The sequence below is a fragment of the Gallinula chloropus genome, assembly GCF_964237585.1.
Source record: "Gallinula chloropus genome assembly, chromosome: Z".
NCBI lineage: Eukaryota > Metazoa > Chordata > Aves > Gruiformes > Rallidae > Gallinula > Gallinula chloropus.
This window is the reverse complement of record NC_140089.1, coordinates 59,715,419-59,776,366: the sequence shown is the minus strand read 5'-3', so window position 1 is coordinate 59,776,366 and position 60,948 is coordinate 59,715,419. Positions and strand designations below refer to the sequence as shown.

Below are 60,948 nucleotides of genomic sequence, written 5' to 3'. Positions count from 1 at the left end.
TTTTGATATTTCACAGAAGTGCATCTAATTAAAAACCTATCTATATGAAATCATCATAACTAATACTTAACATTAAAATTTTTTTAAAACTATGAAAAACTTTAAATTATTATAAGTGAACAAAAACATTAGCATTAAGCTCTGCAAAAATCTTTCTTGCATTTCATACTAAGAAAACTCTTGATATTGAGCTGCCAATGTAAAGTGTTTCTGTTTTTTTTAAACAGATCTGGCAAAATACATACACCCATTCCATTTAACAACTCCAATAAAATAATATTCAGCACAGCTAAAATTTGACAACAGTCGACCTTCAGGCTTTTTTTTTTTCAATTTTATTTTTTATTTCCCCCTTCCATATTAAACTCAAAGACTAACGATATGGGGTATGTGTCAGGGTGTGTGAGGAGATTTCGTATTAGACTGCAGTATATGTATTTCCAGTAGCACTGCACTGTCTGATAGTCTGAGTAGTTGCAACAATGTGCTCATTATGGATTGGGTTCAGGAGGTTCTGCTGTACTCCACTCTCAAGCACTGGCTGCATGCAGCCCACCTGGAATGCCTGGTTTAGCTCTGTTTTCTCCCGCTTGGATTGTGGCTCTCCATTTTCATCCAGCTCTTCATCTATTTCACTTTCAACTTCGCTGCCCTCATCTGCATAAACAAAGCACCATGAAACTAGCACCAAAGAAAAAATTCTAATGCAAGGGCCTTTGTTTTTCAAGTAATAGTTGAAATACAAAGACAGAGAGAAGACTAGCAACCTCATAAACCGAAAACAGAATTTTACTGGAAAAAGTAAATTATTATCTCAATCAGAAAAAACAGACTGTCAGCTCTGATCATTTCATTACATAGATAGCTCATTGTATCCATATTATACGTATCCATGTAATAATGTTAGTCAGCTTTGTTCATTTCATTATACACTTTATTGTACACATGTAGTATGTTAATGTATGTGTATAACATATACATGCACTTTAAAGCATGACAGAGCTCTAAATTCTGTTTTGGTGCACTTTTAAAAAATGAAAAGACTTACTTTGCTCAAAGTGGCACATTAGCTGTATACAGAATTATACAGTGGAGAGATTAAAAGGCTTACCTTTATCCATATTTCCAGGGGACACAGCATTTAAATCACCAAACTGCAAAATAAAAAACCAATTAGAAAAATTGGACACAATCTTAAGCAAATGTGAACTTAGGAATATTTTTGATGGAGCAGATCTTTTTGAGGCTAGCATTCAAATGCATGATCATGGCTGCAGCCACATCCATAGCACAGCAAATAATTTTCCATTCCATCCCAGTCTTGTGCTTATTAAGACAATTATCACTAAGTAAACGCTCAAAATTAAAATGGGCAAGTATAAAGTTTTTAAAGATTGCTTCCTCAGGGCCCCTGGGGCTTGAAGTGAGCTACTTTTGCATTGTATAAAACTATAAACTATCCATTCTAAACTGCCAATATTTTAACAAAAACCTCTTTTTAAAATTTCCCATGGACAACCTCAATTGTACTGGAACAAAAATGAAGGTGTCACACTTTTGCAAATCTACCTGTAAGGCAGATGAAAGGCACAGCTGAGAAACATTTTATAATCTGGTAGCCAATTTACTTACATCAAAAAAAGACCTTTCAAAAACTGTAGCTCACAGCTAGTGCTACAACTTTCCTCCCTTTATTTTCCTGTATTCTCCAAGTTTCCCTTAAATAAGAATCGGCAGAATTCAATGAATTTCAAATGAAAGGAGTATGTTATTTAGATAAAACCATAATTTATGATACCAGTCTTTTTCAGTAGTATTTTTCTAATAACTGTGTCTAAAGCTGGGAGAAGAGGAAGGAAGAAAAATAAGCACATTTTTCTCAGCTGCAACACCAGTTTATACTCTGTTACGATGTTTGTCAGAACACAGTCTTAGACTTCCTCATGTTTTTTTTAGCCACTGTCACTGAATATACAGGAACATAGAAAGCCATGCATTTAATGAGTACTTGGTATTTTTATTCTGCCCTTGTCACCTCCAAAATTTCTACGTTACTTACTTCCTCATACCATCTCCATCTCCAGGCTACATAAACTTTTCAGATTTTGCACTACGTTTATGTTTATGTCTAACATATAAAATGTCTGTTAAGAAGACAAGAATGCCGTAACTATATACTTGCATAGTACCTTACTCCAAATGTAAGGCAAAGAAGCAGCAAATATACTATTGGGTGGTCACTAAGCAAAAACCCATTGTTATTTAGTTTTTTCTGTAATATGTTATGCCATATGATATGAAATCATTTATTTGACAAATAAAGCTGAGACATTTCCAATTTCTCTTGAAACACAGCATCTATTTATAGTACATAAAGAGCCTATCAGAATATCTTTAGGGAAGAGTAATACCTGATGCCAAATTAACCGGCAAAATGATTTGCAATTTAACACAGAATTTGATACAGTGACTCCCAAGTGAAAAGATGTAACAAATCTCTCCCACTAACTATCTAGCATATCTTCAAACATATCAGTTTTCCAGCACTTCTGTAGTGCAATTCTTTGATGACGATTCATGTATTCCTCACTCTCTCACTCATAATAAAGGTTAGCTGAGTTGCTGCAAAAAAGAGGGATGAGATAAGCTTTGCCTTGCAGATGCCATAGATGAGTAGAAAAAACTAGTTATGAATTGGGATTTGTGTTCCATTTGATAAACCAATAATCTTTGAAACATGTATGACAACACACACATGAAAAACAACCCCATATGTAGGTCTATACCAGTTTTATTACAGGTAGGTGAACAGTTACTGTACAAGCAAAATTCTGCATGTAAGCCATCCTTCCTAAGTCAGTGAGGGTACTCAGCCCATTTGTGTTAATATTCGTGTGGGAATTCAACATGTGTGCAAATACATGTAAACAGACCCATGTAAGTAACAGTGTCCAATTGCTTCATTCTTTATTTTCACATGAAATATTCAGTTCTCAAGGTTGTATGTTGATGAGCATTTTTCACACTGAGAACTGTTTGAATCTGTATGCATATATGTAAAGGAGTAAGCTCATTTGGAAATAATTGGTTGTTAGAATTCAATATAATTTTAGTACTCTGACAATCAGACAATGAAACAAGTTTGAAACTGTTGTATTTGTAACCCAGTCTTCTGTTCTACAGAACATCCTGCAGCTCCACATAAATGTCTAAAAAATTTCCTAAGACACATACCCAAATTCATCACTAAATCTATCAATCTAGTCTCTTATGTATTATCTTACCTCTCCCATAACTGCAATAGGTGTCTCTCCTGTTGCCTGAGCAACACGATGTTCTACTAAGTAAAACATGTATTCATCGTAAAGCAAGCGGATCAGATGAAAAGAGCCAAAGCTAGCAGCACTGCGCAAGGTTAAATCTCGAATCACCATTGAGCTATTCAAAAATAGAAAAATATATATATTTATGAATTATATGTCATAGTAATTTTAAAACTTACCCACGCAGACATTTCACCTCAAACCCAATATTCTCAAAAATATGTTATCGGAGAGAGAAGTCCAGGAAAGGCAATCATTTCCATATCTCCTTTCTCTGAAGGTATTAGTGGACACCACATTACATAAGAAATAACCAGATGGTCTGTTTTCCGTTTTTCTTTCTTTTGTGTAACTCCAATACTTTGGCATGTGTAAAACCTAACTTGAAAGAAAACTGTTGAAAACTTAAACAACTAAAATAGTAAGAAAATGATCCCATTTTAAACAAACTAATGCTTAAATAGTGTTTGTTGTGTCCACCTTCCCAGTACAAAGGTTTTTAATTGCCACTATTTTAAAACTGTGAAACTTAAAATTAGAAAAATATAGGCTCGTGTCAATAGTATATTGACGAATTCTGGTATCTTCAACAAGCAGTTGCTATAGTCCTTTTCAAAGAATGAGGTTTACTCTGATAACTGTTTCAATAAGCAGATAACATGGAATGCTTGTCATAATGTTATTTTTGCACAGTGAAAACTGGTTTTGTCTTCCTTATTTGATAAACATAGATACCACAGTATTTTAATAAATAATATTAAAAATAGTGGCTTAATAATTGTGTAATATTCAACCTCCCTAAATCATATAAAGTTTCTAATTCAGGACAAAATTCCACCTACATTCATTTGTGTGTAGCCTTTAAAACAGTATAAAAGGATCATTTAGGTCCCTGATCATCTGCAAGTAGCCCCAAGGTCAAGGTTAGCAACAACAATTTTCTAAAAACAACCCCAAACCAGCCCACATTTTCCATGACTTTGTGAGCAACTGTTTGAAATGACATCTGTCAATTTTAATATAGCAGACAAATCAGTAAATAATAGAATAGATGAAATGCTTTAGAAGTCTAATGAATACTACCTGTAGAAAGACCATTTTAACAGAAATTGCCGTGCTGCTTTAGGAAAGCTGGGTCTTCCTTCATATGGTTTCAACGCTTGCATCATTACATTATCAAGCCAGGCAGCCCACTGCTCCAGAGTGCTCTGCTGTTGAAGAGTCATCTTGAAATCTGTTTCTAGTCTCTGAACCATGTTGTCATCACACTGGCACACCCAGGAAGCCTGCTCCTGTTACAGCACATGGCAGCAACTCTTTAATTAGCAATAAACACACCAAAGCACAGAATATAATTCTTTCTCAAAGATTAAGGAATTTAATTCATGAAGACGACAAAGAACGCTTACTAGACAAAGAAAGAAGCAGGATTTATGTTTATGTTATCACAAATTTGTTGACAGCAAATGGGTGGGAAAAGCACAGTGTATAAAAGTAGACATTAGTTAAAGAAATGAGAACAATCAATGGAAATGACACGTGTATGTTGTAGTTTTCCATGTTCTTTCTAAAAGGCTTCTACTTTCCTCATTCATCATTTTTCCACTGAAATATTCGTGATTTGTCAGTTTTCTTCAGGGACTACGGCCGGGCAAGCAGAAGTGTTAAATGGAGGCTACAGTAATAAAAGTAGCATGAAATCAAATACAGGGTTCCTTTTCTTCTGAAGAAGTTACAATTCAAGACAATTTCTTTCTATTGTCTTATCAAATACAACTTTGTATATGAACAAGAATTGTTTTGTTTGCTGACTATAGGAAGTAATAAATCACATGTTATTTAAAGTACAACATGCAAATGGAGAAACACAGTCTGCATACAATAAGAAGAAATTTAGTAGGCATTATCAAGTTTAATTAGGCTTGTTGGTCAATTCAGAAACTAAGAGACAAACATGAAGACTCATTAACTAAGGCCATTTCCTTAACCTCTTCCTATCATGTCCCAACTTAACACCTCATTCACAGACTTTATATCCATGTTAACATATTACAGTAGTTAATATCCTGTATCTTTGGTCAAGTTAAGATTATTAACAAGTGCATTAATACACTTGTACATAAGGAAATAAGAGACAAACACGGAACTATCAGTAATCCAGAACACTGCACTTTGCTGGGTAAAAGGAAAAAATCCTTTTCCTCAGAGGAGCAGAAATATGGAGAAAGTGAAAATATAAGCTTATGTTTTATAGCTAACTGGAAATTAGTTCTAATCCGTACTAATCGAATTAGTTACTCAGGAGATCATCTAAATTTGACGACTGGCATTTAGATAAAGTGTAAAAATGGTATTGTGTTTGAAATAATGATACAGTCTGCAGTAAAAACAACGCTGTGCTTTTAATAGTTTTTAGAGAGATTCAGAATGATGCTACTATCTGAGATCTATGATACAAATTATGCTATTACTAAGCGTCATTCATGGTACCCATTCTAAGAATGTTCTGTATTTGCAGAGATGTTAAAAGAACATGGGCTGTTCAAGACAGTAAATGGAAACAGGTAATGGTTCTGACCTCCTACTTTACTAAAGTGTAACCTGGCATATTTGGACTGAAACACTGCACATATGAATCAGCAAAATATTCTCACTTTGCTCTATTGATAGCATGACAGATAAAAATAAAGCTCAAAATAGCTGGGGGAATAATACTTTTTAAAGACAATAAGCCTTTTATTTAAAACTACACTTTACCTGAACATTGGCAAAATCAACACGGTTAAGATCATTGAGCATCTGGTTGATTTGAGAAGTATTTTGAAGGACAGCACGAGCTGCTTGAGCCAGGTGATTAAGAGATGTGTATCTTCGCAGAGTCTGGGCAAAGGCACTTACAGCGGCAACCTATGAAGAAATGAATGTATTTTAAAATATTTTACTCTTTATCAGTAGATTAATTCTACAGATTGAGTCTTTACCTTAATTTTAATATTCTGTATTAATGGCTTTTCATATGTGAATTCTGTCCATGATCAAATAATGTCTTCCTTATAATTTTTTGTCAAAACCAAGTTATTTTTTCTCTTATTATTTGATACTTGATGTTAAACATTAAATTTAGCAATGAAGTTAAAACACTACTGCTTTCAGATGATTCTGCCCACTTTGCCATTGCAAGAATAATACTGCAACAGTTTAGTCTACCTTGGTTTGTATCATCCTCTGTGGAATATTGTTCATGGCATTTGAAAGCCAACCTTCAAGGCTTTTTGCAAAATTGCGAATGGCTTGGGTCAAGGCACCTGTGCATTAAAAAAAAACAAGAACAAAATTAAAAGAAAGCAATGTACCTGTCTTGAAATGTTTTGCATCCTCAGTACGTACATACTCAACATTCTGGTCCGCTGCTTTTACTTACCAAAAGACAAATTCATTCCAGGTTCAAAATGCATCGTTCAGATACAGATTATACAATAATGATTTTAGTTGTGGTTTAAAAAGCAGCACTGACTTCCTCACCTAACAATCTTTCAAGAAGTTTTTGAGCTGCAGTATTGTTTTGGGCACTCCTGTAGAAGGACATCAGTAATTGTAGCACTTATGATGGAAATTTCCATCACATACTTTCATCGTTCCATTTCATCTAAGCACCTCTCTCTTTCAAAGAGCAAAAACTCTGGAAAAAACTATTTACTGCAATAGTGCAGTTTCCTCAAATAAACCCAAACTAACCTCAAGCCATGTCATAGTGCTACTTACTTCGGTTTTAAAGAACAAAATCCAACTTGCAGTGCTTAAAGATATAATCAGTTAGCAAGATATCAGAATGTGTTCCACTGACGAAGTGAGATTATTCAAATAGCTGTTGAATCTGCGTGCATTTTTTTCTTTACTATATAATACCCACAGTAATTACTGAGATTTAGAGAGAAAATCAAGTGTCCCTATAGCAATCTGCACTCCTTAAAATACATGTTTTTATTTTTCAAAGGAGGAGGACAGTAAGTATTTTCTAAAGGAACTGCACCAAGAAAAAAAAAAAAAAAGTATTTTCTGAGTAGTAGAAAACTTACTTTCCCAAACCTACCACTTGGTTGTTGACATAATAGCATCCACTCAAATGGATATAAAGCCTAGAAGGCAAAAAACCCTACAGGTTTCTACACACTAGTAGAGAATGAACATAACTACAAACATGAAGAAGAGAAAACAAGAAAGAAGGAATAATACAGATTTTCCAACTATTTTGGCTACGTATGACAAGAAACAGTCCATGTAAGGACTGATGGAATTCTGTATGTTAGGCTCTGGTAGAATAAAAAATTAATCCTGATGGAACTTTTCTTTAAGAAATGGTCTTTTACCATTTGATTATTGATGATCCATTTTTTAATAAAGCATTCTATCAGCAAAGTAAATTTACTAAAAGGGAAAAACGTATTCTTCATGACATCTTGTTCACATTTCTTGAAATTTATAGTGATAAGCAGTAGAATCCATATCAGTCATTTATATAACTGACCACATATTTGGATTTTTAGCTGAACACATTTTGGTATTGCAAAGTATCTGTATTAGCTGAACAGTCTATGGTAACAGTTGTTTTTTTTCTCTTGAGGTTTCCACGTGAAGAAAAAGCTTTTTTCTTCAATCCTATCAGTTACCTCACTCGTGCTGCTTTGTAAACTTACTTTCTGTGCACTTACTAATTAACTATGTATTCACTCACATTTTCTTACCTCTAGAGCAAGAAAATGTGATGTGGAAAGAATAATGTAAATATTGCAATATGTAAGGAAAATATTAGTGCTTTTTCACTTCTAAATTGCTTATTATTCTTTTTTAACTAACTATACCTTATGAAATTATTTGCATAATTTTAATGCTGATCTTCTTTGAAAATAAATATGGGAAAATGGCTCAGGAATTGAGAAAGGCCTTTAACTATAAAGAAAGTATAGCAAGTGGAAGGAATTCCATTCTGAAGAAATAAATCTGCTAATGAAGATAATTGGGCATCAGTATTGTACTAATTTCTAATGAGCTTTGGAAATATCATATTAAATACAGAATTTTTCTCATATTCCAACATTAAGTACATATCTAGCCATTAGCAAAATCTTATGTACCTATGTCCTCAATGACTTCTTTTCAATTCATAGACACACAATAAATGATATTGCAATGGCAGCTACCAATAGAAAGGTTGGGAGAGAGACTGTTTACCAGGGAGTGTAATGATAGGACAAGGGGTAATGGCTTCAAGCTGAAAGAGGGTGGGTTTAGATTAGATTTTAAGAAGAAATTCCTTATTATGAGGGTAGTGAGGCACTGGAACAGGTTGCCCAGAGTGGTTGTGGAAGCCCCATCCCTGGAAGTGTTTAAGATCAGGTTGGATTGGGCTTTGGGCAATCTGGTGTAGTTAAGATGTCCCTGCTTATGGCAGCAGGGTTGGAACTAGATATCTTTCATGTCCCTTCCATCGCAAAGCACTCTATCATTCTATGATGATTTGGATAAGCATGTAAAAGCTTGAGTTCTCACCTGAAAATATGCTGACCTGTAAATCTCATAAAAACAAGGCTTTACAGTCTTTTAAGTACTTTAAACTTTTGTCTGCCTTGAATGGTGTAATATGATGTGTGGAATAAAATTATGTGGAAATATGTTCAGCGTAAATTCTCCAGCTATTATAGAAACTACCTCATGGACAAGTTTGTTACTGTTCTTTCTGTCACCTGTGAGAATGTAAAAAATCCATTCTGATAGCTCTGGTCTGTTGCCAAAGACACTAGACAACTGTGGCCTTTATTCCTGATTCAAATGGGTAGCATTTTACTTTTCTTAGGAGAAGTAATTTTGCTGTTTTATACACAGCAATTCTTCATTCTTTCTGTGGATGCTGAAAATTTTACCTGATGAATCTAACACTGAGGTTAAAAATAAAGCAATTTTTCCTCAATGGTATTTTTTTTTCTACTCCTGTATTACGTTTCACACAACTGAGTAGCACAGTTAACATTTTTCTAGAAGAAAAACACTGAAAATGTGAACTTGAAAAAGAGCATTTCCAATAGTAACATTTTTTTCCTATTTTGACCAGCTGCTGTAAATATATTTCCATATATTCAGGAAAAAAAAATTATACACATGCCTTTGATGAAGTATTCAGAGTTCCCTTTCCTCTACAGACTCCAAACTTTCCTATAAACTGCTGTATTCCCACAGAAGATCATGAATTTGTCTATCTCACACAGATCCAGTATTGTCATAGTTATTCATTAAGCACAAACATAAGCCTTCCTCCTCATCTTTTGTAATGGCTGGTGGTATTTTAACTCAAAAGCAGGAATTAAAAAGCCTACTAATACTTGAAATATTTAATAGTGAAAAAAGAACTTGTATGGACCATGATTACAGGAAACTGACTAGAAAAAACTATTTAGTTAGCGGGTCCTAAAGATAAAAACAAAAAAATACATTAGCTGCCTTCCAAATGTAGTTCAGTGGGTGGATATTTGAGCAGAAAAACCACGGGACTGTTCACCAAATAGAGACAGAACTCCTCTGGGATAAATTTGTCATGGGATCAGATGATGTGTCTGCATCAAGTCACCTGATAATCATCCCATAAACTATAAATGTCAAATACACTATCAATTATTCAAATTTGACTGGTAACTATAAAAAAATAGAGATTGCCAGGCTGTGAAGAAGCAAGTCCAAAGCAAGGTGAAAAGCAGGTTTGATGAAAATCTATGTCTGCACCACCTTCATATTTAGAAAATAATGTGCTATTGGAAGACAGATTTCTAATTCAACCTATTAAATGTAATTTAATTTGTGGGGATTTTTAATTATTGCCTATTTGCTTGTGATAGACATGATTCTCTAAAATCAACATCCTACCTACTTACACTGTCATTAGATAGAAAGGTAAAACATCAAATATAAACAATGTAAACTAACTTATACTAGTAATGGTTCTCAATAATAGCGTATGTTAAGGTAAAATTGTAAATGCCAACCTTCAGATTTTACTTACTTCCAGTTCCAATTTTTTGTTGGCTTCATTACTAAAACCTAATTTTATTTCCCTGACAAGCAAAAAGTCAATAAAAATTTTCTGCAAGGTAATGCCTACAAGTTTTCCTATGGAGCACTTATTACTGCTGGAGCCACTGTAGCAGAAGAGGTGTTCACTGCATAATAAAATAACTTTGTTAGCTGCAAAGGTACCTAAGGTCAATTTTTTTTTTTAATATTAATCCAACTTTACAAACTGACTACTGTTTTTTCTTGGAAAAGATTTAAAAGGAGGAGTTACAAAGTTTATAGTAGGTCGTTAACATTTTTTCATGGTATTTAGCCCAGTATATATGAGAACATTAAAGCTTTATAAAGGAGTTCAACTTTCTTCATGTAAATTCATTTTTTACCAATAATAGCCATAAAATTACAACTGGGGCAATGAGGGATTCTAATACAATTAATTTGGAAAAAAAAAAAAGAAAAAGTGATGCTCTTGGTAATGGTTGAATAGCCAGACACTGTTTTCTTCATGAAGGATTTATGACAGAAAGAACTGTAGATTGGAATTATAAATTGGACTAAAAATTTCTGACATAATTTTTCATTGCTTCAACAGTCCTTGAATTTTATTTCATTAGTCAGTGACAAGAAGCAAACAAAAAAACCTGTCCTAAAATGGAATGAAAAAGATCTGACACACTTTTTTTCAGTCTAATCAAAGATTAGTGTGTAATATTTAAACTAAATTTAGAGAATTTAGTGTAAGGACTGTTTGAAATTAGTGCGTATTGGCTTAAGGCCACAGGACTTATATCTAAGCCTATCAGGGTAAAAAAAGAAATCATTTTTACCAGAAAATGTAACACACAGAGAAAGAGTTACCTTTAATATAAAAATATATCTTGAAATCTAGATCTTCTAACTGCATATAATTTTAAAATACAAAACATACATCAACTCTCACCACAACTTCCTATTCAACAAAATTAAGGATAAATGATACCAATACTTTCCTAACTTTCAAATTTATTCCTAAAGCTGCATAGACACACATGCACAAAAATCTTTACAAAGTATTTCAGATGTTCAACTTACTAGGAATAGGTCTAAGGACGTCAGGAATGAGAATCTCCACCAAAGCCTGGTACATCACATGGTCACAGTTACACATCCATTTCAAAATAGATTCATTCTTGCACAGAGTAATCAGCTTTGCTTTTGGAAGTCGACTTTCTATTTCACTCAGATTGCTGATGTGAAAAAACGTGGCGAACAAGTAAATGATAATGTATTTACAGCAGGTAAAAACCTGTGATCAACACTAAAATGTATTATTTTATAAAGATACTGTAGTTGTCTCAACTACACGGAAGAGAACTTCTTTACACATGATGTCACATAGAAATGGATTTAAAATATGCCTCCATAGCTCTGCTACAGCTGAGAAATTATGCAGAGGTATGAATGATCCTTGTGTCTGAAATGAACTGGGTAGAATACTGGGAGAAGACACCTTTACTGTAGTTATCCAAGCAATGAAAAATATGGATGACACAATTGTTTCAAGACTCCACTTTGGCATAAAACTAGCCTATACAAAAATGGCAGACAAAAAAAATTTAAGTTGAAAAACTAGCATATAAAATATTACTCTGCAGGTAAAACCAGTAAGATGATTTATTATTATTACTACTACTACTATTATTATTATTAGTAGTAATAGTAGTAGTAGTAATAGTAGTATACACGTGTATTATATCATTATGAAAAGCAGTAAGCAAAGTGAAACGTTTACTGACCTGGGTTCAGTAACAGTAGTGCCATCAGGTGGAGCAGAGGGAGAATAGCGCCAGAAAGTTTGCCACAATTTTTCTATCAGGCTGAATTGGAGATTCACAACAACATCTAGTATTGCCTGAGAAAATAAAACACAAGCACAGATTTTCTTCTACCTGGCTTCCCACTGGCCCCCAACTTTTTTTTTCCTTCCTTATGTAGTGGAGCAGTGGTAAACTGTACATTTCTTAAGTTATAAATAATACCTGGTTTAATACCTTTGATATCAAGAAATTATTCAGCACTATAAACTGGTGTGCACAGAGACCTGAGTAAGGTCAAGTGCACATCCATAAGTGAGCATGGCCTGTGGAAACATATCAGAGAAATTCACCCAAAGACAGTATTTAATGCTACTGCAAACACAAGGGAAACCTGTCATTTTATTCATTTTCATAACTCAGTAGAGCTTTGAAATCACCTTCAAATATAATTTTAAAAGAGCAATTGTTCAATATCAAATGTGCCTTAAATGTCTCAGTTTATTTAAAATGAGGGAACAGTTACTGCTTTTCATATAGAAAAAAAGAAATTACAATTTAACTTGATTCACATTTCCTAATGACAGAACCAAAGATCTGATATATGATCTGAAGTCTAGTTCATCTAGCATTCTGAAAACATACAAAACCCTACATTTGATTCTCAGCATCTATCATATATTATATTTTTCCCCTGTAAAGGCGACCATCAAGTAAAAGCTTTTTACTAATATCCTTTCCAATTACATAAGCAAAGTATTTTGGGAGAAAGTCACTGTGGTGGGTTGACCCTGGCTGGAGGCCACGTGCCCACCATAGCCACCTCCACTGCCCTCCTCAGCTGGACACGGGTGAGAAGATCTAACAAAAGCCTCATGGGTTGAGGTAAGGACCGGGAGAGATCATTCAGCAGTTGCAGTCATGGGCAAAACAGACTCAACATGGAATAAAATGCACCTACATTTGTTACCAAATCAAAACAGAAATAAAACTAAATCTTCAAACATCTTCCTCCACCCCTCCCATCTTCTTGGGCTCAACTTTATTTATGATTTCTCTACTTCCTCCCCCTGAGCAGCACAGGGGTACAGGGAATAGGGGCTGCAGTCAGCTCATCATACGTTGTCTCTGCTGCTCCTTCCTTCTCAGGGGGAGGTCTCCTCATACTCTTATCCTGCTCCAGTGTGGGGTCCCTCTCATGTGAGACAATCCTCCATGAACTTCTCCAAAATAAGGCCTTTCCTTAGGTTGCAATTCTTCATTAACTGATCCAGCATGGGTACTTTCCAAGAGGTGCAGTCCCTCAGGACCAGACTACACTGGTGTGGGTCTCCCATGGGGTCACAAGTCCTGTCAAGGCAAGCCTGCTCGAGCATGGGTTTCTCTCTGCAAGGGCCCACAGCTCCTGCCAGAAACCTGCTCCAGTGTGGGCTTCCCATGGGGACACAGAGTCCTTCAGGTGTCTCCACCTGCTCCAGCATAGGGTCCTCCATAGACTGCAGGTAGCATCTCTCTCTGCTGCAGGTCAGGCTGCAGGGAAATCTCTCCTCTAACACCTAGAGCATCTCTTCCCTGTCCTTCTTCAGTGACTTTGGTATCTGCAAAGTTCCTAACATCATTTCATTCCTTTCTCTGGCCACAAAAATCCCCAACTGCCATTCATTTGGGTTTTTTTTTTCTTCTTAAATATGTTACCACAGAAGCACTACCACTGCTGCTGACTAGGTTGGCTTTGGTCAGCAGTGGGTCAGTCTTGGAGTTGGCTGGTATTATCTCTGTTAGATCTAGGGGAAGCTTCTAGCAGCTTCTTGCAGAAGTCACCCCTGCAGCATTCCCCCCCTACCACACAACTCAAAAGTGTCACATACCATTAACATGGCTGCAATATATTTGGCATTGCTCTCTTGTATTGAACTTTACAAGAAGTGATGAACTTAAAAATATAAATGGTTTATAGAAAATACCTCACAGTGCTCTCGATAAAGACTCTGCAGTGATTTGATGTCCTCAAAGGTAGTACCATCTGGTAGAGAAGATATTTCAACTTCTCCAAACTCTGGAAGTACTCGAGATGCATCTGTTTCCATGACAACATAATGAAAGAGGGCCGTTGTGAACAGTGCCAATTACAATATGATTATGAAAAAATATAAAGACGTTACAAATACATACAAATTTCGAAAGGTCATAAAGTTCAAAGAGAAAGGTCTTTCATAATGGCTGTATGTTAAAATCACAAACAAATACAGCCAGCATTTTTTAATTTAAAAAAAAGAAAAAAGCAAAATTATTCTTGAAGACATTAAAAGATGACATGTACATACTGCACCTATCTGGAAAAGCTAACACACACATTTTCAGAATTTTACAGGATGAAGGAAAGCACCCATGACAGTGGATGAGAGATTGATCCATGAATACTTTTTTCTTATTCAACTGAAGTGTTTCTATGTAGACAAGTATGATGGGGCTTAGCAAAGTCAATATACATTTTTATTTGAAACTTACTAAATTTTCAAGCAGACCCAATATGTGCTTTTACTATTTGTCACAATTGTTTCCAAGAGACAAGGTTATATAATAAGAGAAAAATGCTGGACTGAAAGGTACCTGTAAAGGAAGCTTTAAGATTTTAATTCTTCCCTTATGCTCCCAATGACTTAAGTAACAGAGAAGTTATGCCAAAGGATTTAGTACTTGCTAAACCTTCTGTAATAACACATCTGGAGAGTCTACATAAACAAATAACTAACCAACTCTGACTTGTTTACATTACTGAGAATATATACTGGATCAATGAATCCACGACTTGGATGTCATTAAAAATGAACTTTGGGGTTCTAGTTGAAAGCACTTGGCTCTTTCCACTTACAGTACTGCAGAACACGTTCAAAACAACCCACTGAATGGGTACCCTGCAATAGAAATGCAACACCACTACCCTCCCCCTCCCTGGCGCATGAAATAAAATGCACTGTAATGCACACGCAGGGAACAGCTTTGACCATAGGAATTTCAATATGCGTATCTAATATAACTTTGCACAGCAACTGCATCGTGAATTATATAATATTAAATATATCACACAAATACAGAATTTACTTATTTGTTCCTTTTAAACTTCCATAATGCATATTAAAAATTACACAAAGTTCACAACACAGAACATGTAATTTAATTGTGTTTTTCTTCTGTTGTAAGACTTTTAAAGAGGGCATGACACCTTTAGAAGCAACTATTGTACTTATGTGGCTTGATATTCACAGTGATAATAAAGTTCATGCTTATTTATTCAGCAATTTAAAACCTGCTTTCATACCTAAAAACTGTTGATGATGTTGACTTTGGGCAATTACAGTTTGTTCAACAGATGTGCCTGTCTGTTGACCACTTCCTGTGAAGCCATCTGCAACTCCATCCACTTTCTGCATAGGCTTATACCTACAAAAATACAAAGTACAAAATTACCCTTTCTGTTCAGTTCAGATCCTCCAGTCTATGTTTGCTCTGATTTCTCCATCTCAAAATAAATTTTTGAGGAAAAGTAACAAAAATAATTTATATATTTTTATTTATTTTGACATTATTTAATTGAAGCCCAGAACAAAATCTGAACATGAACAAACAAGAACACTATTCAAGTCAGGCAACTAAAAAAGGTGCATGACTGAAGAAATAAAGAAAAATTATCTATAGAATACATTCAGACTACAATCTTTGCCAAAAAGGACTAGAAGCGTTTATCCAATCAGATGTGTCTGACAGGTATGGTAGTACAACTATACAAAAAAGGTATTCAATTTAGCACTGATTTAAAGGACAAAATAAACATTAGAAAGTTGGAGAAAGAGCAGTATTACCATAATCCTTGAAATCATAATACTCAGTCCTTTAGTTATTTCTTAATAAATTCTGCTAGAATTCTTCAATACACTAGGATAACCATTATAAAAACATGACAGACATATATCAAACAATGAAATTAAATGCTAAGCATGTTCTGCAAATGTGGAAAAAATCTTACTTAAAAAATATCAGTTTACTTTTCAAATTGTGCACTGAGAGTTATAAGTCAAGCCATTTTCATATTTAGCATTTCTTTTTTCTCTGAAGCCTTCTGAGGGCTACAAAAGAGAAGCATAGCTCAGTTTCCATTAAAATTATCAAAAAAATATACATTTCATCATGTGGAATAAAGCTTGACTTTGTGCAACCAAAGAGATTAGTCTAAAATTAAGAAATATGGCTATAAAGAGAGAATAATGGACCAAAGTCCATTAAAGAATGCTGGATGCCAGAGGGTGGCTGTAATGAAGCAAACTGGCTACATTGTGGAATAATTTGTTAAATCTTTTTCTAAAATGACTACTATTAATCAGCACATTCCAATGAGACAAAAATGTTCTAGAATCATCACACTTGGCTTTCAAAAGCCCTGTTTCTATAAGAATATTTTGCAGTTTTCTGGTCTAGATCAGTAGAAGTATGCTATAGTGGCTCATTAGTTACCATTTTTCAATGTATCTTTCATGATACACAGAGAACATACAATATGCGTTTTTCACAGTGCAAATGTCAAAGTCTAGCTAACTTCTTAAGCTCTGTATTTATTTTATTTAGAATTCTGGGATTTTTGAAAGACAGAAAATACTTTACAGTGATCTGTGTGCCCAGAATTAGGGGATGAACAAAGATCCTCAGAACTACTTTCTGAACGATACTTCCTCAGCACTACTACGTGAACAACACTTCTATTTCTAGGGTATCCCTCCAGATTTCAAGAGTGTTAAGTGATCAGCATGCCTTTTGCCTACAAAGACAAGAAGGTAAGTCATGTAAGTTCCTGAGCAAAGAGAAGAAGCTTCATCTAGAAAGGTATATTAGGACAGATACTTTAATGGATTTACTAACAAAGTCATTGTTATTATTAAGATAATAGCACAGCAGCCTTTTCTGCAGTTGATATTGCAGATAGACTTCCACTTGTCTCTTTTTCCTATTATTCATCCATGTGATTCTGAGCATGCATGAAAGAAATCTGTAAATGAATGAGCTTGGGTGGATAAAAATAAGTTTGCTTGGAGGTTTTCTATGTAATTATCATCTCTTCCTACCTGCGATCATCCTGCAATGATTTTCCGAACAAGTATTTTCTTAATGATCATATTGGAAGACATCTCATGCCCAGAACAAGAGAGTGAAGAACATGTGCCCTTACCATGAATGTGTATTTCATTTTGTAACTATTTCTGGAACTAGATAGTGAAATAATTTCAGATTGAAATTATTGAAATTCAGATTGAAATAATTTCAGATTGAAATTATTCTGTGTTTCTAGCTGAAGTTTGAAGTTTGCTTTCTACATCCCTTTTGTGTCCAAGGCTACAAAATACGGTTAGGAAACTATATCAAAGCGTTCATTCAATTGGATTTTTTTTTGGTCAAGATGCTTGACATGCTGCTACCTATAAGTTTATGGGAAGCTGTGAGAACAATCAAGGAAAAATTAATTTCAAAAGTTCTTCTGAATTCCATTTTTGACCAAAAATTTTTCTGTTCAAGATGGTGAATTTCTCATATGCATATTCACAGATTCTTTCACCACCAGTGTGTAGCCCTTCGCGGTCACTGTGCCACTGTATTCAAATACTTCCAAACTTTCACAGGTTCTCAGAAACTACAGATGCTGAGGGAAAATACTTTATGAGCAATCAATTTGCAGGCAAACCATTATGGTCACATTAAGTCTTCACAGGGAGAGGAAATAAACACTAAACTGAATTTAATCATAAGCTCTCTTATTAGCAACTTAAACAAAAAATTATATTAGTAGTGAAAAAAAAAAGCAAAACTTGAAATTTGAGCTCTTACTGCTTTTCTTCAGCTTGAGGAATAAAAGCTCAAAGCAGTTAAGTCTGTTCATATCATATCTGCTTTATTATTATTTTTGAAAATCTATGGCAATTCCTAGGCATGTGATACCTAGCTTCAGTGACAGCAACTGGATATGTAACTTATATTTCGCATAGCAGAGAAACTGAACAAAAATGACAATAAAATTTCAACTTCTCTATGTAAGGATAAGTAAGGCTTTATGACACAGAAATATTCATAAGTAATCATGCACATTTCACACTCTACCTCTGTTTCTGCTGCATGGGTTGTTGCCTCATAGCCATATATTGCATGTCCTCTTGTAGTCGATTAAGAGGAGAGTCTGGTTTGACACGAATCCCATAGTAATGATATTTGGAGTTCCCCCTTTATAAGAGAGTAAGAATTAAAAGAACAGTGTAACTCATTTTATGCATCTATATTACATTTACTCTACAATTTACAATGACTAGAAAATAATTCCCACAAATCAGCCCCAATTATCCTGTAATACCTTTTTCACACAGGTGCCATTTTACCAGCTTTTGGCAATTAATTCACTCTCTTAAACAGGTAGTATCCAGCACTTTAACTTGTAACACACTTTTATAAAGAAAAATAAAATGCAAATAAATGCATTGTATCCAGTTATGGAGAAAGACAATCCATAATAATTCCTAAAAAACAAGCTATATTTTATTTGACTGATAAAAAGCTGCAGCATATCAAAATGTTAAACACATAAACAAACCCAGAAAAAGTAAAGCAGTATCTGAAAAAGCATAAAACTGTTTAAAATTAATAGACAGAACTCACAGAAAACCAGTAATATTTAAATACAGATTTTATTTATATTTTGCTAGCAGACAAGTTTCTTAATGATAATTATTACTTGTACTTTCAATTATAGTTTAAGATTTCATTAACACAAACCTAGTTCCAAGTCTTCTGGTCCGTAATCCCATGAAGATTGACCGTATGAGTTTTCCAAAGGAAGCAGCATTGACTGGATCCAACTTGTGTTCCTGACAATGACGCAAGTAATGGTTGTAAAGGGTGCTTCTTGGAAGGCTCACTCCTTCTGCAGTTTCATAGTTGTCTAATAGCCATTGAAGCTATATCACATTAAAAAAAAAGCAAAAAGAAAAAATTATTAGGTTATTAAAAATATCTTAGCCATCCAGCATTATCTTAGGACCATTTTAAAACCTTCAAGTACATTAAGCAAACAATTATTTCCTTCTTTAGTGACTCCTTAAATGCTATCTATACCACAGTGCTTTAGGATCTTCAGAATCATCAGGAAATAGCAGAACTCATTGCACTTGTGACCTCAGATAAGTGTCCACTTCTTACAGTATTTTGGATTCAGTACCCCATACCAATATTTGATAATGGTTTCTATGCTTGGGAGACAAACTGTTAGCACTGCAAAGAAATAAAGTAATCATGAATATAATTCACACAAATTGCAGAAAACAACCCCCTTGGTCTAACAACAGTTACTGCATTTATAAGCCTGGACTATTATACTGTTTTTCTTTGACCAGTGTTAAGAAACATTACCATACCTAACTGAATTTTTAACTCTCAGATAAAAAAAAGAAAAAAGACTACTCCATATAAGTCAAGGAACAACCTAGTTATCATTGAAAATTATTGGTAAATAAAGCATTAGGGGTACAATTCCTTTCAAATGTAGCCTGTTTGCCATTGACTTCCAGGGGAAACAGGAGATTATTGGAAAAATATTAATCTTTTCAGGTAATTGTCTTAAGAATTATTAGAAATGTGCCAGAAAAACTTTTTATGTAACATCATTGGACTACTACACACTCACAAAACACCTCCAGTTATCACTAATACACAAAAACTAAAAAGGACAACTGAATACTCCTAGATTTAACATTATAGGAGAATGATAAAATATATAAGAAATGAGTTGAGAATACATTTAAATTCCATTGTTTTAATTTTTGATATGCTAGTATGTTCCTTATCTTTTGCCAGTACTTGCCACATATTCAGCTCTCTGAATTTTCACTTTAGAAACAGCTTGAATGCTTCACAAATTTAATTTTCTCCTTGAGTTTTATTTCTTTGTTTTACTAGGTATTGATAGCAAAATAGTAGAGTGTGAATATTCAAGCTTGCTAGGATCAGAGATCTCACCAAAAGTCTGAATTTAATTTAATCATGCAAAAATGCAAAAATGCAGACTGAGGACATTGTGTCTTCAAGTCTTAGACAAAATCTTATACTCTGATAAGATAGATATTCACACAGTTGTGTCAAGTTTGTAGTCCAATGAAGCAGCAACTAGTGGAACCAAAACACAGATTAAATAACAACAAAAGATGTGCCATTTATTCCTTTGCAGAATTATTCTGTTAAAGTAGTGCACAATTTCTGTTTCATCAATGTTCAGTGTAACTTATCATGCAAAGAACACAAATACTTTAATGTGCAACAGCTACAAAATGTTTCAGTCCTGACCTTTTCATCACAAACCTGATCTGTATGAAAGTACAGATGATAACAAATACACTGTGGCTGTTTTAGCCACAGTGAGAAATTCACCAATACAAATGTAAAAACTTTACAACAAAATTTACTCTAGATCATTCAAACACCATTTCCATACTTGCTTTTTATTGAAAACATAATTTTTCTATGTTTCTTGAACATAAGCCTTAGTAAAATACACAAAAGCAAATCTCAATTTGCAGGTAAATGTGCATTTCAAATATACAAAATTAAAAAGTACAATTAATCATCATTATATCAGTTATCATATCATTATTTTTAAAGTCTTAACATTCACAAGTACTTCCAAATTGAGCATATTTCATTTTGAAATAAAGCTGAAGAAAAAGTATAATCATAAACACTACCTTTGATATGAGTGTACTGAACTTATTTCATTAATGACCTGGCCTAAAGCTATCTAGGCTCAGAAACAAAGGTAATTATATCTTTCAACTGTTGCTTTTTATCTATATTTAAAATACATTATTAAATCTATATTTATAGTATACAGATTTATATAACATTTGTCATATATTATTAAATCTGTGATATAATCAGAACAGATATGGAATATGAAGTATTTCTGTTTCCCCCAGAGAGAACTTTCTCAATCCAAACAGACTAATTATTTTTGAGTTAAATTCTTTATGTAGCATTATAGATTATTTTCTTCCAGCGCACTTCATTAACAATACAAATTTCTAAGAGATGTTATTTCAACCATTATTCAACCAACTTGCATTATTTAACCCAAAATTAAAAACAAATCAAAAGATAAGTGCGATATAAGAATATTTGCTCCTTGAAGTAATTACTTTGTAGCAAAAGCTTGAAGTCATCATTTGCTAGATCACTAGATTATAGCCTGGAAGAAAAAGAGCAGTTAATATATGATTTTAAATGTAAATTTACTTTCAAACATTATAAAACTATAAACAATGTAAAAAAAAAAAAGTCATAAACATCTTTCTCCCAAAATGGCCTATAATTCTAAAACTAAGCTCTTCAGGTTTGAATCCCGGGTTTTTAATTCATAGTACTGAGGATACTGTATGGGTATGATGGGTAAAAGTATGAAATGTTTACACAGTTATATTGACTGTGACTTCAATTATGCTGCAATGTTTATAAAACATTTCATTATCAACTAATTAAGTCAATCTCATGCAGAAATAAATCAGAAAATGGGAGAAATTACAAGCTGCTTCGAATGAGCACACATGAATTTAAGAAAAAAACACCCAAACAATAGAAAAGCTCATAGAGGGCAAAAATCCCAATCCCAAACCTAACATTTTCACACAAATTAATCTATCATCTGAAAAACAAAAGTTATTAAATACACAGTTTAGAATTCTATTGCAAATCCTATTAAACCCATTTATTTTAATAAATGCCAAACCACACCATTAGAAGTCCAATGAAGAACAGTTGAAAGATATAAAGACTAAATCTACACTTAAACTTCTCCCATACTGCTCAAGTTTCAAGACAAGAAGCTTTATTTTAAAAATAAGCAAAACATCCAGTAGGTTTGATCTAGATTGTTAATTTCTTCCAAAAGGCTATGAAAGACTTACTGCCACAAAAATATGCACAAGGATCATTTTATTTCTCCCCCCACCAAGATATGACCCTATTAGAAAAATTTTGAAAAACCCATCACACTCAAGGAAGGAATATTATGCTAAGAATTAACAGTTGGACATGTATCTTTTTATTAGTAACAGATTTTGAACACTGCATAGCACTAGGAATGAGTGGAAGAGATTACTGGGGCACAGCTGATTCTCTGGTTTTATACCAAATTTCTGGACTTCATAGTAAGATTATATACAGTCTTGTCAACAGTTTGAGTTCCAAGTCTTAACGTAAGTTTCTGGTACTTTGTAAAAAAAAAAGTTAGGCTTCTTTTAAAAACTATATCTAAAGAATAACTTTTATTTTATCTATTGATATTTATTATTATTTAAATAATATGTGACGCTATCTTATCTTCAAAATTGTAAACAGCCAAGGTAGAATCGAAAAGTCCAGTATAATGTTTTGTATAATCTTTTCTAATACAATTTTCATATTTCAATTCTGGCATTTTCTGAAGAAAAAAAGTTTGCTTAGAATTTCCACAAAGCAATTTGCTTTGACATAATCAGACCATTATATAAAAAATCCAATCACCTAACCTGCTAAAATATGCATTTTTAATTTGAATTCTGAGAGACAGCCTCTACCACCATATTCTTACATTAAGACCAAAACCAAAATTTAAATTTTTTTGGTAAAACAATAAAGAATTTGTATTTATAAAATTACTAAAGCTGATAAAGAAAAAAGAGGTAAGAGGAATGCAAACTAATAAACATGGCAAAATTATGAAATACAAAACCACAAATACGAACAGAATAAAACCCCCTCAAGAATGAGTAGCATCTTACAAAGCAATATTATTACTTATATAGTAAGCTTAAAATTAACTCAGGGACCTTTTATTTTAAAGTTACATAAAATGGATTTATCACTATATTTGGAGATTATGTTTTTACCCAAATATATTTTAGTTTTGTATACGGAAATTATTTAGCTGTAAGATCTGTTGAGGAAGATCAAAGCAAAAGGCAGCTGAATAAGACATATTCTTGAGTAGTTCAAATTAAGATAATGTTTTCAATTTTTTTCCCAGGTCACAAGGATCTTTAGGATTCTTAAGTAATTTCATAATAATTTATCTACTCAGAATAAATGAAGAAACATCTAAAAATTAATCTCAAGTTATAATTTAGGCATGCTGTTTGTTTCTTCGCTTCCTCTTCACATACCCCAAAATTAATAACTTTTTTCTTTGTAGACAACTTTCTTGAAAATGTCAAAAACCTGCTGATTTAGAATTATTTGATATTTACACCACAATCTGCAAAACAGTCAAATGTGTTAACTTAACACAGGTGTAAAGCATAGGAGACAGGTAACACTCTGCAATATACCATAAAGACATTTCATCTGACAAAATAAAGCCATGGGAGATGTAGAAGATTACAAGCAATCAAGATGAGAAGATTAAGAGCAAAAAGTAGTAATAAAATAAAACAAACATTTAGAGGCAGGCTAAGCATGCAGAACAAGCAAGAAAGAGTGTATGTGAAGAAGAGACAACTTACATGGCTGTTGAGAAGAGAGCTTCTGTGAGTGGACAGACCATCAGACTTTTGCAGTGTCTCAATCGCCATTTCAATCTGATAATAGATGTCATTAAAAAAAGGACTCAAGACAAGATAGTAAAAAAGCCTGATCAGAGAAGTTTTGACAGATTGCTTATAGATCAACAGAAATGCCTACTTTATTCCTGGGTAGGACTAGGAATACTAGGGTTCTAATAAAAGGCCTCCTTGCAGAGCCTCAGTGAACGCAAATGATCCCAGTGAGGTCAGAAAGGGATTTTGCTTCCATTTATGCTATAGAATCACACCCATAAGGTCCATTTTACCTTCTACTCTGCACAGGAAATTATATTAGTAGATTTACCAGTGAGCTGGACGAAACAAAAATAACACTAATTGATTAAAAATATAATTAATAAAAATAAAAAATATATAAATTTTTAGAATAAAAAAATTTAAGAAATGCTGCCTCCATATAATTTCCCTGTTGCCATATCAGAAAGAGATATGCATAGCTTGCAATGAGAATTGAATCAGAAACAAACTTCAGCTCTGGGAGTCACGGAATCAAATCCCAAATGGAAATAATTCAGGAAGTTTTCTAGCATTAGCTTCACTGGGACAGGCCATCACGCTTTGAACATCCCCAGCTACCAAAGTAAATGTAAAGTCAGGAGTTATACAGACTTCAGGATGTAGCCTTTGAACACAGATTTTTAACAATAATTCTGCCAAGTACAAGGAAAAGAAAATACAGCACTACTAAAACACAAAGTAGCGTTTCTTCAAATGCACAAATACTCACATCCATTCCCATTATTTTCTTTTTCAGTATCAATGGTTATTTTGATCAGTTCAATAATAAAAACATTATAGGAAAAAAAATTAGAACCTAACTGTAATTTAACTGAGGACCTAGAATACCAAAACCAATGATGAAAATGATGGAGACAATGGGATGTGCAGTAAGAAAAGGCATACAATTGATTAGCTACATTAAATGGGCAAAATGAAAGCAATGGAAACCACCACTAATACTTTTAAAGACACTCATCATTCTCTGTATAGACATTTTTAATGAGCCCTCCCTATCCTTGGAGGGAGGATACAAGTGACAAGTATTTTACTGCAATAATGGTAAGGAATCACTTCTTGTATCTCTCTTAAAACTGTTTAATATCAGCTATATAAGCCTTTCTATAAAACGTACCTTATTTAAAATACACAACTACTATGTAAGAAAACTTACGGGTTTTTTTTTTATATATTCTGATTTCTTCTTCCCTGAGTGGAAAATACTATGAAATCAAGGTATACAATCACACAGGAAAGACCAAATTTTAAAAGCATATTGCATGATACAAACTATGAGTTTAAAACATAATCATAGTAAGGTCAACTTAGTATATACCACAGCCATAGAATTCCCCTTTTGATTATACTGCTACAAACAATGAAGACCAATTTGGGTTTTTTTTGTCATTTGGGGGATTTTTCTTGCTGTAATTTCTTGCAGATGTAGATTTCACCAGTAGCCACTGAAGACAATAAACCTGTGTTCACTTGCAGTACACATATAATCCAAGCAGTGCTGGTCACCACTAAAACATGTTGATTACTTCACCAAGCTTAGAAAGATATGTGACCTATATTTAAAATGAGTCTTCATCATATTTTACTACGACAAGCTTCTCAAGAAGAAGAAAAATTGTTCTCACAATTTATTCATTATTTTATTTTATTCATTATTTCTAGTCAAAATTTTGATAACATTAACCTTCATCTTTATGTGACAGATGGAACTGTTGGAGAGGGTTCAGAGGAAGGCCATGAAGAGGATTACAGGGCTGGAGCACCTGCCCTACGAAGAGAGGCTGAGGGAGTTGGGCTTGTTCAGCCTGGAGAAGAGAAGGCTGTGGGGGGACCTCATTGCAGCCTTCCAGTACCTGAAGGGAGCTTATAAGCAGGAGGGGGATTCAACTTTTTAAAAGGATAGACAATGGCAGGACAAGGGGGAATGGATTAAAGCTAAAGGAAGGAAGGTTTAATTTAGATATTAGGGGGAAGTTTTTTACAGAGAGAGTGGTGAGGTGCTGGAACAGGCTACCCAGAGAAGTAGTGGATGCCCTGTCGCTGGAAGTGTTCAGGGCCAGCTTGGATGGCGCCCTGGGCAACCTTGTGTAAATCTAGGCCTGAGGTTGGTGGCCCTGCCTGTGTCAGGGGGGTTGGAGGTCTATGATCCTTGGGGTCCCTTCCAACCCATGCCATTCTAGGACTCTATGATATGTATCTCTGTAATAGCAGAAGCCCTGCTTCCTATGTAGGCTATACAATCACTTCTGTATTTTTTGAGCATAAATTTGTCTGATTTCAAGACAGATTTTTTAGATGCTGCCCTTTCTAAACTTCCCCTTTCTAAAATTTTCCAGCTACCTTGTTTCCTGAGTACATTAGTGTTCCTCAGGGCTTAATTCTAGGGCCAGTTCTGTTCAATACATTTATCAGTGTTCTGGAAGCAGGAGCTGAGTGCACCACGAGCATGTTTGTTGATGATACCAAAGTGGGAGGTGATGTTGACTTTCTGAAGGAATGAGAGGACTTGCAGAGGGACAGATAGATCGGAGCACTGAGCAATGAACAGTGACATGAAAGTGACAAGATGAAGTGATGCATTTTGCACTGGGGACAGATTAACACTGAGGATTGGGAGAGGAGTGGCTCGAGAGCAGTCCTGCAGAGAGGAATTCAGGTTGCTGGCTGTCAGCAGCTCAACATGAGCCAGCAGTGTGCCCTTGTCCTGGTTCCAGTTGAACCACGGTACCCTGGCAGCCAAGAGGGCAAACTGCATCCTGGGATACATCAAACACAGCATAAACAGATGGTCAAACGAGGGAATTGTTCCATTGTATTCAGACATATTGCAGCTTCACCTGGAGTACTGGTGTTCAGTGTGAGGCCCCACCATTTAAGAAGGATGTCAAGGTCCTTAAATACATCTGCCTGAGAGCAAAAATGCTGGTGAAAAGGGCTGGAAGGCACATCCTGTGAGGGGCAGCAAAGGGCTTTGGGTTTGTCTAGTTTGGAGAAAAAGAGTCTAAAGTGTAACCTTATGGTTCCCTGCAGCTTCTTGAGGAGGGGATGTGGACAGGGAGGTGCTGAGTATTTCTGCATGGGATCCAGTGATAGGATGCCTGAGAATAGTTCAAAACGGTGTGAGGGGAGGATTAGACTGGACATTAGGAAGCATTTTCTTTCCAAGGTTGTGGTCAAACTCTGGAACCCACTTCCAAGAGAGGTGGTTGATGCCCTGAGCCTGACAGTATTTAAGAGGCATTTGATCAACGCCCTTAACACCATGCATTAACTTCTGGTCAGCACTGAAGTGGTCAAGCAGTTAGGCCACACTATGGTCATGGGTCCCTTCTGGCTGAAATATTCTATTTTATTTTAATCTGTTATGCTAGGTTTTGGGTTTTCATGATGATCTACATGACACAGAGTGCTACATGTATGGGAAGTAACAGCTACCTGAGTAAAAAGTTGTTTATATGAAGGATCTGTTCCTTGAGGCTTTGAAGTTCTAAGTTTTGGCTGGGTTTTACTTAGTTCTAGAAAAACGAAACATAACGTCATCACTATTCAAAACAGCATTTAAGCCCATACCCAGATGAATTACTTCAGTAATGCAGTAGGTCTTATTATGATCTTTTGTGGAAAGAATATGAAAATAATTTTAACATTTAAAGTTATATTCTACATAAAGACAAAATGAAGGCTGAAACCCCTGCATTTTTAGCAATAAGCACAAATAACTACATATATATCTGAAATTCTAAATGACAAGAATCACATGTTCACTTCTTTGAATATGTGATCAGTCTTACATTTCCCTAATTCTTCTTTTAGCAAGACTAAAACAATTATTTATTAAAATCTTCTGACTGATAACTGAAATGTGTGCTATAACTCCCACTGAACTCCAAATAAACCATGTTAAATGTTACAAACTGTATGTCATTCCTACCAGTAGTGTATAGCAATATAAAAATGAGCGGACGCTATGAAAAATATGATTGTAAACTTCTTCAATTTACTTTGCTTCTCAACTAAAATACTGCCTTATACCCTGACACAACTATTAATGATTAAGGGTGTTTCTCCAGGCCTAAAAAATTCAAGTTTCATTCCAGTAAATGCATCTGGATTCCTACAATGTTTAGTCATTATGTGGTCTACTAATTTGGAAGTTATTAACTGTTTCTGCTAGTCTATGTCATTGTATTCATTAGCATATTACCAGATAAATAAATTATACATAATAGTCTCAGATATGTATAGCACAGACATAGTAAATACTTATCCTAAACTCAGAAAAACCCCACATTCTTCTTAAGAAGAAAGAAATAGTACTTCTCCATGATTCAACTAATTAACAGAAAGCATTTATAGTAAATTGTTCTAAAGGAGGTCAGGATAGAAAGAAAGAATCCACAGAAGTTTAAGCCCTGAAGTTTTGCGATTAATCTATATATACTACAATTTATTTTCTTTATCTAGTTGCATCTGCAAACCCCACTCCACCAGCAACAAAGCAGGTGTCTTTCGGTGGCATTTTAAAATCCACATGTCATGTTCAAATAAGATAGCTCATGTCTATTATCACCCATTCACAATGCCTTTTTGTACTTACAAATGTTTGCCCTTTTAGATTTTAAAGGAAGTAAAATTCTAATGGGCTTTTCATTACATGCTCCATTATGAAGGACTTACTAATTCACTGTATGTGTACAAGAAAGATTAATTTGCAACAGCTAGTTAAGTCCAACTGTGCTTACCTAAATAAGGTGTATACACATCAGGAACTAACCTGAAGTTAAAGGACGCATGGACTCAGGTTTTTTGAAAATGTGATGGTTTTGCTCCTCTAGGATGCCACAAATGAAGTATTTATGTTGCTTTCAATTCTGTTTCAGAACAGAATATTCCTGTGTGTTGTATTGTTTTCTGAAACTTATGCTAGAGGGTTGTGTTAGGCAGCATACAAACTTGTTCAGGAAAAAAGAAGCCTGAAAATGAAATAATATTGGCCACACCAAAAGAACTCAGGTCTAGCCTTTACAGCAGGAAGAATTAAAGGATCTGCGTACAGCACCTGTGAATAGGCTCTATGAGCAGAATATCAAAAGAATGAAATAGTACTCTGAAGACAGAAATACACTTTTTAAAGTCTGTTGGAAAGAAATGGTACTATCCAGAAAGAGAAGTACAAAAAAAGATGTAAAACAAGCATGGTATTTTACATATGCTGGCCTGGAAAGAATGCTGATAGATCTTAAAATCTTAGAAATACACTTTTTTTTTTTCCCCCTAAGATGGATTAATTTGTAAATATAACATCCAAGTTTAATGTACATAAGAGTTACTGGTCAAAACACCTTCAGCAAATGCACACCTCCAGTAGTCTGCATCTGTATAAGGTGTGCATACTGACTACTGAATTTAATATGTTCTCTAGTGATTACAAATATATAGTCAACATGGTGGGGGGAGGAGAAGCACATTTAATAGTCACAGTCCAGAAAAATTAAAAAATATTTGGATTTCAGGTCAGATTACTTTCTTCTTCCCAAATTTTCAAATGATACATCACTGCTCACGTTTATGTTCCTTGATATATGTTCTCAAGTGTATGGTCACACTGACCAATTCACCCTTTCTCCCTTTGATCATCCAGTTATTTGTATAACTCATTTCTATTACAGACGTCTTTAGATTATAAACTTTTTTCCTTGTGGTTATTTTCCCCATATTTAGTACAAAAAAAGAAAGGAAAACAAAAAACCCACAAACAAAGAAACCTTTGTCAAGCCAATTATAAGGACTTCTAGAACACATAGTACCTAGCACTGGAAAACAGGTGGAAACACATTGAACTTAACATCAGAAAATCAGAATTGAGAAACTAAAAAGGAAATTTTAGTTCAGATGATTATTAAAACCAGACTTGAAAATATTTATAGCAAGACAGACCTAAAGAGAGGTAGAGTGGGTATTTTAGAGCAAATATGTATTTAATTAAAAAAAAAATGCAGTCCTTTAGATAAGTGATGCGTTTATGCAATTGACATTCAGACTGTTGTGAGAACATCAGTGGCATTCAACTTATGCCTTATCAAATATGGATGCATCATGTATGCATCTTATGCCTTGTCAAATAAAATTATTTAACAAAAATTCTTCATGGCTTCACATATACTGATTTGTAATAGGATTTAAAAAATTAGGTTTCCTACTTTTTTTTGTCAGTAACTGGATGCTATATTGGAATAAACTGAGTTTCCAACAACTCTACATCTTGATTTCTGATACATCAATACCAGAGTAATTGAATGACTATTCAATTGCCCAAACTGTAAGTGTCCTAAGGCACTACAGGGTTTTTATGCAGAAAACATATGCAAAGCCAACAACTGAAAGTGAAGCCAGACTGTAGGAGAAGAGAAACAGGTGAAGTCAGAATGCAGGGTAAGTGCATTTGATCATAGCAGGGTCATTATCCCTTCTGCACTCATTCCTTGCTTTGTGAAAAGGACATGGCCTCAAATCAAGACATTACAGTGTAGCATTAAGACACTCTACAGGGCAGAGTGCCCCACAGTGCACTCACACTGCTAGCCTGAAACCTCTGGAAGACAGAGGGAGAAGCCATGACACTCCACAGCTCTGAAGGAGAAATGAAAGCAGGAAGAAAAGTTTTGGAAGCTGAAGTTGATAAAAGCACAAGATATTCTAAAGTTCTCACCTTTCCAGCCAATTCTTAACACATCATTTTTCTTTTTGTTTTAGTGGTAGTAGTGATTAATATTTCTTATGGCTTATTTAAAGCCAAAAAATATTATTTGCCTTTTGTATCTATAAATCGGTGCTTTTTTCACAAAGGATATCACTGTACTCAGCTGCAGAAGTCATAAATAAATGTCTTGCCAGTATAAGACCAGATGACTTAATAATACTCTGTAGCATAAAAATCTGTGCATCTTTGATTTAATCAGAAATGGTCTGTTGTGCAAAGATGGATCCAGCTAAATAAAAATAAAAAGTAAACTTGGGGAATGGAGGGAGAGGAAAAAGCTCCTCTATCGAGAAAGGGATTAATAAATGTCATTTCAAATCTCTTTTCTAAATTAAAACCCCTCCACCTTTAATTGACCATCTAAAACTCTGTTACATTTTGTTCTTACAATAATTATACTTCCACTAAAATTATATTATCAGGATATGGTATTTACACTACTATTTCTTGTTCTCCCTCCATTATTACACATTTTGTGTAGGTACGACAAATTTTGCACACTGTGTTTACTAACAGAAATAATAATTTGTGGTGATACATTCTATACATACTAATTTTGCTTTTATTTTCCTACACATTTCAATTTGCACTGAAACAGGATACATTTCTGCAACAGCATGGGTAGAGACCTCCTATGGCTGGTGATGACTAATGAATGACCGCTTTAATTGCAGATCAGCCATAAAACTTATCAGAAAACAAGACTGAGAGATGGGAGCCTCTCACTGGTCGATACGTACACATAACATATTTATTACTACAAACTATGAATTTCTTAACATTGTGGTGTTACAAAATATGTTCGTTAGATCATCCTGTTTTACCACAAGAACAGTCCTTAAACATAAAAAGCGCAAGGTGACTTTGATGTCATTATTAATATGACAATCCAATTTTCTAGTCTCTTAAATATAGCTGCCACTTTAATGATAACTGCTGATAAACAAAACATATACTCTTTCATGCAGGTTTCAACATGCATATCTATAAGTAACTTCTGGTTCAACACAATCACAATTCATTCTTGACCAATCCACATATATTCACATGAAAATGGTCATTTTTGAACAGTTTATCTACCTAGTGCTTTACATACAGGGTCTTATAATCTGAATGCCTTTCTGTTTTAGTGAAAAAAACCCTTTTTTTGAGTAGATAGAGAAGTAGTTTAATAGGCCAGCAGGGGATAGAATGGGAAGAAGCAATGAAATCAATGGAAATTAAATCACTAAAGAAAGAGCTAACAAATGTTCTTCATGCATACTAACACAAACTACTATTGTGCATATGTTGGAATATTTCTGATTGTACACAGTTGTTAATATTTTGGCTATAAAAACACTGCTATTGCCTGATACAGCTTAAGCAGGACAGCTTTCTTGTATGATTGACAGAAATGACAATGAATGAAATGTTGCAAACAAAATACTAGCTATTAAACACAAAACAGAACTTGGAATTATATTAAACCATAAAGAAAATAAATTGAAGATACACTTAAAAAAAAAATCTGTGAGTCTCTTTTATTGAGTTCTGTGTAAACCAAATAGCATACCTGATGAAACGTACATTAGATTTTCACATTTCATTTACCCAATACAGTTAATAAAATTGACTTAGTCTACACATTTGACTAACTTGAAACTGCTCTGTTAAGCTACATATATTAGAAATAGATAACATCAATAATGCAATTATCTTATTACAAAAGTTATTGAATTTGATGACAAGGGGACAACCAATGCCTCCATATAAAAATTCTCCAAACTAATTTAAAATTTTGAAATATTTTCTGAGTATTATGACAGGAAATAATAGTCTGCACAAGAATGAAAAAACTTGTAAATTCACAGATGAAACTAGCTCTACCTATCCAATGTGCAATTAAAAAAAAATATTACATTGGTGTATTTTGCATGGTTCAATTTGCTGTCTAGTAAAATTAAAAAAGACTTCGCTACAGTTTAAGCTGAACCTTTTGTGTTTCAACTGACTCTTCAATATTTCAGCTGAACCATACACACCAAAAACCTAAACTAAAAAATATAAAATCATGTTGTGTCCCACTTCCTTAGCAAGAAATATATTTCTAATGTCTCGCACTTACAGATCTATACTATACAAAATAAACAGCACCTTAAGAAATGGAGGAAATCATTTTAATGTTTAAATGCCAATTTAATAATTGAAATTAAATTAGTTGTATTTTTTCTGTTCCTAAAGGCAATTTGATACAGCAGTGTTGAGGTTACTTGGAGCTGTTTTAATGACACATGAAGCAAGGAAAAGATGTTGTTGAAAGTATGAATCTCAGATTTTATTGAATTTTGGCAATTTTCATTTCTAATTTTGGAAAAAATTTAGACAGTTTTTAATTTGAAAAGCATAGCATGGAGTTTTGATATCATTCAAATAATTCTAGGATATCCAACTTCAAATTAAGTCTACTACTCTTCATTTGTGTTTACTGGATGCACTTAAGACTTACTTCATTTCATATTCTGTGACACATTTATACCCACTGAACTCAGTTGTCAGTGAATAAAACAAAACTTACAGCAAAACACAAAAATTAATTTGATCTTATTTACTTCAGGAAAAAACAAGCATGATCTGTTAAGGAGGCAGTATTTTTATGCAACTGCAGAACAATTCAGAACAACTAAGAAAACACAGGGATATCATTGCTATCTAAGTATTTAAAGAAGCATCACTTAAAATTTCATGCCATGTAGACCTATTCCTGATTTCTGCCTATAGAAAACTATTTGTTTTGCCTGTGCTTGGCAATCAGTCAGGCGAAAAATTTCATCAACTATCTTCCAAATAAGTAAAATGAGTACTTTAAAAGGAAAAAAAGAAAGGAGTTAAAGTCTTGATTTTAAGTAAACAAATCTGAAAGGGGAATGCCTCTCTTTTCAGAAACTCCATTTTTCTATTAACGTAAAATACAGGCAAATGTTAATATACATTTTTTGATTTTGTTACTCAAATATAAAATTTTCTGTTGCTAGCTGAAAGCTCCTACTATGTTATAGATATTTATATAATCGATGAATTATGGCTCTTTATACTTTTTATTCTGAGAAAATAATAATGAATATTTTTAGATGTAATTTTTTTTATATTGTACAAAACTTTTGTATTTATCCACACTGAACACCTTAAGAATCAAAATAAGGAGATTTGATCAGATCATCTATATTATCCAATGCAACTGTAAACATTAATCATAATTACAAAAAAGAGTATTAGATTTTTACTCATTACATTGGTATCTAAAAATAAAATATCACAGTTTCATTGCCCATTTGGGTACTGATATATTTTTATTATTGATACTTCATGTCCTTTACTGAATTTTTCAACTCTTTTGACTCTGTAATTTCACAATTCTTTTTCCTATTACTTCAAAATCTCTACAACCAGACCAGAATACACTGGAGAATTAGGTGGAAGCAGTCATCAGGGGTATGTAGCAAAGCTAGACTAGGCATAAACCCATTTTCCTAATTGAAATAATGGCTGATTAAGCTCTTATGGGAAAGTTTTGGCTTTAAGCGTCCACAGTATAATTTAGCACATTTGTAACAGAATTTATCTTCCCATAGCATTGTAGGACATTTCCACAATGAACTTTTAATCTGAAATAGGCTTTAGAGACACACTAAAGAAGAGTAAGAATAAAGTGTTAAAAGGGAGTATCTCAGATTTCTAAACAATTGGAAATATTCTGAAATAAGCTACCAAAGCTTCGCTATTATCAAGCAAACATATTGAATGAATGCTAGGACGTTACAGATGCGTATCTGTAACTTACATTAAAAGAGGTTGTTTTAGTTCCCAACCTGATAAACATTCAGCTTAACCAAACTATTGTATGAATATTCCCTAAGCATTCACTGATATTATTGGAATGCAAAAATGTCACCTATGAAATGTAAATATTCATAAGCTGCCGGGGAACGGTCTGCCTTCATTTTTAAGTTTTCACAGTATCTTAGTCTAGTATCTTAACAAAAAGCACCATGCAGCACTTATTCTAACACCGTAATATTACTATACATCCTGTCACAAAAACTGTCAGTCTGCAAGAGCATCTCAGTGACTAAGAAACTAGTCTTCAAAGATTTTGCATCAGTCTGAAGTACTTACTGTTGCTGGGGATGCCCGCGTTGTATGAGTCACTGAATGACCAGAATTTTCCATTGAATTGCCAATCAGATAGGTCCCTCCTGAGCTGCTAATGAGTTGTCCTCCTGTGACACCCATCTGAATCCCTCCAGTGCCCACCATGCTATGAGACGAGACCACTGTTGTCACCTGTGCAGAACTTCCTTGAGTATCAAAATAATTTCCACCAGTGTTCTGACTGTACATCTGGGTTTCTGAGTAAGGGTAAGTTGTTGATCGGCTTCAAGAAAAGGAAAGAAAAGAAAAATTAATTATTGGTATTGTTCATTTAGCCAATGGAAATTTTACAATTACATATATATACAATAGCTATAACCAAGTTAAAAAAGATTGGCAAACAATCCCTGTCTCCTCAGAGACTAACATTTCACCAAGTCAAAGCACGAAATATCTAATTCAGTGACTATGTTAAACCACGTATCCACCAAGCCTTACAGAAAAATTTGTCTGTCTTACCTGAAGATAAGTATGATACACATTCATCTAATTATTAATATATTGCAAAGAAATTTATAAAGCTGTTTAAATGTTTTTTTAATCTGAGAATAAAATTTTTAACTTTAGTCAGGTGTTGTATATTTTGCATATTGTTCATGTGGCAAAACTGCAAACTATTCATACAAATGTCAGCCAAGAGAGTCCATTGTTTAAGAATACTATGTAATCTATTGCCTTCAAATCCATTAAAGATCTGGTCGGAAGCCTGAAACTTTGAGTTCACTGGTATTATGGGAAATGCAGTTATTCTTATAAGGCAAACTAAAAATTCAACCTGAATTGATGTTATGATAAAAATGCATTTACGAAGTAAAAACCAAAACACAACTACAACTTGTAAAAAGGTCACACAGATGAATGAAGTTAAGGATATGTAACAGCAATATATTTTAAAACTACTTTCAAGTATGAAAGGTTAACATCTAATTAACCAGTTCACCCTGGGAAACTTTTTAATCCCTTATTTTGAATCACTGCTTTTCATAGTCTGTAATCCATAGTTTTTCAATGTGTATTTGTACCCATGTACTAAATTTGATCTTGAGGTCAATTATTTCAAAATTGTGAAGTAAATACATTCATAATCTTAAAGGCCACATTCATAATTTTGGAAAAGACTTTTTGGAAATATTATCTTGTTTGGTGATTGCTAAGCTTTGTATCTTGGCAAGCATAACAGAAAGGTCAGAAGGTAAAAAGCAGCTTGCAAAACCATTCATTTTCTCATTTAAGCATAATACTCTATAATATTGCTTGTAATCAACATGCAAAAGTATTTTGAAATTTGAAGTTGTTCTCCATGAACATAAACATTTGGAGTTCCATATGCTTAGATGTGCTTACACCAGGTAAATAAATTTTTAAAAGTACTATGATTCAGAGAAAATGGAGCTGCAAAATATCAGCATAAATCCCCAATTAGTGTACTCTAAAATGAAACACAATATCATGCAATACCATGCAACTACACCAGTTCAACAAAAAAACCTGTAACTTTTATTCAGAAAACAAGAAGCAGCATCCATATTTTACATAGTATGGTTGTGATTAATAAACCTATCCATGGACTACAAGTCAGGCACTTTTTTTTCTTACCAATATACATAAAAGGTCATGGCTATTTACTGTGTGTCATTATTAGTTTTTAATTAGGTTTCAACTTAAAATTATATCCCAGTAACTTCCGTGTCTTGCAAAATAAGTAATTAATTACTGAATTCTTATCACTAACTGTACACACCAACTTGAAAAATTCAAGTTCTGGGTAAAATGCATACAAATATGTATATATTTTTTACTTGAAGATGTGTAACTTATATAGTCTAACTTGAAATACCAGCATCCCTTCAGAGTGGCTGTTCAAGAAAAGCATCTTAATTCAAACAAGAAAACCATTCAGTGTCAATTTCTCATTTTTTCTGTCATTCTAATTCAAACAAACAAGTAACTTCTAAAACCAAATATCAAAACCTACTCTATGAAAGGTCAGTTAATGCATCTGTACCTAGAGAGCAAAAATGTAAAATAAGCAACTTCCTCTATAATAGTCAATACTTTACTTCCTTTTAGATATGCATTTTCTCTATATGGAAAATTTAAATTATGCCAGCCAAAGCCAGCTTTATAAAATTTGCCAAAAAAGGACTTGCATAATTCCATATAAATAAATTCTTATTTGTCACATTAAAAATCCAAGTAAATATATTACTGACAGGCATTTGTTACCAGTAAAAAAGAATTTAAGATCTTCAACACTCAGTCCAAGACATTTTTCCACATGGAAAAAAGGTAATAAAAGCACAATGCACGACTGCAGGAAAACCCAGTAAACCAGGGAATGAAGTAAAGGAAAACAGACCAGAAATCCTATAAATTATATTCTAAGTTCCTATAAGTCAGATAGGTAAGGGAACCTTGGTTACAGACCTCTCAAATTTCTGATGAAGGACTGCTGAAATACAGTACTGCCACTGCTAGGAGCATGTCACAGAGTTTGCTCTGCATTTACAAGATCTCAAGCATTGGGCATGTTAGGCTTCATTTGCCTATACATGTCTGTGCTGGTCTAGAGATTTGTTTTAGCGTAACTGTAATGGTAATTGTCAAACAATCAGATAAACACTACTTAATCTGTTTCCATTTTAGCTTACCTTTCTACAATTGTGTGGTATAAAAGCTACAGTTAAAATGCTGATGCATTGCTCTAACAGACAGTAATATTGGATAGCTGTTCTCTGCAGAATAAACAATCAATGACCCTAGGTGAAAAATGTAGCAAAGAGGATCATGAGCATGGAATGACAGTATTTGAGTATCCAGAAAATGTAAAATACGCTCTATACTATAAATTCAGATGTAATGTGGAAATGGAAACCAATGGACAATGAATAAGATTCTGTGCTAGAAATCATGTTTAAAATAGCTGTGAGTGGACCCAGTGTGAGTGAAGAACCCTCCACTATACATCACGCTTCTACAGACTGAACAACTGTGATGGTGCTATCTTGCTGCAACCCTTTCTCCAATGGAAGCAATTAACCTTAGTACACAGAGGGGCAGTAAAAAGGTAAGCCTAGTGTCAGAGAAAAAGGGATGGATATGAGGAAGTACTAGGAAGTTAACAACTTTAACTGAATTGAATCATAATTCTATGACTTGACGAGATTACAGTTTGTGTACCAGTAAACTGTTTGTTTTGCCTACAAGGTATATTTTTGAGACTGCACCTCGAGTACTATGTCCAGTTCTGGGCTCCTCACTATAAGAAGGACACTGAGGTCCTTGAGTGAGTCCAGAGAAGGGCAACCAGGCTGGTAAAGGGGCTGGGGGACAAATCATATGAGGAGCTGCTGAGGGAGCCGGGGATGTTTAGCCTGGAGAAGAAGAGGCTGAGGGGAGACCTTACCACTGCCTGTAATTATCTGAAAGGAAGATGTAGAGGAGTGGGCAATGGTCTCTTCAGCCAAGTGACAGGAGAGAGAGACAAGGGGAAATGGCAAGAAGCTGTGCCAGGGCTGGTTCAGATTAGATGTCAGAAAAAAAAAAACCCTTACTGAAAGAGTTGTCAGGGCCTGGAACAGGCTGCCCAGGGAGGTGGTTGAGTCACCTTCCCTGGATGTGTTCAAAAAAAGGGTTGATGAGGTACTTAGGGATATGGTTTAGCATAGGAGGGGAATGGTTGGACTTGATGATCTTAAAGGTCTTTTCCAACCTTGTGATTCTGTGATACTGTGTTAGCCTGTGCATGTCATCACATCAACAATGCATTTTTGTTTCAGTAGAAAGTGACATGCTTGACAAGTGTAATTGTTATTAACCAGACACAAATGTAGATAACATAATTCAAATATTCTCATATTATACAACTTATGTGACAAGTTGTAGGTTACACCCCTTGTATTATCATTATGCTTCCAATTACAATAAAACCATGTAACTTTTAAGTGTAGACAAATCATGATATAAAATGTTCGGGAAGAACTGTGTAATACAACAGTTACACTTGAAAAAGACTGTGAAGACTAAAAAACTTCTTACGTCTAGAATCAAAAGAATCAGGTAATGCATTCCTCACATATATTAAACTGTGTATGGATCGTGTATAGATTTAAATCAATACTGGTTTGAACATACTTTATTTTGAAATAAAGGCTAATTTCCTGACAGGGGAGAGTGAAGGGGTGGCCGCTGACCTCCTCTCTTTGGAGACAGAACCCAAGGGAACAGCATGAAGCTGTGACAGGGGAGGTTTAGGCTGGATACTAGGAAGAGGTTCCTCGCTGAGAGGATGGTCAGGCACTGGAACAGGCTCCTCAGGGAAGTGGTCACAGCACTGAGCTTGACTGAGTTAAGTGTCTTGATGGTACACTCAGTCCCATGCTCTGACATGGCTAGCTCTGTGTGAAGCCATAAGTTGGACTCAGTGATCCTTATTCGCCTCTGCTAACTCGGGATATTCTGTAATTCCATGATTCTATGATTCTTTCATCAGGGATGCTGTAACATTTGATCCAGATATGCCTGTCAATGTCTTCACCCTAACTATGGGTTGCAGATGTGTTATTCCATTACTAGAGAAGTACTGTCACATGATAAGTTTATGGAAACATTCTACATCTGATATTGAGTTAAATTTAAGATTTTGATTTAGCATAGTCATAAAATAATTCAAACATATGATCATAGGTAGACAACCTAACAGACAAATCAGTGATCGCTCCAGACAATCACACTGTTTACAAACCTATTCCTATTTTCTAAAAGTGAAACATAATTTCTGGAGTGGGAGTTACTGGACAAACTGGCTGTAACACACTTCTGTGAGCCTGCCAGGATCCATAAGGCTCATCTTTCACAGATTTCAGTATGAAGAATATAAAAAAAAGAACTGTAATCTGAACACTTGTTGAAATATTTTAGCACAAGAGAAGTTGGACGCTGGTTTTTGTCACAGCAGGACCCAACACTATCTATAGCAGCTTTGTTTAGGGATATGGTTAAGCTTTTTCTTCAGTTCCGAAAATTCTAAAATGTTGCTCTTTTACATTGATACAGCTCCAAATAATCTAGTTCAGTGGCAAAACAAGAACAGGAGATTTTTTTTTTTTAAAAACCCACATTGGTAACAATAAAAACATTAAAACCCCCTCAATTCTTTAATCTCTGAAAGAAGCTAGCCATCAGCAATTTAGATCCCCACCCTCCTTCACCTATCAACTAAATGGCACTATAACATGCAATATAAATATGCAATAACTTTAATTTACATATACAACATTTTTCCATTCTTAATCTAGAGGATAGTGTGAAAACATGTTTCACAGTCTAAAAATTCCACGTAGAAACACAGACTGGCCTCATTCTCCATGAATGAAACCATAATTTTTAGAAAGGTTAATTTTCCTAGAGGCATTGAACAACAAACTGGCTGTTCACAATGTTGTTGTGAACACTCTTGTTGAGAAAAATACAGGTAAATCCTTCCATAGGAGGGAAAGACAATCTGGATTAGAGTAACCTGCTAAAGAGAGCTTTCTTACTATGTTAAGAAAGCCTTTTCTACCCCATTGACTAATTTTGCAGAAACTGAAAAGGGGATTCAGGTGTATAAACACAATAAAATCATAGAAACCTGAAGGTTCATAATAAGCAGCCAGTAACAGTTTTTTCCAAGGACTGTAAGCAGTAACGTAGTACATACCTCATAATCTGCCAAAAGTGCCCATGTCAACAGCTCGCATAAGAATTTACAAGTTATATATGAAAAATGAAACTTGAATAATAGCCTCTTTTGGTGGCTGTCAGTGGATTATCATGGTTGCAATGAAGTCATGCCACTGCCAAATGCTGCTATACAGGACATGCTAGAACTCCAGTATGAAGCAGAGTCAAAGGCAGTCAAGTGGTACACCACAGCTGACATTGCAAATATATTTTTCTTGATGCCTTTGGCAGCAGAGTGCAGGCTGCAGTTTGCTTTCCCTTTGAGCAGCATCCGGTACACCTGGAATCGACTGCCCCAGGTGTAGGAACCTTTTGGAGTTATAAAAATCAGCTAATGAATACTCAGACCAGCAATAAAGGGGCCTTGCCCTGCCCACATGGAAGACGGAGACAACTGGGTTTTCTGGACAATATGAGTTTGATGGCCTGGCCCATCAGCCCACAGGAGATAGTTCATGCTACAGCACTTGGGCCAGTCTGAAGAGGACAAGATGAGACAAAAAAATACATAAGTCTCATGCTGGGTGCCAAAAAGGACTGTCATGGTTTAACTGGCAACTAAGCCCCACATTGCGGCTCACTCAATCCCTGTCTGTTGGGATGGGGGGGGGGGGGGGATGTGCGTGAATCAGAGTGGTAGAAGTGAGAAAACTTGTGGGCTGACATAAAAACACTTTAACAAGTGAAGCAAAAGGCATGCATACAAGAAAAGCAAAACAAGGAATTCATTCATCACTTTGCATTGGCAGGCCGTAGGAAGCTGGGAGGGGGCACAGCTGGGACAGCAGACCCCAGCTGACCAAAGGGATATTCCATACCAGGTGACATCATGTTCAGCATATAAAGCTGGGGGAAAGAGGAAGGGAGGGATATTCAGGGTGAAGGCATTTATCCTCCCAAGTAACTGTTACATGTGATAGAGCCCTGCTTTACTGGAGATGGCTGAACACCTGCTAGTGGAAGAACACCGCTTTCAGCACAATTCCAAAACATAGCATAGCCAGGTACTATGAAGAAAATGAACTCTATCCCAGGCAAAAATAATACAATAGGGAAGTCTAATGCATATTTAAGATACACTGTTTAGGATTCAAAACTGAGAAAAAAACCCAGACAAGACAGTATGTGAAAAATTACTTAAGGAAAATATGCCAGTAGAAACGACCGAAGAATGCTGCCACTGTTATTATCAGAAGTCTCTGATCCAAAAAAATATCTGTCTTTTGAATCACTTTTGGATTGCCACCAACAAATAAGTACCTGCTGAAAATAAAGCAGCTTTCTAAATCGTAATTCTTCCCAAAGCCACTAACACAACAAAAATTGCAAAAGATGGGTTCAAAACAAAAACCAAGGGAAAACAAAACAAATAAACCCAACTAACCAACCAGCCAAAAAAAAAACCAACCCAAAGCCCAACCCCAAACCAAACCAAGCCAAAACAAAACAAACGCAAACCCACAAAAAAAACCCCAAATAAACAAACCCAAACCCAAACAAAACAACCCCAACAAAACAAAAAGAGGTAGAGAAATTCTTCCCAAGGAACATGATCCCACTTCTATGTTTGAGCCAACTCAAGACAGAACTTATCCATAAATTGAAAATTTCAGTACTTTTCAAACAACACTATGCTGTATATGTAATATCACCTAAGTCCAACTTAACAATTACAAGAATTCTATCTACACAAAAATTCTGCCATAATGAAAATGAAGTGCAAATTGAGCTTTTCATCCAAAAAGCTATTTTGACAATAGAAGTTTTGATTTAATTTCTTTCTAACTAAAACATACTAGTTCATAGAATCTAACTGAAAATATATATTGAATTTCACTTTTAAATAAACATTCAAATTCTGATCATTTGCCAACTTACATAGCTCCATTAGTGTAGACTGTGTCACTTCCCTCCACATACTGAACCTGGGCTGGATAGACATGCTGTACCTGTTGCACAGTCTGCACTTGCTGTACCTGAAAACAAGAATACCAAAGATGTGGGATATTATGAAGAAGGACTGATGATACAGTGCCCCTAATGGCTTCAAAACAATATGGGACATCTCTGCTTTCTTAATTACTGAAGGTATGTCATAGCAATAGTGAAGAAAGTTACTGTGCGGGAAGTCTGATAAGTGGAACCCAAACATGCTCATGGAGCATACATAACTCCAGTGCCAAAGACAGAAGTAACCAGAAAGCATAATAGGGATGAAGTGAAACTATGTTTTGTGCCAAGTTGAAGAATTACATTTACTGTGGAAGAAGGTATAATTTGTTGACATACATGCCTTTTCTTATTTGATTTCAGTCAAATAGTACAAGCCTTAAAATCAGAGTTCAAGTGTGTGGCATTAAGTTTAGAAATAAAGGTTCATAGTAAGATGGCTTAGGTCTTTCTTGTTTAACTGGAGTTAAACTACAGAGATACAAGCTTTTTTCCCACTAATCCTTTGAACCAATGTACAATTATGGATCAAAATTCCTAGTCTGAGAAAGCCCTTTCCTACAATATCATCCAATAAAACCTGGTTTTAAATGAATGACCTTAAGAACAAAAGGCAGTAAGAAATGGATCATATTCACATCATTTAGAAAAGCACACATAGTCACAAACAATTTCCTTTGATTTATGTAGGGAAGCTCTAGGTTACGCAAATTTCCCTTCCACTCTTAAATTTTTGTTTTCTGCCACAGAAAAGATTGAGAAATCCATATTTACACCTGCCATCATTTAGAGAAACCACATTTTGGTTCAAGAGCAAAAGAACTTAGAGATTTCATGGCCAGGTATAATTTTACTAAAGGAAATGAACAAAGAAAGTGACAATGTGCATATTTAGTAAACAGATATACTACAAAGTACTTTTAAGAGACAGTTTTCTCAGACGTTTTGTTCTGAGGCAATTTCCGCCTGATACAGTTGATCCTGTGAACTGCAAACATCATAATCTCAGATGAATCTGGATTTCATGCATTTTATGGATCATATCCAAGAGCTCTTAGAGAATACCCTCATTTAATCATAGAATGGTTTGGGTTGGAAGGGACTTAGATAATCTAGTTCTAATCCTCCTGTCACAGGCAGAGACATCCTCCGCTAGACCAACTTGACCAAAGGCCCATCTAACCTGACTTTGAACACGTCCAAGGATGGAGAATCCACTACTTCTCTGGGCAACTTGTTCCAGTGCCTTACCACCCTCATAGTGAAGAAATTTGTCCTAATATCTAAATCTAACTTTTTTTTATCTTAAGACTATTACCCCTTGTCCTATCACTACACTTCCTGATAAACAGTCCCCCTCCATCTTTCCCATAGGTCCCCTGTAGTTACTGGAAGGCTGCTATAAGGTGTCCCCAAAGTTTTCTCTTCTCCAAGCTGAACAGCCTTCAACTTAGTTGTAGTCTAAAAAGTTCTGTAAATAGGCATATTTTTTCCTAGCCTTTTATGGTATCAGACTGCGAAGGGAAAATCTACCTACTTTTGCAGATCAGAATTCTTTCTCCTTAAAATTTTAGCAATCAAGTTCAATACAAAAGGCCCACTGAATCAGGTAATTTTTTTCCAACATAGCAATAAAACCCCCCAGTTTATCAAAAGTTATTTTGCTTCAGCTCCTCTGAAAATCAGTACTGCTACAGTTAAATAGATTATGGTGCCCAAGGAAGCTTTAGTCAATAAACTGCATTGAAACGTACAGAACAAACTGAAGGTAGAGAAAGTTAGAGATGAGTATTTTTTTCCTGTCAAGAAATGACAAATAATTAAGCGACCTTTATGTTATAGTAAGTGGCCTCATATGTGAAAAGTATGTCATGGTTATGAGGAAACAAAACACCACCAAAAAAATTCACAATTTTTTTTGGAATGGCAAAAAGCCCAAGAAAGAAATTCTTTCTTCTGTTTTTCTTACAATTTTTCTTGCACCTTTTAATAAGATGTCAAAGGAATTGTATTAGCTGTATTTTATAGTTTTTGAGGAAGAGTGGAAGTTTAACATCGCACAGAGAATATCCAACAGAGATCTAAACCTAACTGATCTTCTTGTATTACAAAATACTCCAAGAACTAAACAATTTGGGCTGAAGATAGAAATCAGAATTAAATATTTATTAAAAAGTGACAGTATGCACATTAAAATATTTTATGTTCTAGGGTGGAATGATGACTTATGGTAATTGTTTTTATTGTCTGTCTAGAAAGCAGAAAATTAACAAGTTAAGTAGGGTCAGACAAAAAAATCTTTCATTCCTTTTGCTTCAGTGATTCTATCCTGAAACAGATAACTGGACTAGGGTTAGAAGTAAGCAGTTGAAATGTTCCAAAAGAACAAGAGATGAATGAAAACAGTTTTCAATAAACAAGTGTAATTCTCATTACTAGTTGAGTGGGGAAGAAAATAAGAAGAATAAATTAAATTCTTAATTATACTGCCTTGGAGGACTACATGAAGAACTAAGATATATCTATGAGAGTTCAACAAAAAATAAAGTGCATAAAAGCATATCAAAATTCCAAAATTACACTGAAGTATAAAAACAAAACTTAGGAGAGCATTTGATTTCTGATGAAGTGTTTGTGTTCAAAGCTCTACTAAGCATAAAGCAAGAAACTATAAGGATCTTCAAGCTCCATATGAAAAAGAAGATATTATTGCCTAAGCAAACAATTCTCATGGGCATCGTTTTCTGTTCTCAGAGAAAAAATAATTTTTGTACCTTCATTAGTCTAGATTACTTTTGGCAAGCAACATACAAATAGCACATGCTGTAATATTCTAAGCATATTCATATTTATATATTGGCTAATGTAAAGCATGATTTTGGATTAAGAACAATTCTGATTAGCAGAAGGTTTCATCTTCAGTTAATGATACAATGCATTGTGAACACAATGGGCATAGTGTATGTTCAACTTTTAATGAATGGATATATTTTTATAAAATAGATTTTATTGAACTATTTCAATTATTATTTCTCCAAGCTTTCCATATTGCATGCCATAAACAGCAAAGTGAGGTTAATTTTGAATCTTTAGAAGCTTAATGCACTGTGTTAAAAGTGTTTGTTGAAAAATGAATGATACAGAATTTATATACACTTCCATCTTTTTGGTTTTAACTCTTCTTGCTTTTTTCTTCCATGTGGACATGTCTATACCCTTAGCCTTCCCCCATCCCATCTCAACAGTGACTGCTGCTGAGCTACATGAAACCAGCTGCCAGCAGTGCTGCTTTCACCAGAAAGGAAGCCCAAGTTTTCATTTATAGTACCTTTTTTCCTATCTTTGGAGCACCACAGCAGACTTTTATGAGCTCCATATTTATACAGCTATATGCAAATTAGTGATTTATTTTTTGCTGAAAATACCAAAAGTGGGGTTCTCCCCCCCCCCCCCCCAAAAAATAAAAAACACCCAGGATTTTTCAGTACAAACATACTGTAGGAAAAAGGAGTTTAGTCCACTCTTGCACTTATTCAGCTTGCTCTACTTCAGGGCAAAAATATTCCAACTTGATAAAGACATCATAAATTTTGTGAAGATAAAATTGCTGATGCCATGAAAACAATTCCAAATTAATGTACACAATTTAAGTATAATGTATATACAGGAATGGAAACACGGAAAACAAAGACCACATCAGGAAAGATGAAATAGTGAACTCTGTTTCAATATTAATTGAAACCAAACACATCTAAAATGACATAATTCACTAAAAGTTACTAATAAATTACTGTAAACATAATAATACAAATTTTTGGCTAACACCAAATTATTGCATATACACACTTACCACAGAATCATAGAATGTTAGGGGTTGGAAGGGACCACTGGAGATCACCAATCCCTTGCTAAAGCAGGATCACCTAGAGCCAGCTGCCCAGGACAGAATCCAGGCAGGTTTTGAATATAACTCCAGAAATGGAGACTCTACTCCCTCTCTGGGAGCCTTTTCCAGTGGTCTGCCACCCTCAGAGTAAAGAAGTTCTTCCTTATGTTTAGGTGGAATTTATGCCCATTGCCTCCTGTTCTAGTCCCCGAATCATCTTTGTTAGCCCTTGTTTGCACCCTCTCCAGTCTTCACCTGTCCTTCTTGGACAGAGGAGCCCAGAACTGCACACACTATTCCAGATGAGGCCTCATCAGGGCAGAGTAGAGGGGGAGGAGAACCTCCTTTGGCCTGCTGGCCACACTTTTCTTGATACACCCTAGGGTGCCATTGGCTCTCTTTGTCATGAGGGCACACTGCTGGCTTATGGTTAACCTGTTGTCCATCAGGACTCCCAGGACTGTTGCTTAGGGTTATTCCTCCCTCCGTGCAGGACCCTACACTTGCCCTCATTGAATTTCATAATATTACTCTCTGACCAAGTCTCTAGCCTGTCCAGATCTCACTGGATGGCAGTTCAGCCTTCCAGTGTGTCAGTCACTCCTCCCAGTTTTGTATGGTCAGCAAACTTGTTGAGGGTATGCTCTGTCCCTTCATCCAAGTTATTGATGAATATATTGAGCAGGTCTGGACCCAGGACTGACCCCTGAGGAACAATAAGTGTCCCAGTGTTTTTCTAACTTACATTACAAGAGAATATAATCCATATATTTGGGATAAAGCTGACATTATTAAATATGTCTTTTATAAACCACAGGAAAATAATCCAAAAACCTATCTTACATACTATGCAGCTGAAAATTTACTTCCAACATTGGTATATTTAGACATGCAGAAATAGTAAGTCTTACCCCTGCCATCAAAAGAATGACTATGAAAACAGCACTCTTTTATCTGATTCTCTCTAGGCAAATTAGACCACTGCTATCAAATTAACATAAAGCTGATAGTAACTTTAGGCAAATGTGATCTACACAGAGACAACGCATCAAAGCCTGTCACAGCTAGAATTCCTTTAACTTAGTGAATATTTCACTGTTTGCCATTCCTTTAAAAAAACGCAACAAACACAAAATCCACCACTCTGCAATTCAAATTACCTATCCCACCTACATTCCTCATCATATTTCTTGCTGGCATACTACATTCACATCTTCACTTTTCCTTTACCCCTCACCACACATTCACTTCCATAATCTGTCCCCTCTTTCCCCACAAATCTGCCACACACACGATGTTTTAGTCACTGAAATACTGCGTGCACTGGATTTCCCAACATTCTTGTTGCGTCTTTAGTCCATGCAAAATTTTGAAGTAACTTCTCTTCCTTGTCTGGGTTGATCCTTAGCTTTCCTTTCTCATCTTATGTTGATTCCTACAGTCAGTGTTACGAGTCAGCTGGAAAAATACAATTTCATATACCCAGAGGGAAAAATAATCCAATATAATGATGCAGTATTTGATGAAAGGGAATGCTCAGAAACAGCAGTACTAAAGGAGACGGTAAGATTGATGAGGGTCAGTTTTACATACTCAGTTAAAAAAAAAAAAAAATCAGTTTCCTGTTCCCTTTAAGGTATAATTAAGCAAGAAAAAACCCCTGCTCCTGTGTTTTGACACAAGTAGTACATTAATACAGGGCAACTTAAATAACTTCAGAAAAGATATAAACAGTTGGTGACAAAGATTAATGCACTATTTATTATTTATGGGGGGGAAATGAGCCAATTCTATCTTACAGGTTTTCAGAATGGTAGAAACTTTGTGCAAGCAAAGTTTATAAACACCAAAGCCTTGCTCAGTCTTCATTTGATTGTGAAAAAATACATTAATATAGAAGGATTTTATCTGTAAAGGAAAGAACTAGCATAGAAGGTCCTATCCCTATAGTTCAATCAATCCATTTATTAGAACTACACAGTACAAGTACATATAACAGTTAGTATGCAATATTAGACCATTGTACATATACATTATTTGCTTAAAACAAGTAACAATGTAGCATCACCAAATTGTCATGTCCTATGTGAAAAGCTGAAACACAAAAATAATAAAGAATAAATCACATAAAGTACATCTATTAAACATCTGTCATTATGAAACAACATAAAAATCAGACAAATAATCCAGATTGTAGTTCATAAAGACAAACAGTCCTGCGTGTTCCAAACCTTACAAAAGGGTTAACCAGACAAGATTTCCTGCCAAGTTTACCTAAGTTCAAGCATCATGAAAGCTTCAGTTATAACCTAAAATAGTATTCAAGAGTAATCAACATTCAAGTAAAGAGAGCAAGTTATTTAACAGTCTGATTTCAGGAAAAAAATTCTTGATTCACTAGTGGTGAATTCTGAGCAAATACACAAAGACAAACATTTAATATAGTTTTCTAATTCCAAATTCAATGCTTTTCTGAATCTTTAAAAACCCCCAAAAAAACACGACCTTGCATCCTAAAAGACACATGAAGCAGAAACTATAGTAAACGAGCTATGAGGCATTATAAAGCGAGTACGGCATGAAAAAAATGTTAGTGAAATGAACAACATTGTGGAACACACCCATAAAAACGTACAACCTGGAATTTTAGAACTAAACAAATGCTGAAGAAATTAATTTAGGGAAAAGTGCTCCACTGGTACAGAAACCAATTACACTATTTGATAAACTATTTCACTATTTAATAATCTACATCCAGTTCTCATATCATTAATTCTGAAACTGTGAAGTCAATTTTTCATGTCACTCTGAGTATCCATCACATGGACAGCCACCACTCCTTCCATAGCTTGTGGGTGCTGCACATGAGAGTGACTGTCTTATGTAAGAGGTGTGCACTGTGCTAGCTGCTACAAGCGTGCTCTTACTTTGCTGGCAAATGAACATCATGAATCTATTGTCATACCCAAGATCCAAGACATTGCTGAGAGGGTGCCACAACTGGTCAAGAGTTCAGACTACTACCTGTTGCTAGTCTTGCATGTGGGCATGGGACATGCAAACCAGAATCTGGGCAGAATCAGGGATGACTACAAAGTCCTGGGAGAGGGAAGTAAAAAACATTGGTGCCCAAGTTATCTTTTCCTCAGTTCTACCAGTGAGAGGAAAGGGGGTGGCCAGAAACAAGACGCATAATGTATATCAATTCCTGGTTGCATGGGTAGTGCCATAGTGAGAGTTTTGGCTTTTGTGACAATGGGAAATTCTTTGATTATGACTTGTTAGAAAGGGATGGGCTACACCTCACTAGAAAAGGCAAGGGGATTTTTGGCAACAAGCTGGCCAATTTGGTAAAGCAAGTTTTAAAATAGGACTCAGGAGTGTGAGGCACAAAACAGTGAAGCCCAGACCATTATATATAGCTGAGGTTTGGGCCAGGCTAACCAAAGCAGTGACGTCCTATAGCTGCCTCCCAGGATGGGAACTGGAAAACCAACTACCTCAAGGGTGGGTACCCTCCCACATCCTATGATGTACCCTCCTCTGCTTCTCCAGAGAAATGGCCATTAAGTTAGCATTCTGATATGCCTATATACCAATGCACACAGCACGAGGAATAAACAGCATGAACTGGAGATCTGCGTGCAGTCACAGGACCATGTTTTCACTGTAATGATGGGACAGCTCACATGAATGGAATGCCCTCATGGATGGCTGCATACTTTCTAGGAAAGACAGGCCTGCTATGTGAGGTGGTGGAGTTGCTCTTCATGGGAGGGAACAGCTGGAATGTGTTGAGCTCTGCCTAGGACTGATGATGAAAAAGTTGAGAGCTTATGGATAAGAATTAAGATGCAGGCTAATACAGGTGACACTGTTGTGGGTGTTTACTACAGGCCACCTGATCAGGAAGAGAAAGTGGATGAAGCCTTCTACAGACAGCTGGGACTAGACTCATGGTTACAGGCCCTGGTTGTCATGAGGGACTTCAACCACACTGATACTTTCTGGAAAAGTGATACAGCCAACCACACACAGTCCAGGACATTCCTGCATAGTATGGATGATAACGTTTTGATGCAGGTTGTAGAGGAACCCACAAGGAGAGGGGTGCTACTGGACCTTGTGTTAGCGAAGAAAGAAGAGCTGGGTGAAAATGTGAAGACTGGTAGCAATCTTGGCTGCAGTTACTGTGAGATGGTAGTGGTCAGGATCCTGTGTGGAAGAAGTAGGGCAGTAAGTAGGACTACAACCCTGCATTTAAGGAAGGCTAACTTCAGCCTTTCTCAAAGACCTTCTTTGCAGAATCCCATGGGTTGAGTCTCTAGAAAGCAAGGTAGACCAAGAAAGCTGCTCATTATTCAAATACCACTTCCTCTGTGCTCAAGATCAGTGTATTCCAAAGAATAGGAAATGAACCAAAGGAGGAAGGAGACCTGTGTGGGTGAGCCAAGAGCTCCTAGAAAGACTCAAAGGGAAGCAAAAAGCTGACAGCAGGTAGAAAAAGGGAATGGCCACATGAGAGGAATACAGGAATGTTGCCAGAGTATGTAAGGAAGACACAAGGAAAGCTAAAACTCAGCTTTAAGTTAAAACTGGTAGGGGATGTCACAGACAAGAAGACGGCCTTCTTCAAGTACATCAGCAGCCACAGGAAGATTATGGAAAATGAGGGTCCACTGCTGAATGGGATGGGTGCCTTGGTGATGGAGAATAGAGAGAGGGCAGAGTTACTGAATACTTTTTTTGCTTCAGTCTTTACTGCTAAGGCTGGCCCTCAGGAAACCCAGACCCTGGAGGCAGGAAAGAAAACCTTGTGGAAAGAGCTTCCTCTCGTTGAGGAGGATTGGGTTACAGAGTATCTAGAGAAGCTTGACACCCACAAATCCAAGGGCCTTGATGGGATGCAAGCATGAGTGCTCAGAGGCCTGACAGATATTCTTGCTAGGCTGCTCTCTTCTTTGAAAGATCATAGAGAACAGGAGAGGTGCCTGACGACTGGAGGAAAGCCAGTGTCACTCTAATCTTCAAAGAGGGCAAGGAGGACCCAGGAAACTACAGGCTAGTCAACCTCAACTCCATCTCTGGAAAGGTAATGGAACAGCTAATTTTGGGGGTTATCAGTAAACATCTAGAAGAGAAGAAGATTATTGGGAGTGGTCAACACGGATTCACCAAAGGGAAATCATCCCTGACCAATCGGGTAGCCTTCTATCATGGGCATGACCAACTGGGTGGATGAAGGGAGAGCAGCGGATGTTGTCTTCCTTGTCTTCAATAAGGCTTTTGACACTATCATTCATAACATCCTTGTTAGTAAGCTTAGGAAGTGTGGGTTGGATGAGTGGACTGAGAGGTGAAGTGAGAACTGGCTGAATGGCAGAGCCCAGAGGGTTGTGATAAGTGCCACAGAGTCTAAATGGAGGCCTGTACAAAAATTGAGGCTGTATAAAATAGAGGCCTGTATAAAATTGTAAATAATGAATAACACTAATTAAAATAAATTTCTATTAGCTATTACATGAAGTCCATAATAACCTATGGTTAGAATAATTTATATATACTACTAGTGCTTGTCAGATAGTGAAGGAACAGATGCTGCAAATGGCTTGCTTTCTCTGGCTATTTTAATGCCAGTAAACTAAAATTAAGAAAAGCAGAATTGAGGGTTCATTCTGTGAAGAACTATCCTTCCTAAATTTTTTTTTTTAACCCTCCCATAAATAACAGTCACCTACCTGTTGCTGAACTGGTACTTGTTGTACGACCTGTGTGGGTACTGCTGCCTGGCCAGCCACAGATGTCTGTAAAGTCACAGTAGAACCTGTATCCGACCCAGTCTCTGATGTCTGCATTGTGATCTCTGCATAAAATTCAGAGGAAAAAAACCCAAAGGTTAGTGCATTTTTGTGTGGTTGGTTGTTTTTTGGTTTGGGATTTTTTTGTTGTTGTTTTGTTTTTTGTTCAGTTTTTTTTCATTTACGTTAGCACACTAATTAATCATTTACCTCTATTTGCATCTTAAAACTAGCTCATACCACTCCTGGTCTGAGTCAAAAAGCTTTTCCCCCAACTAGCTGAAAAGCAGTTAATGTGTTATAGTGAAAAAGCAACTCAAATAAGCTTCTTCAGTAGAAAGCATTAAAGCACTGTAGTTAAAATCAGAGAAAAAGAAACATTTTGACAGTAAAACAATATAAAAATACATATGTGGTAGAAAAGCACCTAAGACATATGAAAAGGCCCTGACATTTAACAGGTATAATGGAAATTTGAATGGAATACAGAAATTATTTGAGAATCAAGGAAAATGCCTTACAAAAAAACCTTATCAGAAATACATCAGAGATAACTTATGCTTTCATAGGAAACAGACTGGGAGCTATGGGATCTTCAATTTTGCACTGCAGAAATAATAATACAATAAATTCACTGTGTGACAAACCAAAATTAATTAAAAATAAGGAATTAAGACTTTTTTGCTGGGTTTTTTTTTTCAAATTTCTTCCAAACAGTGGATGACTAACTGCTGAAAATAACCAGATGAAACAGGTTCTTCTTTACCTGGTAATTTTGAAGCAGAAGATTGCATGCTTCTGTGAAGAATTACAATAAATAAACAAATTACAAGTTTGCAAAAGAAATCCTCTTTTACCTAAAAATTTTACTACACTTAATCTCTATTTCTGTATTAGTTACAGAATACCTTGGCAACCTGATGACTAGTATCACTAAAAATGACCATTACCTTGCATAGTAAGAGGTATGGAAAAAAAAAAGTACAAATACTTAGAATGCCCTACCAAGGTGATTTTTCTTAGTTTAGCTGAATATTTAGCTTAATCCTCGCTCTCCTCACTAAAAAATAGCCACCTCACCACAAAAAAGCCCTACAATATTTCTGAGACAAAACCATAATAGAAAACATCTCTATTCAGAGGCATAACAATATGTTGTAGAAGGAATACATTACTGTAACAAAAAAAAAAAAAAAAACCACCAAGCCTCCAAGCCTCTCAGAAAATTCAGTGTTTTCCTTGCTTGACAACTGAACCAGCTGCAACAACAGACCTTCCATTTATAGCTCAGTTCCACAGCAGTTTAACCTGATCTAAAAGCAGGGCTTCTGCAGTCCATCTACCTACTTCTGACTCACCTTGCATTCAAATGTAGTCAGTGCAAAGCAGGAAAGAGGTACCTAAACTTAGGATGGAGGCAGGGGATAGGGGCAGGACCTTGACAAGTAGAACCATTACGTGCTTAAACTCCATGGAACTACGCGTGTGGTACCTGACACACTTATCTGCTGCTTCTGAAATATTCAGAAACACTGATAAATCCTGGGCTGCATCAAAAGAAGTGTGACCAGCAGGTCAAGAAAGGTGATTCTGCCCCTATACTAGAAGGAGGCTTCTGCAAGAATTTGCTAGAAACTTCCCCTAGTTCTGAAAGAGCCAGTGCCTGCTAGCTCCAAGACAGACCCACTGCTGACTAGCATGGTCTTCTCCATGGGCTGCAGGGGAATCTCTCCTCCAGCACTTGGAGCACCATCTCCTCCTCCCCCTCCTTCTTCACTGCCCTTGGTGTCTACAAAGTTTCTTACATCTTCTCCGTTCTCTGGCAGCAAAAAGTAGCTGCTTGCATTTTTTTTCCCATCCTAATTATGTTAACACAGAGACACTACCTTGGAACCAGTTGGTATTGACTCGGTTGTACCAAGGAGAAGATTCTAGCAGCTTGTTGCAGAAGGCACCCCTGCAGTGCCCCTTTGCCCCCCAACCTTGCCACATAAACCCACAACAGCTTTATATGCCTAAACATATATAAGGAAATAATAACTATTGCAGTGATTACTATAACTCTTAAATAGACTAGCAGCACAGCACAACAGGATACCAAGTACTTTCTGGGGCTTCTACAGCATAACAAATGACAGTGGATACATTCCTAATGGAATACTAATAAGTAGAGTATTCCAGCTTTATACTTAAAAGTATTTACTTAAACACTGTAACTATTTTCTAAATTTGAATAATTCATGTTTTACTCAATCCTTGCACAGCACGAAGCCTCCATTAACAAAAAGAACTAAGTTGTAAAAAGATTAACGATCTTAAAGAAGGAAATATGGTGAAACTGGCTTTTAAGGGAAACTATGAACTTCAAAATACATTTAAAAGTTATATATCTGACACTGTCCCATATGGCATCCTTGTTTCTAAATTGGAGAGACATGAATTTGATGGATGAACCACTCAGTGGGTAAGGAAATGGCTGGACAGTCGGACTCACGGAGTTGTAGTCAACAGTTCAATGTCTAACTGAAGATCAATGACACACGGCAAAGCAAAAGTTATGGGTTTTAATAATTTTTCAAAAACACAAGAATAAACCCTATGGATATGTCTATTCACTTAGGGATGTATTTTCACCTTAACTCAGTAATCTGTACTTTTTTCTTAGCTCATTGCATTTTACTTGGAAAATTCCTTCAAAATTGTATGAAAAAAATGAGACAGATTGTCTGAGGAAGCCTGCACTTAGTCTTATACGTAACCTAGACAAAACCACTGGCAAGCTGGAAGAATGGTGGAAATAAAAAGCTGAGTAACAGAAACAGAGCTGGGTACACTCATCATAGAATGTGTTAGGTTGGAAGGGACCTTTAAATGTCATCTAGTCCAACCTCTCTGCAGTAAGCAGGGACACCTTTAACTAGATCAGATTGCTCAGAGCTTCATCAGGCCTGACCTTGAATGTCTCCAAGGATGGAGCCTCCATCACCTCTCCGGGCAACCTGTTCTAGTGTCTTACCACCTTCACAGTAAAGAATTTCTTCCTAATGTCTAATCTAAACCCACCCCACTCTGCTTTATCATAGAATCATACAAAAGGAAAAGACCTCCAAGATCATTTAGTCCCCTACAACCTATACTACTTACTAAACCATGTCCATAAGTACCTCATTCAACCTTTCCTTAAACCATCAAGTTTCCAGACCACCCATTCCAATGCCTACTCCTGAACTACTTCACCCTGAACTAAGGTACTTTTTTAAGCTACCAGAGTTTGCAAAGTTTTGTTCAGCTTCATATGCTTTATTATAGAAGCTTTAATTCAATGCATACAAGGTAAGCCTGTAATTTACTTTCAAGTGCAGCAGGAAATTTCTTATTTTTCCTTATAAGGCTACATAAAACATCACAGAAAGTGAAGTGAACTAGATCTCGTAATCACATGCAGTAATGTAGGCTTTTTAGTGGCCAAGATAAAAGGTTAATCTTAAAATCTTATCTATTTATAATGATGAATCACAAATATACTCATAAATTTCTGGCAACATAATGTGTTTCACAATAAAGGAAAACTCTCAGAGCATTAAGTTTCAACAAGTAATACAAAATGCTTGGTTCCTGGGCAATAGTATAAATGGGAACAAATTTCAACAACACACTAGGGTTTTAGGTAAGCATTTCTCTTAAATTTTTGTGCAAACAAAAAATTTATGAATAATTGCTTTCAAACAAGCAATATTATGAATTTAAAGAAACCATTTATATGTTACCTGTAAAGCAGAAGGCTGTTTACACATTTTATTCACAGGAAAGAAAAAAGAATATTTAATTTTTAGATGCTCGTGTATTTTCATGTTAGAACACCAGTTTCTTTCTAAACACTACTTGTTTATTCTCTCCCAAGGTTCTTGGGGATACCAAAGCAAGCAGCTGGGCTCTGCTGATAGGAGGACTAGTTGCTAAATATTTAGCAACATTAATTTCAATACTATTTTTCCAGTTTTAAAAAAAATCTATGGGAGGAGTAATACGTAACTGAATGGCACAAAATGGAGTATATTCTCTGGATTCCTTTATAACTTCCAGTTGCAAAACCTTACAATAGCAGAGTAATAGAAAGGGGAAGTACAGAGAGATGCATGCTGGAAGGGACTAATGGAAGTGGTAACTCCTTCAAATAAAGTTCTTAAGATGAAAAAGTGATGTCTTGACATTATTAGGAACAGTGCAATTCAACAATTGTCATTATGAATTTCTGTATTTCCAGAAGATCACAGACAGCACATGGATGCTCAGGCTGAATTACTACTTCATGTCTGTTTCACCTTAATCTACTAACTAATTTTACGTGCTATAACTTCAAAATTTTACTTACTCTTGATGGAAAATTTATCAGTATTTTACATCAGCCCTATAAATCAATAAACATCAGACAAGATTACACTCACAAACAGCAGGACAAAACAAAACTTCTCAATGTTTTTATGTCGGGACAATACTTTCAAGTACAACAGTTTGAATCAAAACTAGCAAATCATAAATTTTAGTTATGCTATTCTAATGCATTAATATGCCCATTGGAGATTCTGTGAGTGAAAGATCCCAGGTGATTTACTCCTTTAACCTGTGGATGGAGGAAGGAGGAAGGCACTGATACTGCTGTCAACTACTGTTTGTGGAACCGGTGCTGGCAACAAGGCTTTGGTTTCTATGACCATAGGAACTTCTTTGAAGGTAACATTGTCTCAGGAGCGATGGGATCCACTTCACTAAGTAGGACAGAGGTGTTTTTGCCAACAGTGTGACGGAACTGGTAGGAAGGGACTTAAACCATGAATGATGTGGCAAGGGAAAGAATTACCATCCTCCCTGTGAAGGAACAGTGGACAGGACTGATAAGCAAAGAGCCTGGTATCATGTAAGTGAAAGGAAATGTATAATGAAAAAATGAGGCTTAAGCAAGGGTCAGAACAAACATGAGGAATTAAAGAACTCTGTGCATATGCAGGGCTACAATATTGTTGGGATTACAGGAAGGTGGTGGGATGCCTCACACAAATGGCCTGCAGCAATGGAGGGAGCTCTTTATAGTTTATTAAAATGTTTCTAGGAAACAATCTTAATTAGGATGAGGTTCATGTGAACTTCCATGTTATGATGGGTATTTTGTTCTCCTTGACTAGGAACAACTTTGATAAAAGAATAAATTACAGATCATTTCTATAAGTTTAGTGTGCTTTTTGAGTTAATGATTACACTGCTAAGTTAAGTTTACTATAGCTTTTATGTCACTGTTAGTCCAGTTCTATCTACATTAAATAGTACTCGAGTACTTTTCCGATACTTAGGCACCTATCTTTAACGCATGAAAAAAACTTTCATGGGCTGGGATAAGCATAGAATCAGAGTCATAGTATGCTTTGGGTTGGAAAGGACCTCAAAGATCGCCTAATTCCAACCCCACTGCCATGGACAGGGACACCCTCCCCTAGACCAGGATGCCCAAAGCCCCATCACACCTGGTCTTAAACACTGCCAGGGATGGGGCTTCCACAACCGCTCTGGGAAAACTGTTCCAGTGTCTCACTACCCTCAAAGTAAAGAATTTCTTCCTAACATCTAACCTAAACTTACCCTCTTTCAGCTTGAAGCCATTGCCCCTTGTCCTGCTGCTATTGCTGGTGGACAGTCCCTCTCCCACTTTCCTGTATGACCCCTTTAAGTATTGGTATGCCATAATTAGGTCTCTGAACCACTCTCACAGCCTGTCTTAACAGAAGTGCTCCAGCCCCCTGATCATCTTCATTGCCCTCCTTTGGACTCGCTCCAATAGCTCCATGTCTTTCCTGTACTGGGGACCACAAAGCTGGGCACAGTGAGGGTCTCACAAGACCAGAGTCGAGGGGCAGAATCACCTCCCTCAACCTGCTGGCCACCCTGTTCTTGTTGCAGCCCAGGACATAGTCGGCCTTCTGAGCTGCTAGCACACACTACTGCCTCATGTTGAGCTTGTCATTGATCAGCACCCCTAAGTCCTTCTCCTCAGGGCTGCCCTCAATCCATTCTGCACCCAACCTGCAGTTGTGCTTGTGATTGCCCTGATCCATGTGTAGGACCATGCACTTGTTCTTGTTGAACTTCATGCAGTTCTCAGGGGCCTGTTTCTCCAGCCTGTCACAGACCCTCTGGATGGCATCCCTTCCCTCCAGCGTGTCAATCTCACCATACAGCTTGGTGTTGTCAGCAAACTTGCAGAGGGTACACTGTCCATGTCACCAACAAATATATTGAACAGTGCTGGTCCCGGTACTGACGCCTGAGGAATACCACTTGTCACGGACCTAGATGTGTGGTATCATCTATCCAGTTCACATGTTTTTAGCAGTCAACATGTTTTAGCAGTCAGCATGGTTTTACCACAGGGAAGTCATGTTTGACCAATCTGATAGCCTTTTATAAGGATATAACCAGGTGGATAGATTATGGTAGGGCAGTAGGTGTGGTCTACCTTGACCTCAGTAAAGCATTTGACAGTCTCCCACAGCATCCTTGTGGCTAAACTGAGGAAGTGTGGTCTAAGGATCAAGTAGTGAGGTTGACTGAGAGCTGGTTGAAGGGAAGAAGCCAGCCAGTTTTGATCAATGGGACAGAGTCTGGCTGGAGGCCTGTATCTAGGGGAGTCCCTCAGGGGTCGGTACTGGGATCGATACAATTCAATATATTTATTGATGACCTGGATGAGGAAATAGAGTGCACAGTCAGCATCTTTGCTGACTACACAAAACTGGGAGGGGTGGCTGACCCACCAGAGGGCTGTGCTGCCATTCAGCAAGACTTTAAGCAGCTGGAGAGTTGGGCGGGAAGAAATTTAATGAGATTTAACAAGAGCAGTGTAGGGTCTTGCATCTAGGGAAGAACAAGCCCAGGTACCAGTATAGGTTGGGGACAGATCAGTTGAAGAACAGTGTAGGTGAGAGGGACCTGGGGGTCCTGGTGTACAGCGGTATGACCACGAGCCAGCAATGTGCCCTTGTGGCTAAGAAGGCCAATAGCATCCTGGGTTGTATTAGAAGGGGTGTGGTTAGTAGGTCAAGAGAGTCATAGAATCACAGGGGTTGGAAGGGGCCTCAAGAAATCATCGGGTCCAACCCCCCTGCCAAAGCAGCTCCCTAGGACATATCACTCAGATAGGCGTCCAGGCGGGTCTTGAATATCTCCAGTGATGGAGACTCCACCACCTCCTTGGGCAGCCTGTCCTAGGGCTTTCCTGTCACCCTCACTGGGAAAAAGTTCTTCCGCATGTTGGTGCGGAACTTCCTATACTCCAACTTGCAGCCATTGCCACTTATCCTGACTCCACAGACCACTGAAAAGGGGCTGGCCATTTCCCCTTGTATCCCATACTTAAGATACCTATAAACATTAACAAGGTCCCCCCTTAGTCTTCTCTTCTCAAGGCTGAACAGTCCCAGCTCACTCAGCCTTTCCTCATAGGGGAGATGCTCCAGTCCCTTAATCATCTTTGTAGCCCTTCTCTGGACTCTCTCAAGGAGATCCCTGTCTTTTTTATACCAGGGAGCCCCGAACTGGACACAATACTCCAGGTGGGGCCTGACCAGGGCAGAGTAGAGGAGGAGGATCACCTCCTTCGACCTGCTGGCCACACTTCTCTTGATGTACCCCAGGATCCCATTGGCTCTCTTACCCACCAGGGCACACTGCTGGCTCACGGCTAGTGTGTCATCTACCAGGACCCCGAGGTCCTTCTCTGCAGAGCTCTTCTCCAACAGGTCATCCCCCAGCCTGTACTGATTCAAGCGGTTGTTCCTTCCCAGGTACAAGACTCTACACTTTGTTCAATCTCATCTGGTTTCTCCCTGCCCAGCTCTCCAGCCTGTCCAGGTCTCGCTGAATGGAAGCGCAGTGTTACTGTGTGTCAGCCACTCCTCCCAGCTTTGGATCATCAGTGTACTTGCTGAGGGTGGATGCTATTCCCTCATCAAGGTTGTCAATGAAGATATTAAATAGCACTAGACCCAACACTGAGCCCTGGGGAACACCGCTAGTCACAGGTCTCCAGTCAGATTCTGCTCCACTGATCACCACTCTCTGAGCTCAGTCCAACAGCCAGTTCTCAACCCACCTCACTGTCCACTCATCTATCCCATGCTTTCTCAGCTTTGCTATCAGGATGTCATGGGAGACAGTATCGAAAGCCTTGCTGAATTCAAGGTAGATGACATCCACTGCTCTGCCTCCATCTACCCAGCTGGTGATGAGATCATAGAAGGCTATGAGATTGGTCCAGCATGATCTCCCCTTGGTGAATCCAAGCTGACTCCTCCTTAAGACCTTCTTCTCTTCCAATTGCTTGGAGACGGCAAGGTCCTTCTCCCCTCCCTACTCTGCCCTGGTGAGACGACACTTGGAATATTGTGTTCAGTCCTGGGCTCCTCAGTTCAAGAAGGACATAGAACTCCTTGAAGGAATCCAGCACAGGGCCACCAAGATGATTAGGGGAATGGAACATCTTCCTTATGATGAAAGGCTGAGGGAGCGGGGCCTTTTTATCTTGTAGAAGAGGAGACAGAGTGGTGACCTTATTAATCTTTATAAATATGTAAAGGGCAAGAGTAAGGATGATGTTACCAGGCTCTTCCCAGTGATGGCTAACAATAGGAAAAGGGGCAATGGGTACAAGCTAGAGCAAAGAAAGTTCCATGTAAATATAAGGAGAAACTTTTTCACTGTGAGGGTGATGGAGCACTGGGACAGGCTGCCCAGAGAGGTTATGAAGTCTCCTTCTCTGGAAACAT

At 36.3% G+C, this 60,948-nt stretch overlaps 1 protein-coding gene across 2 annotated transcripts; it reads right to left on the bottom strand.

The window, feature by feature from the left end:
• Positions 1-317: 317 nt before the first annotated feature.
• On the bottom strand, positions 318-52,200 carry RFX3 (regulatory factor X3; the record flags this gene model as incomplete). 2 transcript variants are annotated; one of them, XM_084278167.1, is made up of 16 exons in its annotated part: positions 318-657; positions 1,112-1,154; positions 3,285-3,438; positions 4,407-4,615; positions 6,081-6,230; positions 6,531-6,628; positions 11,454-11,608; positions 12,158-12,273; positions 14,140-14,252; positions 15,495-15,616; positions 18,317-18,436; positions 18,983-19,164; positions 23,734-23,808; positions 34,742-35,000; positions 42,380-42,477; positions 52,076-52,200. In XM_084278167.1, 16 exons carry the CDS (start codon positions 52,190-52,192, stop codon positions 419-421), a joined length of 2,250 nt encoding a protein of 749 aa, XP_084134293.1. In that variant the 3' UTR covers positions 318-418. The 2 variants fall into 2 exon arrangements, with proteins under 2 accessions (XP_084134293.1, XP_084134294.1); XM_084278168.1 differs by having other exon boundaries at positions 318-681; positions 52,076-52,192.
• Between the last annotated feature and the right edge of the window lie 8,748 nt (positions 52,201-60,948).